This window comes from Rhamphochromis sp. 'chilingali' (genome assembly GCF_963969265.1).
Source record: "Rhamphochromis sp. 'chilingali' genome assembly, chromosome: 7".
NCBI classification, from domain to species: domain Eukaryota; kingdom Metazoa; phylum Chordata; class Actinopteri; order Cichliformes; family Cichlidae; genus Rhamphochromis; species Rhamphochromis sp. 'chilingali'.
The window spans coordinates 14,995,088-15,056,300 of NC_137934.1; the positions used below are offsets into that span (position 1 = coordinate 14,995,088).

Below are 61,213 nucleotides of genomic sequence, written 5' to 3' on the forward strand. Positions count from 1 at the left end.
GAGAGTAAAATCCATTAATTGGATAGTGATGTGGTGGAATATTTAGTTTGGAATAGATTTAAAAACAAGAGAAAAAATGTGCTGAAAGGTGGTTTGGGGGATTCAGAGAGAGGTTTTCTACTTTCTGCAGTACATCACTGCACTATATGCCACCACTCCCACAACTGCTACTAATGCAGCGCCTCCATAAAGCAGCTCGGTGGAGCTCAGAGGTTTGGTCTTGGGAGCAGTTGGCCGTGGCTGCAGCTTCTCTGCAGGCTCCTTAACTGAATGTTTATCCACGTCTGTGAGGGGGATCTGTGAAAACTGTTGTTGCCCGACACTTGCTGCTGGAGGCTCCGGTGCAATTGGTGCTAGAATAGAAGGAGGGTGGAGGCCCTGAATGGAATACAGCTCCTCTACTTCAGATGTTGTGGTTAAAGGGACTGGGGTGGATGTTGTGGAGGGGGGGTCGAGCTTAACAATAGGCAGAGGAGGCAAGGCCATCGGGGGAACCACGTGCCTGAACTCTCCTGGCTCACGCTCCATATAAGGCTCCTCTGCTGACACCAGGAGCTCCTGAGTTTCTGGGGCCTGGAGGTCCTGCTCCTCTTCCCTGAGTGCCACCAGCTCCCTCTCCCCACCCAACACACTTAACATACTTGTTTGCATCTCCTCATCTTCTTCCTCCTCTTCCTCTGCTCGCTTCCCTTTCTTCTCTGCCTCCTCAAGCATCTCAGCCTCGTCCCGCTCCAGGTGGACCATGTCAGAGTTGGAGGAGTGGTTCTCCTCCCCTGTCAGAAGTGTCCCGTCACTGCTGTCGAGGCTCTTGGTGTCCTCGGGGTCTACATCGCCCATTGTGGACCAGGACTCTGCCAGCAGGCTCTCACTCTGCCAGCGTGCAGGAGTTTCTGCCTGAGTCAGCAGTGCAGCAGAAGCAGGGATGAGGGTCTCTCTGCCTCCTCCATCCCCCCTGGTGGGCTCGAGTGGGGCCTTTCCCTCCAGAATGAAGGCTGGCTGCAGAAGGGACAGAGAAGATCGCAGGTGGGACAAAGATTCAGGTAGACTCACCAAACTATCACACCAGGGTCAAAATTTTGTATAAACATGGAAAGAGGGATATTCTATATCTTTTATATTATTTATGGTATAACTTTGGGCCCCAAAGTACCAACTGAGAATCATTTAAACATAAAAGCCTGAGTATTGATGGTGACCATGTTCAACCCATTACACCCGCAGCGTACCCATCTTCTGATGGGTGCTTCCAGCAGGCTTAGATACCATGTTACAAGGTTCAAATGATCTCAAGCAGGTTTCTTGATGATTCAATCATAAGATCTCAATCCAATCGAGCACTGTTGGGAATGCGGTGGAACAGGAGATCCACATCATGGAGGTGTAGCCAACAAATCTGCAGCAACTGTGTGATGCTATCATGTTAATATGGAGCAGAATTGGTGAGGAGTGTTTACAGCACTTAGCTTGATCCGCACCACAAAGAATTAAGTTAGCTCTGAAAACAGGCTCCCACAAGGTGTACCTGATAAAGTGGATGGTGAGTATATGACGCATTGAAAATAAAACAGGACTTAAAATAAGTGCATTGAAATCCCATGTTAATCACTGATAGGGTCTCTTCTTCAGAAGTGTATTTACCTTCAAGTACATTTTGCTTAGGAAACCTTTGTGTTTTAATAAAACCGTAAATCCAGCACAACCCTTGTGTCTACAATATTTGTCTTAAGTGGTGGTAATTCCTACGTTTATTCAGCTTTACTTGTTCTGAATATGCCAAAAGTCATACTCAAGATCAAGACAGTAGTTTTTTCTTTTTGAGTTGTAAACAAGTCATGAAGGTGCTAATGTTAGACATAACTTTATTTTCTTTACTTCAAAGGACAAAAATACCTCCACTTCCAGGCCTGTGATGCAAAATGTTACCAAGAGGACTGTGCTGATTACATATTACCTCAGTTATTTTCAGATTAGCACCTCGTGTCTCAGCTTAAATCACAAAATTTGTGCTCACTGTTCTGGATGCCTTTATTTAGAATTTAGAATCACAATTCTTCCACTGTGTGCACCCTTAAAAGTCTGTGTGGTGGTGGTAGTACGATAAAGGACACCTACAGAGAGACTACAGTGCATGCTGCTACAGGCCAGAAAAGCACACACTGCTCCAAGTGGGTCCCACTTTTTGGAAAACACAGCCTCATGTCTTCACAAAGACATGTAGTTACTGATACTCTGCAGCACAGCCACAGAATCCCCTCATGGCTGCTACTGTTACAGATTTTACATGTCTGTGCTCTCATTGACATGAGTGAGGGTTGTGATTGGAAAAAGTTGCTCACTAGCTTGTCGTTATTGCAGCAGTCTGTGGCTATCTATAGCCTCGACCTGCATATCTTACTATGTTTAGACACTGTATACATCTCCATCTGTCACCCGAGAGTGGCAGCTCTTTTAGTGATTTCACATGGCATGAGAATAGGGCGAGAGTAGTGACACGAAATGGAAACGATTATGTCGCAGTCTACCTCTAAATTTAAAGGAAATGTTAATATATAATCATATGAAATCAGAATTTTGGAGAAAATATACATTTTTGATAATGGTTAGCACTGTTGTGTACGCATGCATTCAGCCCGAATGTGCCACATAGACTGAAGGTGACCCCCCTGTTCCCAGCTCAGCTTCGCCTGCACAGATTTGTCACCCTCATGCCAGTCCCAGAATAGATATTTTTAGCACGTCTGTGTGATGTTGTATCACATTTACAACATGTGGCCTGTCTGCGTGTCTCGCTGATTTCAGAACATACCTCTTAATGAGCCTCTAACAGTCGCTCTACACCTTGAATTTGTTATATTAGTTCTTAACACAGTATTACATGTTGCGGATCGCTGTAGAGAAAAACAAATAGAGGTAATTAGCGATGCAGAAGTTAAAATTTGATTCAGTTTTAGTAGAAAAGCTGAGGAATTTCCTTCAGTTGATATCTTTACAAAGGAGGCCTATCAAATGTCATGTTTATTATACCGTAATATGACTTCAATAAGGAAATTGTGTAGTGGTTCAGCTGAGTGTTGTTGTCTCATTGTGTTTCTCAGCCATTAGCTGGTAAAACATATCTCCCACAGTACAAGAAATAAAATTATAAGATAAGATAAGTATCAATCCTGAGGGAAATTCTTACAGTCAATAACAATAGAACCAAGAGCAGAAACACGAACAGTGTGGAGTCACAGAGAGTAAAAACAACAACAAAAAAAAACCCTCAACTGCTAAAAAACAAGGTGCTGAAAAGAATAACATTATGAAAAATAAACATAAATACAAATATGATCATTAGTAATAAGGTTAACACAACTTGCAAATGCAAATAGTATTATTGTAGTAATAATCCTCCTATCTGGTAAAGAACATGTGTTTTATTTAAAGATTGCTTCACTGTTGCTGCTTTAAACGCACATACCTGCAGTTCAAAAACAAGACAGTTTCTTTTGTGTTGCCTCACAGAGGAAAGGCCTTTCCTGTCTGTTATGCAACAGCTTGTAACTTTTTTGTGCAATAAAACCTCTGACTGGGTAAAAACAATAGGAGCCTTTTAGGCAATGGACAAACTTTTTCATTTTAGAGGAGTACCCTCACTGCTGATGTATTTCTTGAGGCATTTATTAGGTTTTGGGGACTAAAATCCTTTATGTTGGGCTGGATTGTCTTTTTTGTTCTTGTGGACAGTCTGCTTTGTAGTAATAAACACCATAAAATGAATAAAATTGTAAGTTCATATATTACACACATTAGTTTTTATCATAACAAAAGCTACAGTGAGCTTTAAAAACATTAGAAGCCAACCAGTTTATTGTTAAAGTGTATTGGTATTGATATTGATATACCTTTATTAGTCCCACAAGGGGAAATTTCATAGCAAATATCTATTTGACTTGGCTCTCCTCTGGAAACAACACCTCTTCTTCGTTAGATGGGGTCAGAAGGAAGGTTGTGAAGGGCTCGTCGGAATGGCCTTTGTTCCTTCTTTTGGTCCAACTTGATAATCATTCAAGCTGGTGCCAGTGGCAAAGTTCACCATTCTTTTTTTATTAACCTTGCTGAGGCTGCCTAAACCAACAAAACACTGCAAAAGTTAGAGTCAGAACTAAAGAACAAAAAAGAATAATAAAAAGTTCAAAGAGTGAGCTTTCAACCCTTCAACTCCACCCCTTCCTTAGAGAGCAAACGCCATCCAGACGTCCTAGTTGCCATATTTCCTCACACAGACACTGTGGCTCTGCGGGCCTGTGCAGCCTTAAAGTTGACCACACAAAAATGTTAAGCCCTGCATGCACACAAACAGACAGCAAAGCTCATTTGTGTCCTTACTTGCTGCTGTGTGCTCCACCTTTCCTTACTCTCCTACTTGAGTAATTGGATTCCCATTGATCCTATCCTAGCTCTAACAGACTTGTGATAAAGCAAATGCTCAGGGAGATTTAAAGCACTCTTTCTGTACAATGCACAATGGGGGCAGAGTGATATTGCATATTCACAAAAGGTCAGCTTTCAATGTCAAAGTTGAAGAGTGAGCTGATAAGACACACCTCCTGTCCATTTCTCTGTCTTGTATTTGCCCTTCCTGCAATCATCCTTCTAACGCTCACAGCATTAAAAGACGCACTCGGCCCCCAAAATCAAATCACAGTCTTAATTCAGAGCACAGTACTCCTTCACGTTTGATCCTGTAGAGGAGTCCAAGATTTATTTTCTGCAAGTTTAAAAAAACAAGAGAGAGAGAGAGAGAGAGAGAGAGAGAAAGATCCAAGCATACCTGTGTCCTCTCGATGAGCTGCTAGATGAGAGATCAAAGTGTGATGTGCATTCAGACACAAATTCACAAATCAACAGATAGGCAGACATGCATGCTGGAGCTGGCACAGGAGTAACAAGGTAGGCAAGCTGTGCAAAAGTCTCTCTCTCCCCCTCCCTCCTTGTCTAGCTCTCTCTCTCTTTTTTCTCTCTCTCTCTGAGCCACCCTACTTCCCAAATCCATCACATAAGAGCTGGCTGGAGAGGAGTCAGCAGTGACTTCACTGTGAAGCAGGATAAATGTTGTAAGTCAGCTGACTCTGACTCTGAATTAATCAAGGTGTGAATCTTCGTGTTTGCGGTCTCTAAAGGTTGGCAGATGTTAGCGTGAGTAGCATTCGCTTAGGTCAACAGTCTGTGGACTTTTTATGTTCACTGTCCAAACAGCAGATTATCAGTCAGCTCACAGTGTGCACAGCAGGAGCACAGAATGGAAAATGCACATCAGATGGGGAGAAGAGCCATTTTTAAACCAGAACTTTCCAACTTCTAGTTCCCCCTGCTGGCAAGACACTTCATAAAAGAAGGAGCAACTCCACCAACATGTTTTATTTATTTATCTGCCTTGCACTTATTCTTTTTAACTGTATATATGCCACTCTGCACTCTCAACTACCCCGTGGGGATAAATACAGTTATCTAAATCTAAAAACTATAGCTTTACATTTTAAAACGGAACTCAAGCTCTGTATTTATAATTATCTTGTTTCATCCTCTCATTTCTTCTGCTTTCTCTCTGCTGTTAAACATTTATACAAAGAAAGCAAAATACCACAATAAAGTCTTAATTTTATTCTACAGAGGTATGTTTGAGTTGGTTTGGAAATAGGATGTTAAAGTTGGAACTGCCAGGCAAGAAGAAAAGAGAATGCAGTGAAAGAGGAAACAAAGCGGGTTAGTATGGCACAGGAGAATGCCAACAAAGAAGACCACAATTAAAACCTGAGATGGTTTTCCAACAGTCTTGAAGGAGTTCCCAGAGATGCTGAGCACTTGGTAGCACTTTTGCCTTCCCTCTGAGGTCCATCTCACCCCAAACCATCTCAATTGGATTTAAGTCAGTTGACTGAGGAGACCAGGTCATCTGGTGCAGCACTCCATCACTCTCCTTCTTGGTCCAATAGCCCTTATGTCACAGAGTAGGAATTTGTATTTGCCTTTTATAATTGGTTTTATTCTGATTTTAGTGTTTATTTATGAGTGTAGTTTTTATTTGCATGATTTATTCTGTTTGTATTCCATGTTTTTATATGACATTGTTTTAATCCACTGTGGACTGGCTAGGCAAATTGGCTGATAGCGATCACTTGCTGAGGCATGGGTGTGTCCCGAGGTGGCCTATCAGCTGTTTAAAGGACCTATTAAAAGTGAGCTGGCTGACCACTAATGGAGAGAGGCCCCACATATGAAGAGGAATGCGTGAAGGCGAGTGTGGAAAAGAGGGACCAGCTGCCTGATCGTAGCGTGCGACGGCTCATTTGGAGATGGACCGGTTCCGACAGCAGGGCAGAGGTACACCTCTGCCTGCATTTGTGAATAGTGTCTCCACTGCTGTTCACCAGGTGCAGTCGTGTTGGGAGAGGGTCGCCATGGCCATTAGCCAGGTCAGCTTCCGGGACGATGGTTCTGGCCAGTAAATGTTTACTTAAAGGGCGAATCCACGAGGGGAGCCGCGGTGGCATCGAGCGACAGTGTGTGAGCTGGGCTGGTATGTGACAAGCTAAGTGGAGGGACGAGACGGGGATAGGAGGCTTCTCCTTGTCTGCCTGGGACAAGGCTGGCGTGGTCCCCGCTTTGGAAGAGGAATTTTTGTCCTGCTCATGAACACATAAGGAACATTCATCCTGGGTTGTGGGTCAGTTGCATCGTGGGACTGGGTGGGATTTTAGATGCATGAAGAAAATTGTTGTCATATTAGGCAATTAGGCAGTTTCGTTGTAGCACTTGATGGTCTTTGGGACTGCACTTGGGGACAGATTCAGAGTTTTAGCAATTTTCCAAACTGACTGACCTTCAGTTCTTAAAGTAACAATGGACTGTCATTTCTCTTCTTTTTTTTTTTTTTTTAAAGCTTAGAGTTCATATTATAGCAAGAATCAAATTTCAAATAATGCTGCCAGCTGTGTACCAACCTGACTTCTGTCCCAACCCCATTAAAAAGGTCAAGAAATTCCACAAATCAACCCTGACAAGGCACACCTGTGAAGTAAAAACTGTGACTACATCATGAATTCATTCAATTCATTCAATTCATTGAGAAAAGGCCAAGGGTTTGCAGCACTGGCAACAAAGCAAATGGTGGCTACTTAGAGGATTCTCAAATATAAAACATATTTAGAGTTACTTATCAATTTTTTTTCTTTGCTACATTGTTCCATATATCTTGTTTTATATATTTGATGTCTTTGGTATGTGTCTACAGTTTAGAAAGTAGTAAAAATAAAGAAATGAGAAGGTTTGTCCAAACGTTTGACTGGTAGTGTATATTCGAAAACATAACTCCTATTTTGGAATATTGAAGATGCCATAGTGTGATATAGATACGAATAAAGCTAATATAAAGAATATATCATTATATGATTTGTGTTTTCTTACTTCCCCCAGGGAATATAAAGGTATTTACTTTCCTCATTTCAGCATAGACAAATACAGTTATAGTAATATTCAGTAATATTGTAGAAATAAACAACTCTAAATAACCTTTTCATATAATTTAAAACAGCTGTAGTAGCAGGCTAATAAAATAAAAAACAAAAACAACCAGAATACAGATAAGAACTTTATCCTGAGAAAATCCTAAGGGAAACTACTATTAACACAGTAAATGTAGTAAAACAACTACAAACAATATTATTATGAAATACATAAACGTTATTATATGAATAAAATATAACAAATATAACATTTTAATTGTTACATCAACTCAACCTTAAACCTTTTTTTAAACTGTAGCAATAAAGATTTTTGTTAAGAGATAATGTACAGAAATAAATATATTTATATTTTCTAACTTAAAAACTGATAAGTTATAGTTACGTTTATACTTCACTGTGTCCGTGACACGTTGAAAACTGAGTAAACAGCCACTTTTTTCTTTATTCACTCGTCTCGCTCCTTCCTCGCACTTGACGACCTCTTCCGCCGGAAGTAAACATCACGTGACTCTGAAAATCAGCTGATCCTCCGTAGACATCTTTACGAGTCACGACTGCGGCGATTAATTCAAACCGTCTTCTCTGTTGTTCTCGGGTACATAAATGCCGCTTTAAAGCTTAAATGTTGGGATTAATTTCATTTTCTGAGTAATCGCGGTCTCTGTTTCCATTTAGCGGTTTTTATTATTCGTGATTTTTTTAATTCTTACTTTCTCCGGCAGGCCCAGGCGGATCTTTGACAACTGCAGCCATGGCGCTGAGCGATGCCGACGTACAGAAGCAGGTAATGAACCGTTTTCACCTATATAAAGACACCATTTTAACGCTTGTTTTCGCTCGTTAACGAAGCGACTCGTTAGCCTGTTACAAACCTGAGAAATGCTTTCAGCCGCTGTAGGATTTACAGGAAGTCGGTGTGTCAAAGGAGAATGACATTGAGAGAGCTGCATAAGGGTTAGCACTGAATTAAACACAAACGGCACCTAGAGGACAATATTTGTTCTTTAAAGGGGTGCTTTTTTTTTTTTTTTTTTTACATAAAATTGACACTTGGACCCAAATAAGCCGCTATTTCTGCAGCTGAGACTTAAGGATGTGATACTGAGGGTCATGCATCTCTGCATGATCACATGATGAACACATGCCAAGAAGGAGGAACTTGGAGTGAGTGAGCCACCGTGTTCTCACTGGAAATCTCCTCAAATATGGAAAATAAGTCTAATAAAAAGTTCCCACTGTACACTGCCATGACCAGGGATTTCTATATCAGTTGGCTGTTTGACACACATTAATAATATATTTAATTTTCAACAAATCTTAATATTAGCTACTTTTGCTGTTATTTAAATAGTTTTGAAACAGCAATTAAAGTGGCAATAAAGGGTTATGGGTTAATAAGTTTTTATATGTTATACTTTTATTTGGTGTCAGAAAATATGATAACACATTCTCAAAGGCCAATGTTTTCCCGTGTATCATGGGGTACCAAGTCATGAAGCAAAAGTGATAATTATGTGGCTCAGCGGTCATCATAGTACCATTTTGGATCTTATGGCAGGGAAACTCCCCAGTTCTTAATCCCATCGAGGATTGATTCCTAAAAGGCAGGAGGACGAGCGGAACTTTGAGCTCTGATAAGTCAAGAATGGCTCATTGTCAATCAGAGGAGGGTCAACACTGTAAATACTGACACCGTCCAATATGAAATGCTCATGAGTGTCCCTCGCTATATCTTAGAAATGTGTAAAACCATAAGTATAAAAGTTTAAGCACTAGATTGTATGAAACACAGAATTTGTGTGAAGCCATTGTGGAATTTCTAGTAGTGGGCCATCAGAGGGCGACTCTCCTGGCTGCCAAAACCCCCCAAAAAGATTCATGGTTGTATAGAAATCTGTGGGGAAACAGCTCCTATGTGACCTCAGTGGACACTTTCCTGATGACTTCGTGGGCTCAATTCCTAGTTTCGGGTTACATTGAATAATACATGAAGTTCATTATCTGAATTAATAGAGTTGCTGAACAGTGAGCCCGTGGTTTAAAATTATAGTTTTAATTTCCTCAGTGAGATCCATCCCTCGCTCATCACCTGTTTCTTTGCACAGTTGGTAAAATGACGATGTGCAACAAAATTCACAAACATTTTCACTGAAGCGATGGAAACCGCCCTGGCTTAATCTCATCTTTACCACCCCAGTAAAGATTTTAAGATGCCCTCTCTACCCTTAATGATGAATTTTTGATACCCCAGTACATATCTGTAAGGATGTGATTGGAAAACCATTAGAATAGTTTCTGGGTTTATCTAAGAGTAGCTGCATCACTAACTGCTGATGTACACCCAGTCATTTTGTTTGTAAGCAGGCCTGAAATAAGACAGAAACCGCTCAGGTCAGGAAAGGGAAACAAGAGGTATCCCTAATAGGATTCAAAGGAGGAAAGATATAAGAAATTGCTGACATTTTGCTTCATGTACACTGAAAAATAACAAAACTCACTGATATCCTGAAGTATTTGTTAGACGTTTTTTTTTTTTTTTTTTTTTTTTTTTTTTTTTTTTTTTTTGAAGGTGTCTTTTTTCCTATCTCAAACCAGAGATGACACACCTCACACAGTAAAATGTACTAATCTTTATGGGATATCTTGATGTTTACCAGACTAATGCTTTGCTATTGTTTTACCAAAAGTTTAATGATGAGTTTCATTTCCAGTGTATTGCATTAGAAAGGAAAGTCACAAGTTGCATTAGGTGCAAATCTTTTTTTTTAATGTGAAATAAGCTAAGTATATTTGTCATGAGGGTCTTTGAAGGCTCTGAAAATATCTTCAGATCAACAAAGATCAGATCTAATGTTGTTTAAAGATTAACGTGTATTAGATTTTCCAAAAATCGGATTTGGAGCGAAGTGAAAATAAAAATCAAAGAAGCTGTTTCTATGGGATCTAAATTTTATGGGTTTTTTTATACAACACATGCTTGTTTTTAGTTATATTTTGTTCCCATCCACAGATTAAGCACATGATGGCCTTCATCGAGCAGGAGGCAAACGAGAAGGCGGAGGAAATTGATGCAAAGGTATGAAAACACATCACCACACAGTGCTATGCACAGATATCAGGCTGGATAGATTTTATGTCTTTATTCGTGAGTCAAAGCTGAGGAAAGACAGGGAATTGGACTATGTGGACAGACATTAAAGGTCACCTGTAACTTTGTCTTCATGTAATTAATGAACTTAATGTTTAGAAGCATCAGGCCTCCTGGCCCCCATCAGACTGTGTGTCATTACATAGATTTATTTAATTGTTTTGTCTTAAGAGGAGAACAAAAAAGCAACAAACCAGCTAATATATGCAATCAATTATTTTTTAAAATTGCAACGTCCATCAGCGGACAGTGCACGTAGTGAAGGAGGACATGTAGAGGGTTGATGTGACAGAGGGTGGTGGAGAAGGGGGCGGATGATGGGAGAAGTCCAAAGTAGAAGAATATCCATCCATGTTCTGCTGCTTTCCAGATGCTCTCCTCAGCCACACTGTCTTCCAGCCCCCATTACTTGTGGTGTTGGTGTTGCCCCCCCCCCCCCAAAAACCTATCTGTAAGGGAGAACTGAGAGACCCATTGGAGGAAGCTCATTCCACAGTTTGTAACTACAAACTTCTATTTTCAGTCGCTACCAGAGCTCGTGACCATACAAGTCACCTGCATCATGTAGCTGAGGGTAGAAACGTGAACAGAAGGGGAAATCGGCATTGTCACAACAGTCATCTTTACTGTGACATTCTTCCAACTCCTCCAACGACCCAGAGTGGGTTCTCCAACTTTTTCCGGATGAGAGCTATGGCCCCAGGCTAGGAGGTTCCTGCTGTAAACCACTTCAGGGCAAGCTGGAGGTCACCTCAGGGGTGATCAGTGCAGCCCTTGTAGACTCCAACACCAGTCAATCACCATTAGGTGGTGCTGATGCTGCATGCTTGCATTACAAGATGATATGGATTGCTCTCATTGTGTCACATATGATGGTCCACAAGTTCCAGCAGCCTCAGGCACTATTTTACAGCAAGGAAAGCTGATTATGAGAAGAGTTGTGTGTGTGTACATATAGTAACCTTCATTGTTTAGTGAGGTTCCCAAAATATTTTCATGTTTCTCTTACATTATTAGAGAAAAATATTCTTTTTAAATGTCATTCTTTATGTGAAAAAGATTTCTGTTTGCCATGAATTCCTCTGAGCTACCTGTGTCTCTTCCTGCAGGCAGAAGAAGAGTTCAACATTGAGAAGGGCCGCCTGGTCCAGACCCAGAGGCTGAAGATAATGGAGTACTATGAGAAGAAAGAGAAGCAGATTGAGCAACAGAAGAAAATGTGAGTCGTGGCGAGACATCACAGGACACATCGTGCCCATCCCTTCTTTCCTTCCTCCTTTCAATCTGGCCTTTTTAAGAACAAAGAAACGGCTGTAATGTGACAGAGTTTCTGTAATTTTATTTAGCCACTTCACCCAACAGTACCTCCTCTGTGACCTGCCTCGAACAGTGCGCAGGGTTAAGAAAAGAGCAAACACAGTCTCACTTTGGGATATAAGCAGGACCAATGTGTGTGTTATTTGTCTGCTTAACAGTCAGATGTCTAACCTGATGAACCAGGCTCGACTGAAGGTGCTAAAGGCCCGTGATGATATGATCTCGGTAAGTCTCTGTCATCAGTTTATATACATACGAAAGATGGGCTGGTTAAATATCACAGCTGAGAGTGCAAACAGAAGAGATCAGGTGTGTTTTTTGTACCCTCAGGAAATGCTGAATGAAGCTCGCCAGCGGCTCGCTAACATTGCAAAAGACCCGGCCAGGTATTCAACTCTTATGGATGGACTGATCTTACAGGTTGGTTTATACTCCGAGGCCTGCCCGCTAACATCCCTCTGACCAATGAAATTTACTCTGTAAAACAAGTTCCATCTGTACTAAAAGATTTCAGCTATTTTAGAGCAGCAGGATCCTCATTTGTGTCCCCAGAATGTGAGAGGGGGGCTGTGACCCTGCCATAATAACATCACTGCACTGTAAACACAAGGATACACACACTCTCAGCATAAAGTCCAAATATGTTTTACCTCTGGCGTGAAAAATAAAACTTTTAATGACATATTAAGTTGATTTCACCGAGTTTTCAGCTTTTTTGTTGTTGTTGTTGTTGTTGTTGTTGTTGTTGTTTTCGTTTGCTTAAATTCAATAATATCAGCAGTTATTAAATAAAAACGGGCCTAACACAGCTACTTAGTTACTGTATATCTCGTAGTTGCATCAGTTATTTTTGGACAGATTGCCTGCCACTGCAATGCATGTGGATCCTTTTAATTATTGTCCTTATGACTTCAAATTTATGTAATGAGTCACTTCAGCTAATTTATCATAAAATAAATAGATAAATAAAAGACAATGATTTAGCATCTCCTCCTTCTGATTCCAGCAGTGCAGAAAGCTGGGATGATACCTGAAGAGGTGATCTTGTAGAGAAGACCAGCCAGACTTTATGATCATATTAATCTTGTCTGGCCAATCAGATAAGCTAATTATATTCTGTTTAGTAAATATGCGGTGGTATTTCACTAATACAATGGATGTGGATGCAATTAGGTTGTGTTCCTCTGGATAATCCCCTAAGAACACCGTCTCCAGTTTAATTTGTTCTGTAAAAACAGCCCAAACTTCTATAACCCCCCTGGAAATGCCCCTGCTCTTGTTAAATCCCATCTTTTAATTGTGAGGTACCACAAGACACAGGACTATTTATAAAGCATTCAGGTAGCCTCTAGGTATTAATAAACCAGTGTGGAAGCGCCTTAAATATACTTTCTGGAGGGCTTACATTGTGCTGATCCTAAACTTTATTGTATGATACAGAAAGGTTTTCATGATATAAAAATATTTGTCATTCTATGCAGATATTTAAAAACTAAAATAACATAATAACCGTCTCTCATCAGGGGTTTTACCAGCTGCTGGAGCCCAAAGTCACCATTCGCTGTCGTAAACAGGACATACCGCTGGTGCAGGTGAGTAAAACAGAAGGTGTCTCTTTACCCTTTTTACCCTGCAGTGCAGTATCACCTGCCCTGCTGTGGGCAGTGTGGGGAAAACCCAGTTTCAAAGTTATCATGTTTAATGATACGTGTTCAGTTACTGAAGGGAAATTTTGTGCTGATCCAGTTGTTTGTATCAGATGAAATCTCATCCCAAACTTCCTTGTACCCTTCAGGCATCCATCCAGAAGAACATTTCCATATATAAAGCAGCCGTGAAGAACAACATTGAGGTCCGCATTGACCAGGATAACTTCCTCTCCCCTGACGTGTAAGCAGAATCACATTTGAACGACAAACCAGTGATCACTAAGGGGAAGTTCTCTTGAAAACTTAGCCACCTCTTAATTTGAGATCAAAATGTCAAACTTTTTCTGCATGCAGGTCTGGAGGTATTGAGATCTATAATGGAGACGGGAAGATCAAGGTGTCCAACACTCTGGAGAGCAGACTGGACCTCATGGCTCAGCAGGTAGGAAATGCATATCTTATCATTTTATCTTTCTTGTTTCACACATTGTAAATGCACTAGTTTACTCTAACTGCACATTATTCTGTTTATATATAACAAACTTGCATTTTAAATCATCGTCACACTGGTGGCATGGTGTTAAATTCTTAAAATGTACGCAACAGAGAAAAAGTAAAACAGTATTCTTAACATGCATTTGAAAAAATGACTTTGTTTTAATACCAAACTTCATTTTTCAGTGCAATATTTTTTCTGTTTCTGTTTTAAACTTTAAAAAGATACACAATGCTTATGTTCGACGAAATTTGAGGCTTTTAATAAATAAACATTACCTACTTTGAGACATGTCACTATATTTACCAATATAAAGAGTATGAAGATAGTTACCATCTCGCTGTAGGCTAGTTTTTCATTTTGAAGTTAATATCAGTGTGTTTAAAAGAGGTGAGCAATATATATTTTTTTTTTCTAAAAATTCAGTAAAACTACACTGTAGTCACAGAAAATGGTCTTGCACTTCATCCAGTAACATACTTCTTTTTACTCTGTTTTTATTTAGTGACTTTATGCTATTAACTGTAAATAAAACAGGAAAACAAGTTTTGTAGTGTTTCTTTTTCATTAGTATTGCACATTTACAGAGGTGGCAGAGAGCAGAGTTATGACAGATGGAATATTAAGTCAGTACAGTAGTGGGTGTTCAAGAATATTCCATATATTCTAACTTCGATTTTAGTAATTTGCTGAATCAGCTTGTTAGGTGACAGAAAAGTTGAGGGTTGTGCAAAAGTCTTGAGCCACCCATTTTTCTTTGTTTTGCTTTTAAGGAGCCACAGTTCTCCAGGCTTTCTGAAGTTCTGTCAAAGCTTTGCTTTGGACATTGGAAGCTTTTTCACTCATTTTCAGTCCTGCACCTGACAACGTTTTGTTTTTTTGTTAAGCCACTTAACAAGAAGACAACGTTTTGTTTTTTTGTTAAGCCACTTAACAAGAATCTGTGAATCACACATAAGAAGGACACCTAACCCAAGGGAAGAACCAGTGTTGTCTGCATATAACAGATAAACTATATAGTCCCAAATAACAGTCTCAAGGTGCTTAATATTAAGAAAGAGAAACTGAGAAAAGGTTGAGTTATGCCAAATTACTCAAGAGCTGGACTGAAAATCCAGTGGCAACAGGTCTTATGGAGGTGAAGCCACATTTAAAATTTTTGGTTTAAATTGTATCGTATATGTCCGGAGGAGGTCGGGAGAGAAGTACAACAGAGTGTCTACTGCCGTCTGTAAAGCACAATGAAGGTTCTGTCAGTGGTGTTGGAGTTCTATTTAAAATTGATGCAATTATGAATGCAGAAAAGTAGAATCAGATTTTGATCCACCATCCAGTACCATCTGAAAGCATCTGACCGGCAACAGCTTCATTTTTCTACATGACAATGATCATAAACACACAGCAAAAACAAACCTGGATAGAGAAGCACACAGTGGAACATTTTCAGTCATGGATCAGACTCCAGAGTCCAGACCTCAACGTTATTAAAGCAGTGTGGGATCATCTTAACAGCCAACATCCAGAAAAGAGCTTTAAGTGTCCTTCAAGAGGCCTGAAGAACTGTTCCTGAAGACTTCTTTAAAGAGAGTTGAGGCTGTGAAGAAGAATAAAGCTTGTCACACTAAATACTGACTTTCAAGTTTGTTGTACAAACTCAGTTTTTACCTTATTTACTGTATTTCCACCTTTTTTTTTTTTTTCTTTTTTTTTTTTTTCATTTTTCTGGATCAATATAAAGAAATTAGGAGGGGCTCAAGATTTTTGCACAGTACTGTAGTTAGTTCTAGCTGTACTTTCTCAAATGTACGAGGAGTAAATTGAACGTCTTCTCATTTTAGATGTTTGGTCATTCAATAAAAATGTAAATGTCTCCTCTCGGGGTTTCGGTTTTATAAAGAAAGTTACTCTGAGGTGATGGTTGTTGGCTTATCCTGTCACTCTGTTTGCAGATGATGCCTGAAATCCGAGTGGCTCTCTTTGGTGCCAACCCAAACCGCAAGTTTATGGACTGAGAACCTCTGCTGTACGAGAGAGAGAGAAACACTCCTTTTAATTTTTTATTTTGTCATATAAAAGACGTCATTCCTTTGTCTGTGAAATTTCTGACGCAAAAAAGATGTTGTGTGATGTATTGCTGTATTTTTTTTTCTGTGCATTAAGGGACATGATAGATGCTGCAACTCAACATTACAGATGTGTACAGCTGTAAGCACTGGTTTGCTCTGCTGCTCCCATTCATGGGCCTCAGTTTACACTGATCAGTCAGGGAAGACGGGATCGAGTGACTGGCTGGATGTTAAACAAGTTGTCCTCTAACTGGATTAGTTTCATGACAAACATAGCATCTGTGTCACGGTTTTCCCAGTTTCATTACCCTCTGCACCACATTTTTGGTTGCATGGAGCATTGTGTTGATAATAGGTGTCTGCTCCAGCCAATCGCACATATATATACATATATAGGCTCGCGCACACACACAAAAATGGAATCCATAGAAACAAAACTGAAGGTTGGATATGATCTTAGAGTTAATTTATTCCTGTTACATCAACTGTACCTTCTCCTCCTGTCATGAATTAAAGGAGTGGCTGATATCATTCCAGAGGGGTGCCCTGTATGTATATGAGGTTTCCAGATTAAATTATATGTATGTGTGTGGTGGTTGTTTGTTTTGATTTCTCATCTTTTTTCTTTTTGTTGTTTTTTGATTGTCTCAAATTCAAAATGTTTTATTGTGGGAATGTGTATAAAGTATAAAATCTGAACCATTAGTATTTCCTCTCTTCTTTTTGACTCGCACATTGTTCTCGCAGCTGAATGATCTCCAGTCTTTCCCATTTATTTTGCAACACTGGCCATTCATGCTTCATTCATTAGTTTATCACATGGTATTAGTCAGACAAAAATGTCCCAATTATCCGGTCGCTCCGAGTATTTTTCCTGACATTCAAGAGTTTCTTGTGGAAAACAAGCCGAGCATTTAAGGAGACTGTGGAGAGAGACACAAGACGCTGCTTCTTGCTGTTCTTGTAAGTATGGTCTTGTTTTTAAAGGAGTTAGATTTGCCTTTTAAGATTTGTCTTCATTTGTCACTGTTACCGAGAGCTGTGTGCTACTTTCGTTACCTCTTATGCATAATAAATGTGGTCCAGAAAGTAAAACGGTTATGCTAGAAAGTTGAATTTGTTCATCTGGATACAGCGTTCTCAGCATCAGGATTAACAGAATCAATTTTCTGGGATTTGCTTACCTGGATTATTGAGCATGTCTCAAAATAAATCAGTTGAGTGCGGCTTCACCCTAGAATCTGTCAGCACTGTGTGAGCATGTTATAATCCTAAAGAACTTGTAACAAGCTTGAAATTTATTCAGTTACTATCAAAGCTACAAAAACTTCTCCTTTAAACGACAGTATTCATGTCTTTCATGGAGTATCTTCTCATTTCCAGCACCAAATACAGCCTGCTCCTTTCAAAAGTGAGAACATGTTGTTCTAGTAGGGATACAGCACCCTCCGGTGGCACACAAGGACATGGTGATCTCATTCCTCTGGGCTGTGGTCACTTATGTGCCCCTTCTGTGGTTTGTGAGGGTGACTGAAGGGATGCCTGACCCCGCTCAGAGGGACCTGCTGATGCGTCAGGAGGCATCCAGGCAAACGGGAGGACAAGTGGTGCTGACAGCGGCCGAGCAGAAGCTGGACGCTTACCTCCATCGATTGAAGGAGCAAGAGATGTCTGCCACACCTTTTCCTCCTGCTTTGCATTTCTTCAAAGCAAAACCTCTCATTGAAAAGAGCCCAGTCTTCAAACTGCTGCAAAAGATGCCTAAAGGTGATGTTAAAGCTTTGTCTGGCCTACTGCATCAGTCCACCAGAAACAGATGCAGGAGCTTAGAAGGTCAAGGGGACCCAACCAAACCTAATGCTGTTATTGTTTATTTTGGCATTCAAAGGTCATGGTCATTGTGACCTCAGGTTAATCCTAAATGTGGACTCAAGGATAAAGTGATTAGATTTTGGCAGAGAAAGAACAAAAAGGTAAAGCACTGCAGCAATTCTCAAAAGTCATATTTCTGGTCCCCTTTACGTCACAGCTGCGCAGCACGCCCAGGCTGCTTTCTCTGATATTTCATATACTGTAGTGTGCTGTAAAAGCTGTATGTATTAGCAATGGAGAGAAAAAAAATATGATTTGGGGAAAAAATTAAGAGGAATGCAGATGTGGTGCTTGATGTCTAATCCACTAGATGTTTTCAGAAAAGCAAAGATGAGCAGACAGAGACTGAAAAATATTAAACAAAATCCCTAGAAACTGTGAGGTTGTTTAGTTTTTCTTAGATTTATCAGGTGTGGGAGGCCTTTAATATTCCTGAACCCTAGGGCCTGTCTTACAAGTCATCAATGATTACTTTCAGTATTTGCCTAAGTTTGAGGTTACATCTTGCTGTTTGGGTGACAGGCGCAGCCCTCCACATCCACAGCTCCTCTCTGGTCAGTGTTGAGTGGCTGGTGAAAAACGTCACCTACAGACCTAACTGCTACATCTGCTTCACTTGGGACAACTCTGTCCGCTTCCAGTTCTCAGCTCGCCAGCCCTTTCCACGCTGGGACTGCTTCTACTGGCAACTGCTCGAGACCTTGAGAGCCAAAATAGGAGATCCTACTGGCTTTGATAACAGGTTAGTTAACCTCTAACCCTCTCCTGAACATGTAAAGTCAAGCTGTAGTGGGAGAACTTAACACTGAAAGGTCGTTTTTGGGTGGTTTACAGTTTAATGCAGCACCTCACTCTGGTCACCGAGGATCCAGATGGTCAATACCCAAGCCAAGACGTTGTGTGGGGGAAGTTTGAGAAAGCCTTCATCGCATCTGCGGGCTTAGTCACCCATGCTCCAGTCCTGAAGGATTATTTTTATAAAGGCCTAGAGGAGCTTCACCGCGACAACATCCTGTATCTGGAACTGAGGAGCGGTCTCTCAAGGGTTTGTTTGTTTGTTTACACCTGATCCTTGCAGCGTCAGCCTGTGCTAAACAGCTACAGCAGCAGTATATCCGACATTTCTGCTTTTCTAACTGAAACCTTTCTGTGTTGCAGACATACGAGCTCGATGGAACTATTCACGATAAGTTCTGGACTCTGAAAACATTTCAAGAGGTTACAAAGAAATTTATTGGAGACCATCCAGACTTTCTCGGGGCTCGTATCATAATTTCTGTCCACAGGTAAAATATATCGTAGAGAGGGCTTCTCTCAAATTACACTCCATTTCAAGTGACAACCAAGGCTGTCTAAGCACTCCACAAATTATTAGCTTCATTGTGGAAAAGTTCACAGAGCCTATGTATGCCTTTTCTGTGTCTTGTTTTCCTCCCTTGACCCCCAATCTGGGCTGCCTGTCCCTGAGCCTGGTCCTGCCAGGGGTATCTTCCTGTTAAAGAGTTTTTCCTTCCTATTGTCACCCAGTGATTGCTACGGAAGAGGATTAGGGCCACTGGGAGAAAAAAAAGTGGGCATGACTTTTTTTTTTCCTTCTTAAAGTCAGAATTCTGACTTTTTTCTCAGAGTTCTGGAAAAGAAGAAAAAAAAAAGACGTGCCCACCTTTTTTCCCCAGTGGCCCTAATCCTCTTCCGTATATAACTCATAGAGGCTCAATTGATTGTTGGGGGTGTCTCTATATTATTTCAGGGTCTTCATCTTACAAAATAAAGAACCTTGAGGCAGGCTGTTGTCATTTGGTGCTAGATAAAGAAAAGTGAATTGAACTAAATACAGGGATAAATGTTTGGTATTGTAAAAGCTTTATCCCGCTAGAACTGTTGAAGCTGGGTTAAGAAAAGACGATCAGTGAGCAGCAGTATGGCTTCACCCTGAGAAAGAGCACTACGGACGCTTGGAGTGTTGATGCAGAAGTGCAGGCTGAAGGTCAGCTTCACTGTTTCTTTGTGGGTGTAAAGAAAGCAGATGATGAGTGCCAAGAGAGGACCTGTGACACTGTATGTGGAACTCAGGAGTGACAGATATTCAAGGTTGGAGAGAGATTGCATCGGCGGTCTGCTCTGAACCCCTTCTTGTTTGCAGTGGTGAAGGACAGGTTAACGTAAGGTCAGGCATGTTTCCAGATGACATTGTGCTCTGTTTTGACAGTAGGGAACAGTTTGAAGAGACCCTGGAGAGGTGCAGGTATGCACTGCAAAGAAGAGGAATGAAAGTCAGTGAGACAGGTGGAAGGCGGACAAGGCATAGATGTAGTGAAGGTGGATTAGTTCATATACCTGAAGTCAGCTATGCTATTAGAGGTTTAAAAGAGTGTGAGAAGAATAGAAGCAATAGTGAAAGAGAAGCAGGAGACAGGAAACCAAGCTGAAGGAGGCAATTTTCATTGGGAGTGACGAGGATGGCAAAGATTAAAGTACATTAGAGGGACAGCTCAGTGGTTTAGAGACAAAGTTAGGTTAGGCTGAGATGACTTGGACGTGTGCAGAGGAGTGGATATATTAGACAAAGGATGTTGAACTTGGAGCTCCCAGGCCATAGCTGGTGTGACAAAAGAAGATGCTAAGGCAGATTTACAAACCTGGACTTGGTGGCATGCTGTTGGATTACACGTAAAAAAAAAAAAAAAGTATCAAAAGTGCAGGCTTTTTAGGTCCACAGTGATCTGTAGTTACATGGTTCATTTCCTCTTCAGCCCAGAGGATGGCACATTTGTGATTTCCAAAAAAAGCTCAGATTATCCAGACTGCAGCACAGTTTTTACACCCCTTTAGCCCATCTAAAATTAGCATGGGCTCAAAGAAGGCAGCTGTGTTTATGGATGTTGTTCATAAATGTTTTCTTTTTCTTGTATCATAGACTTTTGGATCAGTGGAAGCAGTGATGAGTGTTGTTGATGCACTACCCCCAGAGAGACAAGGATAGGCTTTCGGCCTTATCCGTTGTATACAGAGATTTCTCTGGATTCTCTGAATCTTTTAATAATATTTACACATTTTTTATTTTTTTTTCAACTGGAATATTTGATCATTTAGTCTTTCACTAGTCTTTTTTTCAAGTGGTGAACCCCTCCCCTTTCCTTTTTAACTAGTGAGATAAGGAGCTATGAGTCTTTTTAGAGACAGTTATGCTACTACTTACCCTCATGAGTTGTGAGACAGCACACTAGCTCTTTTCTGTGCATATGAAATATACATATTAAACTTTGAACAGATACTCAGGGGCTCCAAAAGGATTAAACCTGATTCCTGATTTGGTGATACGCTGACTTTGTTTTTTCAATATAGCACCAACTGCCACAAAATTTTATTAAGACATTCATTTTTAGGTCAAATTTTACTTTAAAGTAACCATTTAATTTAATCTTAAAATGTGCATGTGTCTTAATTTTACTGGTTTAGATTCAGCATGTGCCTCAAAGTACCACTAGAGTAAGCGGCTATGACCATCTACTTGTAAGTTCCCCGTTTATTTTCCTGGACAGTTCTGTTAGGAAAACCTGCGCTTAAATGCTGATAAGGTTTATCACCTGTTTTCAACATTGGAAACCGATTTTTCTCAGGCAGGCATCTTAACTTCTATATCTTGATGTAAAATTAAACATTTTGTTGTTTGTGAGTCTTAGAAAGTACTGTCATCTATGTGTGTTGTTCCTTTCTTCAGAGCTTTGAGTATATCTGAGGTCAAAGCTGCTGTAAAAGAGGCCATTCAGCTGCAAAAGGACTTCCCAGATGTCGTTGCAGGATTTGACATGGTAAGAAGTGACCCGTGTACTTTAGCCTCAACTTCTTATAAGCTCTGAGTCCAGAGATCATTTATCTGCTTGTTGGGGACCATGTGGTGTGGAATTTACATGTCTGTCTGATTTTTCTGCTCTTCTTGTATTGTGCCTACAATCCTAAGAAATTCAAGTTAACTCCTAATTCACCTTAGATATGAGCATGAATGGCTTTCTGTCTCTCTTCATACGACTGACTGTCAGCTCTTGCAGGGTGTACCCTAGCGTAGCATTACTAGTTAACCTTATGGTTTGCAGGTTGGACGGGAGGACAGCGGGAAGAGTCTTTGGTTCTTCAGAGAGGCCCTCTCTCTGCCAGCTGAACTTGGTGTCAGATTGCCGTACTTCTTTCATGCAGGGGAGACAGGTGGGGGGATCAAAAAGCATAAAGCTCATTATACCATGAGTAAGATTTGAAAAATTATTTTGAAATGTACTGTACGCTGTATTTGTATCTATGTGTACAGATGACGAAGGCACAGACACAGATCAAAATATTCTTGATGCCCTTCTATTCAACACCATGCGCATTGGCCACGGCTACGCTTTAGCGCACCATCCGCTTGCCAAAGAACTTTCTAGGAAAAGAAATGTGGCTGTGGAGCTTTGTCCCATCTCAAACCAGGTAAGCTCATTACATGACAGTCTAAGGAGCTTGGAAAGAAAAGCGTCTGGACTTCTTTAAGTTGTTTGAAGACGTTTCACCTCTCATCCGAGAAGCTTCTTCAGTTCTAAGGGTCAAATGGTGGAGAGTCCCAGATTTAAAACCAGTGGGAGTTTCCCCCCAAAGAGGGAACAAAGGACCCCCTGATGATCCTCGACCTAATTGCCTGAGCCAAGGTGTGAAAACGGGTGTGGGTCACAATCAGCCAGGGTTTCAGGTGAGCTCATTGTGAAACCTGGCCCCACCCTATCATGTGGTTTCCTGAGGCGGTGGTTTATGACACCAACTGTCTGCCATATATAATCCAGTTTTGAGATCCCTTCCCAGGCGCCTGGGCCATCTGACCTCAGCAAACCACATGATAGGGTGGGGCCAGGTTTCACAATGAGCTCACCCGAAACCCTGGCTCTTGGGACCCACACCCGTTTTCACATCTTGACTCATGTGATTAGGTCGAGGATCATCAGGGGGTCCTTTGTTCCCTCTTTGGGGGGAAACTCCCACAGGGTTTAAATCTGGGACTCTCCACCATTTGACCCTTAGAACTGAAGAAGCTTCTCGGATGAGAGGTGAAACGTCTTCAAGCAACTTAAAGAAGTCCAGACGCTTTTCTTTCCAAGCTCCTTAGACTACGATGACCTGGATGACTGAGAACCTTCACAGAAATATTTGGATGACACAACCTCCGACCCACAGCTTGACTGTGTTGCGCTGAATACCTTTAAAGCTACCAGAGCAGAAGACACTGCTGTGATTTGTAGCTTCTTCGTGATGTAGGATTAACACTATAAAACAATCTAACTTTAAGAAGAGACCACCTTTAATGTTATGGGCAATGCAAAGTGATATACCTGTAGAAGGCTGTGAAAAAGCATTTGCCCCCTTTTTGCATATTTGTCACACTTTTAAATATTAGACAAAAATAACCTAAGTAAATTCTAAATATCTTTTCAATGAGGATTTCATTTATTAAGAGAAAAGTTATCCAATTGCCCCGAAACCTAATAACTTGTGTCTCCTTTGGCACCAAGAACTGCAATCAAGTGTTTGCGATAACTGACAAGAGTGTTTTTACATGGCTGTGGAGGAATGTTGGCTCACTCTTCTTTGCAGAATTGCTTTAACTCAGCCACACTGGAGGGTTTATGATCATGCCAAAGCCCCTCAATCGTATTAAGTCCGGACTTTGACTAGGCCACTCCAAATCCTTCACATTGGGTTTTTTTTGTTTGTTGACATTTAGACGTGGACTTGCTCGTTTTCTCTTTGGAAGTCTCCCATGGATGCACAGTCTCTTTCTTAGCGTGACCTGACCTTAACTGAGGAGAGTGAGGTCTGCAGTTCTTTAGATGTTGTTCTGGGTTCTTTTGTGGCCTCCAGGATGAGTCATCAGTATGGTCTTTGGTAGTAGTTTTGTAGCACTTTCTGAAATATGGTTAAAAACAACTCATCTCATACGTAGGTTGATAAACTTTCCAAGTCAAGAACAAATGTAAAACTAAGAAAAATTTTAACTTGTCATAAAAATCTTTAATTTATAAATGATATCTTGCTACCAAAGACAAAAGGTAATACCGGTGTCAAACATTAAGCCTGATTAAATTGAAATTTAAACTGCAACCACTAAAAGTCAGCTGGTACAATGGCAAGAAATGTCGATTAAATTAACATGATTTAAAATTGTAAGATTATCTAAATCTATCAGGTGTTTTTGAAGAAGCTTAAATGCCTAAAAGTCAGGAATTGAGGACATTATTTTAAATAAAAGTGAACAGAAATATACACATCACATTAATGACCTGTTAGCACTGCCATCGTAAAATACACACAGTATGTACATGTGTTTATACATAACTTACCTGAGTTTGTTTCACCTCTGACCTGCAGGTGCTGAAGCTGGTTTCAGACCTGAGGAACCACCCTGCTACTGTGCTGATGTCAGAGGGTCACCCGATGGTCATCAGTGCCGATGACCCGTCCCTGTTTGGCACCACAGGCCTCTCCTATGACTTCTATCAAGCATTCGTGGGCATCGGAGGGTTGAAAGCAAACCTGGGCACGCTCAAAGAACTGGCTGCAAACTCCATCACGTCAGAATAATTTCACTTTATTTCTTTCATTCATGTTTTAACGTTAAGCCTTCAAAGAAAACAAGATGGGCTCAAAATGTGGTGGCCAACAGCTGATGCCAGTTTTCATCATACTATCTTTGAATGAGCATGAATTAAATTATACAAGTGAATGAATTTCAGTCCAACATACACTCAATGATTCTCACCTCTCAATAAACATGAAGAACAATTCTCAGGAATGCACTGGAAATATATCAAATCAAAGGTTTATTTATTTAAATAAAGTACATTTCATCTGACCAGATTCCATTAAATTTAACATTTTCCTTAGAAAATGTAGATATAATTAGTTAAAGTCAGCATTACGAGCATACCAGTTTTTAAGTGCACGAGGATGACTAAACTCATGCTATCAGTAACAGTATCCTCCAATATGATGTTCAGCACTATGCTAACACAGAGTTACTCATGTTTAGTAAAATTTAAAAGTAAAAAATTGAGCCAAGCGTTCAGATAATGTCCTTATTTATTTGTCAGGACAACAATAATATTCATGTTGGAATTGCATTTTTGAAGCAACTTATAAATCTCTCCAAGATGATTTTCACATTAAAAAAAAACATGAATGTTTATATTATTTTAAGAAAACCTTTGGTTTTAAGCCCTGTTGCAGTATGTTTCTTCTCACTAAATATTTCTTCTTCTGCCTGCAGGTATAGCTCACTCCCAGCTCATCTGAAGGATTCAGGTCGTGCCATGTGGCAGAAAAAGTGGGACGCCTTCATTTCTGCCAACTCATAACAGCCGAGTGATATTAGATCCTGACTGACTTGAATGAATGACTGAATGTTTGTAATATCACTAAAGGTAAATATTCATAGGCCTTTAGCAGACTTTATTTTTAAAAAAAAAAGATTAAGGCTATTGGAGTCTCTGTTAACAGTAAGACTAACAGTTTGACGGGATTGGCAGGTTGGTACTGTAAGTGTCTTAGTAGCTTTTTCACCCCTTGAGCGATCACGAAGAAGCTTTACAAGAGACCAGCTGACAGTGGGGGGGAGGTTTGGTCAAGTTTGTCATGCACAGCTAGTCTTTTGTCTTCATAATACCAAACATGTACAGGGGAACTGTTCACAAGGAAATTTCTCTATTCAAAACAAACAAGAAAAATAAAATGTTTCTTTGTAGTTGATGCACATACATCTAATTTAAATACAAAAAGTAGAAGAAAAAAAGTTTCACTTTTTCAGTGACTCACTTCAGAAACCTTGTTTCTTTTTTAAATAATGATGTAACGAAAGACAACTAACGATCTTTCTTTGACACGAGGTTCACTTTTTGTGCAATAAACAGCTCATTATCTTCTGAGACCTGCCCAGCAGTCTCTTAGTGGTCTTTGATGAGATTTTGTATATTCCAGCTCTGACCGGTGCACTGCTGGACGACGAGTTGGTAAAAGCCAACGTCATCCTTCGCAATTTCTAGACATCGCTTTGTTTTTCTGTTCTGGATCGGTCCTCCCTGCAAATAAACACATTTTATTGTCTCCTTTTCTTCTCCAGACATTTGTGACTGGCTTCCATGTGACCTCAGATTAGGCTGATTTTTTTTTTTTTTAATTTATACAATAACGTCACCATATTTGCAAGGCTCAGCAGGGTGGTGGTTCGAGCCCTGGCTGCTCCAGTCTGCATGCCAAAGTATCCTTAGGGAAGGTACAGAACCAACCCCAAATGGTTCTCGAATACATCCATCAGTGTGAATGTTAGATAGAAAGCACTTAAGCATAGAAAAAGTGCTGTGTGACTGGGTGAATGAGGCATGTTGTATAAAGTACTTCGAGTGCTCAGGCAGAGTAGAAAAGTGCTACATAAACACAAGGTTATTTGCCTTGTAAATTTACCTTCATGCTTTGAAAATTGTCTGCAGTACAGGCCCTCAAAGTCTAATACTTGGTTGAAATTAGGGGTTTTTCCCCCAATGTTTATATTTCGTAAGAATATCCAATAACCAACTAAGATTTTCAGGACTGAAAAACATATTTAAGCTAAGTTAACAGACTACCATCAAATTAATTTTACATCAACTGCAAAAACTTCTCTATTGATCATCAGTATCATTGAATATGATGATCCATACATCCACTGGACTGGATGTATGGATGTGTCTGCTCCGAGACACCCAGACCTCTCTGCCCTGAGGCCTCCTCCATTTACCAGTAATCTGCTATAATCTCGTGATATTTAGTTGACTCCAACAAATGCGTCTCATCAAATTTAGATGCCTCACAGCACTGTAGGCATTCTTAATCAATATTATACAGACTTGTTTTATTTCTCAGAGGGTGAAGTTTGTTTGTTTTTTGTTTGTTTTTTTAATGTGTTTGGGAGCAACTGAGGACCACAATGAACATGTTAAAAAAACTGCAAAACATCACCTACTAGGTGATCAAGTTTCATTAGTTGAGCTTATGCCTAGTGTAGCATAAGCTCAACAGTCCTTTGGCTGGACAAGCTTAAAAGCTTTTTAAAAAAAAAATCAGCTGATTCAGAGTGGGTCGGGTGGCAACTTCCCTCAGGTTTGACTGAGTCTATATTTAAAAACTGAAATATTTACCTGTTTAAAATCCCACAGCATGTGAAAGTCTTTCTGTTTGGCTATTTTGCAGTCATACAGCCCCGGGTAGAGACCACTGAAAGGGTCCACTAGACAGCGGTTGCTGTTGTACTTATGAGATTTGATCCCGCCAATGTAGAGTTGTCCATCAGAGCGATAAAAACAGTGCTAAATCAAAGAACAACAATTACCTACAAAAACAAAATCACCACCTGTTTGTAAGCATTGAATATCTAAACATACTTGAGTCGAATAGAAGTGGCATCCATACAAGATGGGTGTGTTTCCTGGCATCGGGCCTTGGTCAACACAGAGTTCTGGCTTCAGATCATTTATCATCTGCCAACAAAAGCACAAATAAACTGGAGCAGCTTTCATTAGAAAGAGCACAATGTGTATCCAGCAGACAAATCCAGACGCTATTATGGTGCAGAAACACATTTTAGTTAACTGATATAAAAATAAAAAAGATGCAAACTGAAACGACATTATGAGTTTGCAAAACTAACAAAAAGTATTTGTCAGTGAGGCAAAATTCACAAACCAAACAAGGATTAAGAGGCAAATTATAACATGAAGTATTGTGTTTGTATTGTAATATCTTTTCTAAACTACAATAAAAATACTCCCAACACTGTATTTCCTTTAAGTAAATGAGTAAATTGACTCTGGAACAAAAACAAAACTAACTTTAAATTAATTCTCAATTAGAAAAGATGGGAAAGGGGAGTTTGCTAATACTGCAATGTCACTGTACCAAGATTCAGTGCAATTAAATATTAGCAGAAGCACCACCAAGAGGGAGTTCCTTGAGAGCATTCATGGAAAGTTTGCTTTACAGATGCTCTCACTATGAAACACACCCTGCATAAAAACAAAGTAAGAGTACATAATATTCTCCAGTGAATGAATCTATTGTAACCTTGATGTATCCCCAGGAAAGTCTTCAAATAAAAAAAATAATATGATAAGCGTAAAAAAAACAAAAGCTGCTTAAAGGTTCTTTGCTGCTGGTGACGTCTGCCCATGTTGTGTGCTGATCTTCATTGTGTAATAGGGACTAACATGTGTGTGAATTTGAACTTGCTGCTGCATCTTGTAAGCATTTTATGTCACATATGACTCCTTAGAGGCCAGCGCATAAGCCTGAGTCCTTTTATAAAGCCAACAAAGCTGACTTGACAAGGCAGAGAAGCTTGCCTTGCATCATCCTCAATTAAATATTAACTAAAAATTTACTTTGTAATGTTAAATAATTTATTTATGGCTAAAACTACCACCACAGATCATGATTAATAGTGTGCTGGAACCATTTTAGACTATCTATGTAGCATTTTCATTGCTATGAAGTTAGTATTATTAGCAAGCGACCTCAATCACAGACTGTATAAAAAAGATGGATTTTGCTTCTGAGTCTGAAAACTGGCTCCTTCACTCTGTGACCTCAGTAAACACGTTTATGGTCTCAGTCACAAGTTTCAAGCCCTGTTTACTTTACTGTTACCACCCTAACACAAAGATGGCGATAACAAAACTGCTCATGTCGAGGTTTTTTAACAGAACCTCGCAACCATCACAATAACTACATCCATCTTTTATATACAGTCTAGGGAAGGTATGACAAAAGAGTTTGTATCTAAACTACTTTTGGCTTCTGTTGTCAAATTTGGCCACATATTTGATGGACTCCCTAATACAACCCTGGAGACGACGTGTCTCTCCAGCTGAGACAAACCAGCGAAAACAAATGTGTTAACCACTACGCCACTGGAGGCCCAGCTAACCTCAACCACTCACGACAATATGTTGCACAGTCTATCACTAGCAAAATAGCTAAAAGAAGACAGTCCTGGTCAGTTCTTTTGCTACAATCCAACATAGCAAGTAAGTGGCTAAATTTGACTCACAGATATTGTTATCTGTTTTTTTTTTTTTTTTGGGTGATGTTATGGGGCAGCAGAAAAGAGGCCTTTAAGCCTGTGATTTAGGATAATAAACATCACATAAATCACACCAATTTGTTTTTGCAGAGAATCCATCATACAACCGTTACATTTAAAAAAAAGAAAAAAAAAAAAAGTCCACATGTAGGACATTGGAGGCAACCTCAGAACTTGGGGAAGGTCTCATTTTGAAATTTTTAAAGCTGTAATACATTTATAGGGGGGGGAACCCCTTGAAAAGCATTAAAAACATTCCACAGAGAGGCCCTTTAAATTAATTAATTAATTATTAATGAGAATTAAAGAGTTAAAAAGACTTTATGGTCACACTTTAATATCCAACCTCTCATATGTATTCCGACAAAACAGTTATTTTTGACTTACAGCTCCATAACTGAGCAGGTCATGCAGGGGGTCCAGCTTGGGGTAAACATTGTCTAAATACCACTTAAAGGGCTTACAATTAAGCCTCTCTCTGAGCTTCTTTCTCTCCGACACATCTCCGATGTCTATCCCATGGTTCTGTAGGAAAAACAATAGGACCACAGAGACATGTTTGAGTGCGCACACCATTACTCAACCTGCAGAGCACACAACTGTGCAATTTAGATCTTAAATGCAACTCGGAAAGTGCCCTCTCTTCTAACCTCAAGGGGAAGATTCCAAGCAATGTTGACATTGTATTTGTATTCATCTAGCCACACCTCTGCTACCCTCAGTGCATTACGCTTCATCATGACACTCAAGTCTGGGAGGTAAGGCTTTACTGCTCGTTCAATGTGGGCAATTTTAGAGCAAGGCACAACTTCAATGCTTCCTCCACACAGCCACACCTGTGAAAACATATAAAAGTAGGTTTGGAGGCTTTTAATGCAACTAATATAAAAAGGATTACCCATTAAAACTGATCACAAATATAACCAAATAAAGTTACATTGGAGTCAGTATTTGTATAAGACTTTAAATCCAAGTGGTATTATTACAAAGTGGAAGCATTTAGGAACCATAACGTTGCAAACCACCTAAAGCCACAGAGCCTGGTTGCAAAAAGAAGTGTGTAAAGGCACATATGGTGGGGCTAAATAAAAGGTAGGTAGACTAACATATTTCAAATCTCCAAGTCTCCAGTAGGACTTGATCCAGTCAGTACTTACCCGGATGCCCAGCTCCACATTTTCCCCACCGTATATTTTCATTCCACCATCAAGGCTTCCAATCTCTCCGAAGAACTTGTGATCAGCCACAAGTATCCCCATGACTGAGGGGCTCCTGGTGACACCGTTTAACAAAGGAAAAACTGAATAAGCAAAAAATCTTACCATACAGCACTCAAACTAAGAGAGCAAAGCAAACCTAATTATAAAGAATTATGACCGCAAAGCCTGAAACACCAAAGCAACCAAGGATTGAAAAAAAAAAACAAAAAACAAAAGATGTGTGATCAAGGGTGTTCTGCTTTCATTCTAGCAGCAAAAACCTTAAATCTGCTCTTTGTGCAACCTATAGACACCCACATGGGTGCTGTGTTACACTCTGCAGATTGCTTAATGCGAAAGATTTTGTCAGCAACTATCCTTGAATATTTGTTTTGGCAACACTGGCTCCATGTATACAGTCTTCATAGCTTTCTAAGCCGTGGTTCAGCGGAGAGTCTGAAACGTCCACACTGTGTTGTCCTGACATGCTGGGAGTTCATGCGTAAAATGTGATGTCTTTAAATGTGACTCTTACTTGCCAGGCTGCGTCTCATCATCCAAGGCATACCACTCAGGTCTGAAGGACTCGTACATGCACCACATTGCCCAGTCAAAGCCATGAGATGCAGTATTGTAGGAACTCAGTGTCAGGTCATCGTAGTTGACCTTGTCAAAAACAGGCGTCAGTATAACGGTCCGGTCCTCCTTAATCCGAGCCAGTAAAGGCTCTGCCCTAGACACGCACAAACAGTTTTAAAAGAAACATGAGGGCCAATTACAGGATTATCACCACAGCTCTGAAAAGAGTCACTCAGATCTTAAACCAACCATTGGACGTGGACTTCTATGTGAGCGTCTAAGATTGCAATCACCTCTCCCTCAGCTGCCTTCCAGCCCGACAGTCTGGCCTGGGTGAGGCCCAGCTGCTCAGAGTGCCGCACTTTCTTCACCAGGCCTGGACGCTCCTCATGGATAAAGCTGATGTAATCATCCAGCTTCTCCATTAAGTCCTCTGCAGAAAATAAAGAACTGTTTCGGCAATATGAGCTGCAGATTAAATCTACTCATGCCTCTAACAATCACTTTTTTTCTGATCGTTAATAAAAACAATTCAAAGACTGTTTCACAAATCAGCTGATAGATTTGGCACTTCTTTGAATATAAAACAAGATTTTTTTTTTATTTGCCATACTCATAGTAATTAAAAATAACATACAGAGTACTATCCCTGTAAAAGCCACTCTGCTACTCCGAGTACTCTACACACGTGGTCGTGTTTATTTAGGATTATCAGTTCTTTTGTCAGTGGACAGCAACATCGCAATTACACATTACACTCCCTGATATATGTTTTCAGTTCCAACCCACAAACGCAAGCAACCGTGTCCAATTTCAGTGCAGCCTTTGCTACTCAAACTACATCTCATATTTTACACTGATGTCTTTTATTGCCTGTAATAAAAGGATGTAGTTTCTGCCATCATTTGCATTATAAACTAAAGCTGCGGTGAGCGCCTTCCTTTCTCGCTTGGTTTCAGATTTGTCAGATATCTGAGTACCGTCCCTGTGTACATAGGATATCCACCACAGTCTGAAAATGATATGAAAATTATTTTGGAAGCATGCTGACTCACCGTTGCTGCTGTGATCGTCCACCAGGATGATTTCTTGCAGCAGCCGAGCTGGTGTCTTGTCCACGATGCTGCGTATGGCTCTTTTAATGATTGAAAGAGCTTCATCCAAATAGATTAACACAACACTGATGGTCGGCAGATCCTTCGGATAATTTTTCACAGCACACCTGTGAGCAGAAAAATAGCAGGCAGCCTGAAGAAGTAATAAATTAAATGTTTTTAAGTTGAAATTGTATCCTTTAGAGTTCACTCCACATTACAAAGTTGTCTACTGGATTGACATCTGGCGACTGTGGAGGCCATTTCAACTTATTTTCATGTTAAAGAAACCAGCATACAGGATCTGATGGTGTGTTATGCTGCTGGAAGCATCCATCAGAAGACGGGTACGCTGTGATCATGAAGAGATGGACACGGTCAGCATCAATAGTGAAGTTGCCTCTGTTGTTTAAATTTTAATAATGTTGATGAAAGGCATGCTTTCTTGTTCTTGATGCAAAATTCATTCAAATATTGTCTTCTGGTGTTGTAGCCCATCTGCCTCAAGGTTTAACATGCTCTGCTTTCAAAGATGCTCTTCTGCATACTTTGGTTGTAGCAAGTGGTTATTTGAGTTACCGTTTCCTTGCTTTCCACTCAAAATAGCCTCACCTTTTACCCAAACAAAGGATTTTCTCCCAGATAACTGGCGCTCACTGGGTATTTTCTCTTTTTCTGACCATTCTCTGAAAACCCAAGAGATGGTCATTTAAGGAAATCACAGAAGATCAGCAGTTTCTGAGATACTTAGACCAACAAACATGCCACAGCCAACATCAGTTAAATCACCTTTTTTCCTCAGGGTCAAGATTAATTGCAGAAGATAATCTTGACCGTGTATACATGCCTTAATGACTGACCGATTACATATCTGCATTAGCAATCATGTACCTAATAATGTGGCCATTGAGTGTGTATATGTACTAAATTCATATGCATTCATGCTAAGACAACAAAGACAATAAAATGTCATTGTTGCTGATCGATCTCAAAAACACACACAAAGCAGCTCGGTGTGTGTTTTTAGATTTCCTTTCGGATTCGTGTGTTGCACTCACCTCGGAGGCCTGGTGTCGGGAATCTCTCTGTTGAGGGGCAGCCTGTCACTGAGGAAGGCGTTGTATCCATATCTCTGAAACAACTGCTCGGCTTCCTTCTGCTCCTCCTCCGACAGATCGTCACCCCACTTCTTGAATAGATCAGAGTTGGGGTACAGCTTCTTCACCATCTTCCTCTTGTCCTTCACCTCTTCCTTCCTCTCAGCTGCTGGTGCCCTCTTTTCAAGCTTTTTCATTAAACTGACTGCGGACAGAAATGACCACATGGTGTTTGCATTGTCCATCTAATTTGTTTTTTGTCTGTGAAAACCAAGTCAGTAACAGTCAGGTAAGAGCAGTTTGGTACTTTTTAGCAATGTCGACTTAAAAAGCGAAAATAAGTGAGTAGTAAAGCAGGCGGGTATAATAATTGTTACTTTAATTGTTTCGCTTCAGAAATTCTCATGTGTAGCAGATGAGAAACACCTCAGATGAACAGATCTAGCCTTCATTGTTTCTTCACTGAACTCTAAGTACAGACTTTACACATAAGCAGCTGCCAAACTGAGACTTTAACTCACGCAGCCTGTTGATGTCTGTTTCCATCTTTTCCATCCTCTTGACGATTCCCTGACCCCTGATGGAGTCATTGTAATGGACCCTCTGCAGTCTCTCAGAATGAATGTGGACCTCCTTCTTAATAGAGCTGAGGTATAGCAATGCGAAGGCCACAATGAGGACTGTAAGCAAAGCTTTCATCCAGCTTGCTCTCATGCTGGTGCTCCTGTGTATGCTAGGTACACTCCTCTACTTCACAGTGAAAAGAGGTGGAGAAAACATTTCCTCTGCCTTTTACTTCAGGTGTGCTCTCCCTTCCTTTACTCCCCACCCCTTGCTCGAGAGCTGTAATCTGATATCCTGAAATTTATATCATATTCAAAGAAGTGTGTGCTGGAGACATGCATTATTCTCCACTCTGCTGTCTACATTACACCTGAGGTGCAGGTGTGTACTATTAACTGCACTTACCTGGGAGGGTAGAAAAAGAGGAGGACTCTGCATGTAAGGGGAACAGGGCTGAAAGAGTAGTACTGAATTGCTTGTGGCACTGCAACATTATAGTCCAGCCTGTTTAGTAAAAACACATCGAAAAGGTCAGTATTTAGGGTTTGGTCTGTTTGGCAGCCCATTTTCACCACTGAAAGGAAAAAAACAAAAAAAATTGTCATTAATAATTAGAAATTTCAGGTTATTATAGCAAAAAAATTCAACTTACTAATTAAAATTTGGACACATAAATGGCAAAAAAGATCCCATGTCTTTCCTTTTTCTCCAGTGGTGAAAACAAGCTTCCACAGGTCTGGGTCAGATTTTGGAGAGGGGGTAGGATTTGAGTAATCCGTGTCGTGTTTCACCCGTATCCTGTTATGCCTCTGGCTTGCTGCTGCAAGTTATAAGGAAAAAAATACCAAAAAGCCAGCTAATAAGTGAGTTAAAAAAAATCAAGCAGGAGCAAGTTAGGAATCTAAGGAGTTACAATTTCTTTATGTGTGACCATGATTTATCCAACAATGTCAAAAAATATCACATCCAATAAGAAAAAAAGGATATTTTTATTTCATTATCATTGGCTGCTTTTTCATTCATTTTAACTGCACTGCAGATTTTGTCCATACACTTGTGCACGTGACTAGCTTCATCGACACACTGCTTCTTTTTATTTTTGGTTTAGTTTTCATCGTTAAAACTGCCACACACAAGAGAATACAAATTATTGTTGTCATAGCAGTATTACAACTGTGCCTTTGAATTCCTGGTATTCAAACTTAAGCCAATACTGCTTCTGTTTGGTTGGTATACTGGATGTTAAAGACTTCTTAATATATTTGGCAAACATTGAACAGGGAAGGTTAGGAAAGGCATCCTGTGTGTATGGAGGTGTTAAGTTTATCCACCTTTGTGTATTCACTTTTCAGCCATAATTCTCAGAGTCCCAGAGGCACTGACACGTGACTGTTTGTTATGGCCCTAGCAGGCCTGCACATTGTATGAGTGTGTGTTGCCTCGCTGTTGAGCTCAGCTGCCACTCATTTTCCCCAAGGAGCCAGGCTCCACTCAGCCACCAAAGTTTAATGGCCTGGGTCAATTAGTAGAGCTATAGTGCTGTGCTTTGTTTCAGGGTTAAACCTTGAGATAAGTGTTGCTTTTTATGCTACTAGTAAGTAGTTTGCTGGCATCAGAAGAGTTATGCTCTTTCTGTGGTGACCTTTGTAACAATGATGCATGTGCACAGACAATTATCAACAAGCACATTTGTGAGTGGATGGCAGAGGATGAGGATAAAATACACCGTTTGGGAACAACAGTCATGTGAAACCATACAGTAGTACACTCTTATTTATTCAAAGTAAGTAAGAGGGAAAGTAGAAGCTGCACTTAATTAATGTAAGCACCTCTATAAAAGAGATTTTGGAAGTTTGCTGATCCAGCAGCCTGTAAAGCAATAAAGTACTTTCTTTTTATGCATCTAGTGAAACAAAATAACTACAAATGGAATTAAGGAATTACAAACAACATTTTTATCACAATGCAGGCAGTGTTTATCGTAAATATATGACATTGATTTTCAAAAGATATTCCAGCTTGCTGTAGCCATAAATAATACAGTGGTACTAACTTGTAATGATGCACGACTGATGCACAGGCATTTCTAGAGGATTATGTAAAAGGTTATGAGGCGCTCTGTCAGTCATTTTTGGCTAAATGTGTGCAGTTTTAGAAAAAAAGTTAACAAGTGTGGAAAGATAGCACACGCATGTAACCTGTTTTTATATGTTTATTTAAATGTATGTACAAGATTTACAAAAAATGTGCTTTGAGTGGAGGTAACATGTCAGGTAACAATTCAGGACCAAAAAACGAAAAAAAAAGAAAAGAAAAGAAAAGTGACACTTCAGACATGAACTCACACTTTCAGAATTTAACCTCAAACAGCATCCAGGGGTAAGAGGACACCCTTAAGCTCCATCAGCTTCAAGGTGAAGACCCTCTCAGTATTGTGCATTTTGTATCACACTAAGAGAAATTAATATTTAGAAGTCTCTGCGTAAAAATAACTGAAAACTTTAAAAACCACAACATGACCTGACCTCTGAGGTCAGTTCAGTCAGTGGCTTGCAACACTAGGGTGCAAAGGTTTGACTCGAACGAGGCGGGAGAGCCCGAGCCGCAGACCCTGACCGGGAGACTTCACTGCTGGACTCTGGGACGTGGAGGGACTTTTTCCAATTTGAGCTGGGAGGAAAAAACAGAAATAAATTGATAAATATGTTCAATTGAGTTAATTTTACAGGAACATGTTCCAGCTGTGCTGCTGTTTAGTCATTCAGCACCTGGTGGGTTCCACTTGGGCATTCTTCCCGCTGCTGGGCTCAGGGAGGCTGCTGGGCTCAGAGAGGCTGCATGCTTCGATGTGCAGCCTGTGGAGGATGACGCAGGTCTTTTAGAGGCAGGTTTGGCCGTTGGAGGTGTTGTCACTGGGGTAGAAGCTGCTGTGAGAAGGAACAGCACTCATTCAAATGTGAAATTATGATTCGCAGACAAAAGCTGATGATCCTCATGGGCTTACCTGCTGCTTGCGATTTAGGCTTTGATGGTTTTGATGGTTGCTTTTCTTTTTTAGAAGCAAGAATCTGTTTGTTTTTTTCACTCTTTGTTGCTTTTTCTTTCTTTTTAGTCTTGCTTGCTTTCTTTACTTTGAACTCGTCATCTTCGCTCTCAGATGGTTCACTGAAATCTTCATCGCTTTCTGAATCTGCAAAAGCATTATTGTTACTTTAAAGACACAAAAAGAAAGACGAAAAATGGATACAACTACTTAAAAAGTTATGGCAAAGTAACCTGGTGTCAGTTTGGGTTGATAGTCATCATCATCATCACCATCCTTGTTTTTCAGCTCCTCAGTAGCTTTGTAGGCAGCCTTTCTCTGCCTGGCAGGGGCAGGCGACCCTTTCTCTGATGTGATTTTGTCCAAACCTGAAGAAAACCCATAATGATATTAAACAGAGGGAAGGAAATCAAATCTTCAACTACATAAATAAATAAAGCTGCTAGACTTTACCCATAACTGCACCATCCACACTGCAGTTGGACAGGAGCAGAGAAGCTGGATCTGTGTTTTCATCTACTGGAAATTTGACATCTCCTGGATAAATTTATCAAGAAATTAAGCCAACATCCTTTTGATCACATGAAATGTATTGATCATTTTAAAGAACAAATCATACCTCTACTGACATGAGACTGGTCCTTCACTTCACCTGCATTATTGAGCATGGAGAGCGTGATGGCTGCTTCGAGATCCCTCTCATACAGCTTTTCGTCCAGTGGCTTTCTGCACAAATGAATCAAGATTCAAGCCATGTTAGAGATTTTCACCTCTGAGCATTTCTAATGAATACAACTGATAAAAATGTAAAAGAAAAGACTACTTTTTGGTGACATTTTTTTATTTAACTCAGCATAATCAACATTTTGTTTTAATTTAGCGATTATCCCCACTGATAAGCCAGTCATCATTTTATCAGTGACTTTGAATGGCTTTACTATTCAACCACCTTAATGAGTTAAAGCATCACAGCGAGGCTTCAACCCAAACATTTATACGCAGTCTGCAGTATATTCTTTAAAAGTGACTGCTTACTTTCAAGCTGACTGCACACCCAGTGCACCTCTCAATTAGGGCTGGGCGATATGGCCTAAAATCCATATCACGGTATAATTTGAAGCATGTGCGGTAACGATATATATCGCGATATATTCTTTTCTTCTGTGTAACGTATTTTACACACTATAAGGCACACTTAAAATCCTTTAATTTTCTCAAAGATCGACAGTGTGCCTTATGTATGAATTCTGACCTCGAACCGATTTTATGTAGTACACGGCACATAGAAATCTGTCAAAAAATGTTTTAGTACGACTTTGGTAAGGTATGAAGGCACATGGCTTGATGGATTGCTGGAGCATTACGGCTGCCGTAGTCAGGAGCCTCACGCAGTTTTGCCAACTCCTCAGTAAGGAAAATCACTATTGGCTGACCGAAAAGTCGCTAGAAGTCGCTAAATGACGTCATCGCCTAATTTGCATAATAGGTCATGCTAATGTAATTGCAACCTACGCTGTTGGAGAGAGAAATAACATTGTGGAAGAGAAAGTGAGTAAAAAATGTCCTAAATGCATTTAGAATTTATTAACTACAAATTAAATTTCTTTTAGGAATTATTGTTTTTTAATGTCACAATTCCAACCCTGCTCCTTTATCCGGGCTTGGACCAGCAAAAGTGACCCGAAATTGGCGCTCTGGTGGAGTTACTTTGTGTGTGTGGGTGTGTGTTTATTAGTAGTTTTAAACCTTGTGATCCACAAAACTGCATAACAGTAAAAGAAGAACTGACTGCGTTACAGTCAGTGCGGGAGCAGCGGCTTCGCTCATGCGCGATTCATTTGCAGTTTGGACGCATAGGTGTGAACATCTCCTGCCCTGATAGCAGCGGGGGGAGGACTATCCTCCGCCTGTGAGCGCTTTGGCACGGGTGAGGTGCCCACGGCAATCTTCAGTCAGGAGAACAACTGAGATAATCCATCCACAATACGAAGTTAGTCATTCATATACTGCAACAACATGGGAACAGAGCAGCTGCGAGAGAATTCAGCATTAATGAATCAATGGTACGGAAGTGGAGGAAGCGCAGTTTTTGGCTTTCCCCATATTCCAAAAGTGCTTCGTCTCTTTGCTATTACTGTCGCTCGGCATAATTTGCAGATGATATTGTTTGCAGCCGCTGCAATGCTTTCGACCAAAAAAGGCGCAGCTTGATGACACCATCAACATGCGCTATCGCGGTAGAGCGGTATAGTCAAAATCTCTACTGTTGGCCAAATTTATATCGTTTCTACCGTATACCATTTATACCGCCCACCCCTACTCAATCTAAACTAACAGTGATGAACTCAACATGAACACATAATTTTGAACAAAGTTATAATTTCCACTGCTTATCTCCAGCGCTTAGCTACTCATCTCAACAAAATATGAACCCATTTTGAAAATCTATTAATGCACTGGCGCTAGACCCGAGTAGCTTTACTTTTGGACTGGTATTTCTTTACATATCATATCTACACCTACAACAAAAGACCAAAAATCTGTGAGTTTAATCCTTTTAATCATCATGTGGTGCAATATTGTCATTGCTAGGGCCACAATGACTGAGATTAAAATAAGCAAATGTGGACATTAGCTTGTTAGTATTTTACCTTACAATATAAATCGCCTTGAGGTGACTGTTGTTGTGATTTGGCGCTATATAAATAAAACTGAATTGAATTGAATTTCAAACCATAAGACCAGTGTTTCTCAAAGTGTGTCCTGCAGCCCCCTGGTGGGCCTTGAAGGTAGTGCAGGTAAGCCAAGAATCTGACCTAAATACTACGTTATTCTTAAATGTTGGGCCCATTTTGGATCTTGAATGCATCTTATAGTTCATTGTTAGTGAGCAAAAACTATACTAGTGTTACCAGCTGTAATTTCAGAGGATCAGCTAAAAGGAAACACTGCACAGGGCCATGTGATGACCATAGGCTTGGGTGGGCCGCTTAACATTTTTGGGCTTCAAAATGGACCGCGGCCATTGTAAGCTTGGGAATGGCTGCATTAGACAATGACGCACAAAATGAATTATGTTAAACTATGAATTGGGTCGGTGTGCAGGTTAGTTTGAAACAGGCTGTTTGCAGCACAGAAGCACTCTCAGATTACGATGAAAACGTTACATAAACCTATCCTCTTTAAATGCTGTTCTCAACATTGCTGCCTGTAACTCTATCTTTAAACTCTCTCCGGTATGAAAAAAAAAAGTTCTTATACGCGAATACATTAATACAGACTCTCCCTGTGCAGCCATTATCATACATTTACGGTACTGTGCTTGTGTCTGTTTGTAAAGATATTTGCCTACTGACAGTAACCAATGCAAACGCACTCCTATACATGCCCACTTCATGCTTCTCAAGGTGTGTATCAACCAAATGCTGACGAGCTGAGAAGTGGGCCAAAACAGGGAAAGGAGCGACAAAGGAACGCAAAAAAAGAAAAGCAAAGGTACAAGATGAAAAGCAAAGACAGTGGCTGCAGTGGACACTTGATTATTTTTAATGCTCAGCTTCACTTCAGCTCTTTTGTGCTTTAGAACTTCATTCTTAGCAGATAGCGGATTAACCAAGGGCAGCACAAGCAAGAGTAACCCACAGAGTGGTGGCACCACCGCCCCCTGCAGGTAGATAGGTAACCTGTAGCTGCCTAACAGACTGAAGCAAAACTTCCCAATATTGCAGGATATACACAAGTGGCGCGCCCTCTGCTGGAAACAAACTAAACAGCAGTAAAACTGGTAACATTTATTCACAGCAGGTTTCATGAGCCCTCTTACCTGATTGTCACAGCCAGTGTCAGATTAACTCGCCACCTACCTGTTCTTCTGGCTTAATTGTGAGGTGGCCTCTTGACTGGAGGACTTGCTTAATGATTTCTTCTGTTCTTGTTTCACATCCTCCCTGACCTTTTTGCTGGGTGGGGCCTTCACACAGGCAAAATCCTCATCTATCACAAAATGAGGACAAAGATACCATTTTTAAGACTGGAAAGGGAGTCCTTTGGATTACACATGTGCACCCTACTGTACTACAGGTTTCCTGGAATTTAAGAGTCTTCTGCAAAGCAACAGTATCTAATAACACGTTTTTTGTTGCAATGTCTTTTTCCTGATCACACCACTGCAGTGACTGCGATTTATCAAGTTAACACGAGACATCTAGGCAAGGCAAGGCAAGTTTATTTATATAGCACAATTCAACAGCAAGGTGATTCAAAGTGCTTTACAGAGACATTAAAAAACAAATAAAAAGGATGATTTAAAATGGAAAAGAAGAAGAAGAAGGGAACAGTAGATAAAATCAGTAGTTAAAATGTAAGTTTTGAAATTTAAGCTTAAAAGTAAAATAGTGCGGATTTGGTGCTTTATTCAAATGCAGCTGAGAACAGGTGAGTCTTCAACCTGGATTTAGGTTCATACTGGGTCAGGAGGTCACTGATGTATTTTGGTGATAAACCATTCAGAGCTTTATAGACCAGCATCAGAACTTTAAAGTCTATCCTCTGACGGACAGGCAGCCAGTGTAAAGACCTCAGAGCTGGACTGATGTGGTCCACTTTTTTGGTCAGAGTTCTGAATGAGCTGTAGTTGTCTGACTGATTTTTTAGGTAGACCTGTAAAGATGCTGTTACAGTAATCAAGCCTACTAAAGATGAATGCATGGACTAGTTTTTCCAGGTCCTGTTGAGACATCAGATCTTTTATCCTTGATATATTCTTGAGGTGATAGTAAGCTGACTTTGTTATGTCTTAATGTGTTTTTTTAAGATTAGGTCTGCATCCATCACTACACCCAAATTTCTCTCTGGTTGGTGGTTTTTAGGTGTATAGATTGAAGTTCTCTGGTGACCTGTAATCGTTTTTCTTTGGCGCCAAAGACTATTACTTCAGTTTTGTTTTTGTTTAGCTGGAGAAAATTGTGGCACAACCAGTCATTGATTTCCTCAATGCATTTCCAAGAGCCTGTACAGGGCCTCGGTCTCCTGGTGACATTGTGATATATATTTGTGTGTCATCTGCATAGCTGTTATAGTTTATACAATGTATAGTAAACAAAATGTAAAGATCACAGTAAAACGTCCAACAGATCCGTCATAAAGATGTTAATATTTCTGTGCTTATCAATAATATATATCATAAAGCAAGTCATTAAAACTTGCATAAAGTTTTAATTTATTTATCTAAATTTGTATGCAGTTCTACTTTCAGTCGCTCCCTTTAAGGGTCTCCACAGCAGATCCGACCCATCTCACACTATTCCCAGCATCCTCCTCTGTCACACCAACCCTCTTGCATGTCTGCCTTCACTACATCCACGAATCGTCTCTGTGGCCCCCACCCCCTCCCCCTCCCTTCACATTTCTAAACCATCTCAATCTTGTCTCCATACCCTCAACCTGAGCTGTCCCTCCAATGTACTCATTTCTAATTGTATCCATCCTTGTAACTCCAACAAAAATCTGAGCATCATCAACTCCAACTCCTGTCAAAACCATACTTGCATCTCGCAAACCTTCCCTTTCACTCTTGCTGCTACCCTTCAGCCACTCGTCTCCACCCACTCCACCCTACCTGCACTCTCTTCTTCACCTCTCTTTGCTTTAGAAAACTGACCCCAGGTATTTAAACTCGTCTACCCTCACATTCAGTTTCTCTGTTTCTATCCTCTGTAAAGCACTTTAAATTGTCTTGTGTAAATTTGCCTCGATTTTTCTGTTGATATAGAATAGCAGTCATATCTTTAGTATATTACACACATTTTGATACTAAAGACTAATTTCAAAGCGGTGTAATTTCGTTTTTGAACGAACCTACACGTCCTTGTGTAAATGCTTTATGTAAGATTATAAAATGATGACATGATATGCTATGCTTTGCTATTTCTTTATCACACTGTGGATCAAATGGGCCAGGATAACAGATTTTCAATTTTACTCACCATCATCGAAGTCCTTGGTCTCACAGTAATTCACAGTCTTTGTCTTCCTGTGTGTCAACAATTAAAAAACAACAACAAACAAACAGTTTTTAGCATCACCAGATCTAGGTTACCCAGGCATCGACAAAAGCAGTAGCTTACCTAGATGGTCGGTCCATAGCTCGCTTTTTAGTCAGCTAACAATAACCGCATTGATACGGCTAATCAACACTACTACTCCCTCCAGCTGCGTGAAGGCTTTCGATCTCCACACAGTAACAAAGTTAAAGTGTCACTTTTCGTGAACTATCTGTAAACTGGACTATCCGTAAACTATAAAACTTTAGTTACACAAGCTTAACGTGAGGTACGTCGGTCCCCGAGCTCTCAAACAGCCCGCCTGAACGGACCAGAAGTGACGTCAATTGTTTACCAATCTACCGGAAACCGGAAGCAGATTCGTTTATTTCTAAACAAAACAAAAGAATACAGAAGAAGAGTCAGTTTGCGGCAACCTGTTTTAATCTTTAAAATCAGAAATAATCAGAAAGCAATAGACAATTTTCTGTTTTTCTTTTTAACTCGTTTTTTTTAAGGTGTCGAATCTGCTTCACTCAAATAGCTTGGCGCAGCTTTGCTAAGTTCGCCCGTCTAACGCTTATAAATGGCTTGGTACTGTGCAAAAATCTTGTGCCACCTCATTTTTCTCTATAGTTTGATGTGAAATGTGAATAGATACATCAGTTTATTAAAACATGTGCAAACACACGTGCAAATGCCGTATATAAGGCAAAACAGAGTTTGAAAATCAATATTTGGTATGAGCACCTTTATTCAACACAGCCTGAACTCTCTTAGACAATCTTTCTTGTTCATTCTTCGGGAATAGTTCTCCAGGCTTTGTGAAGGCCATTCAAACCTCTTCTTTGGATGTTGGCTATCTTTCGTTGGTCCCACTCTGTTTCAGTAATGTTTTAGCCCGGGCTCTGGGAATCCATGACCTTTCTATCTAGGTAAGATTGGGATTATTGCCATACTGAAACATTAAGCTGTTGCCAATCAGATGCTTTCCAGATGATATTGCAAAATCTGACAGTATTTTTCTGCAATTATAAGTCCATCAATTTTGACAAGATCCCCAACAGGTTGAAATGCAGCCCTAAACCATTACAGCCTCCACTGTTTTACAGATGGCTGTAGACTCACTGTTGAACCTCAGTCTTAACCTCCTGACAACAGTTCCAAAAATTTGAGACAAAAATTTCACATTTGCATTCATCACTCAATCAGGCCTGTTGTCACTGATTTTTAGTGCAGTTTATTTGTAATTTGGCATACCTCAGCCTTTTCTCCATCTTTCCTTAAAATAGCCTTATACAGCTGCCCTTTCACTGAGACCATTTCTGATGAGGCTTCGGTGAACAGTAGGTGGATCAAATGAGGGGCCAGATGCGTATCTCATCTTTGCTGGATTTTTTTCTTGTTTTGTAAGTACGAGACTTTCAGATACAGGTTGAAATGCAACCAGTTTGTCTCCAGTTAAATGAATCAGAAGAATCATGTCAAATTCAAATTCAAATTTTATTTGTCACGTACACAGTCATACACAGTACGATATGCAGTGAAATGCTTAGACAACTGCTCGTGATCTAAAGAAAAAAAAGGAAAAGGCTATGAATAAGATAGGAAATAAATATGAAAAATTAAAAAGGGTATATTTAACTAGGAAGGAATAAAATATAAAAAATTAAAGTTAAAAATGAAATAACTGTGCAACACAAATTAGAATGAAGGGTAAATTTAACTGGGAAAGAATAAGATAAAATATATAAATTAAAGTTGAGAATAAAATAACTGTACAACAAAATACACAATACACAGTATAGAACTATATAAGAATGTATGAAAGAAATATAAATGATAAAAGAAGGATTTTTTGTATTTCCTTCTTTTTACAAGGTGGATCTTTGCTCTTGCATGTACATGACAGCTGATACTGGGGTGTAACTCAAACTACAGCAAGTAAGTAATATAACAAATTACTTTCTACACAGAGTAAATAAGGAATCTAGTTATGTCTTTAGGAATGATTAATAGAAAGGAACTCAGAGACTGCAGTTGTGGTTCTATTGTGTAGTTAAGCCAAAATTCGATATGCGAGAACTAATCAAAGATTGCAGTTAATAATGGATTGCATTTATATAGCGCTTTTTGGGACCCCTCAAAGCGCTTTACAATACCACTATTCATTCACTGGTGAAGGCAAGCTACAGTTGTAGCCACAGCTGCCCTGGGGCAGACTGACAGAGGCGAGGCTGCCATATCGTGCCATCGGCCCCTCTGGCCATCACCAGTAGGCGAAGTGTCTTGCCCAAGGACACAATGACCGAGACTGTCTGAGCCGGGGCTCGAACCGGCAACCTTCCAATTACAAGACAAACACCCAACTCTTGAGCCACGATCGCCCCTCTAAGCCCAAGACTAAATGACCCAGGTTTACAGTAAATATAGTGACCTGGACTTTTCCATCAGTTTGTGTGAATTTTATAATCCAGTAGACAGACAGGCAAACAAAAGCCATATTTTTACCCTGAAAAGGAAGTCTTAGGTTAACGTTTTTCTTTTTCAGTGCACTTGCAACAATTTGAAGAATTCTGCTACAGAGAGCTGACAAACGTCTTTTTTTTAAAATAAATCATTTAGACAAGAAACTGGTTCAGTCTAGTCCGGGATTAATGCAGAAGATCAGCGCTTAATTAAGCAAAAACTTTAGGATCTGAAACTTTAGCTTTTGAGACTTTGGTGTAACATATGCTACCTGCCACCTTGTGTCTTGCTTCCCTTAATATGCCAAATTAGTCTAAAGTAGTTATTCATTCCACACCTACAGTACTAGGCTGCCAAGCCTAAGTTTGCACAAGTGCAGATGTAGGTGTGTGTGGGGGACTAGAATGAAGAAATAAACATCACTTACTTAAAAATATATGTGACTAATATCTTTTAAATGGTCTAAAAAAGTGTTTTTAAACTGTCATCTGTGCTAAATATATTTCAGATCAAATACATCTCTCTGGAAACTTGTGGTTTCTGGATTGCATCTTAGCCATCATCTTGTATGAAAGTTAACTTTGAGGAGTCATTTCTGCTTCTTCATTTGCAAGCAGTGACAGTATCAGTCGTGTCAGACAAGTTACCAGCAGATGGCAGCATAATGCCTTCTTGTCTTGGTTCACAGAGGTACAGACTCTGACTGGCTGATTGACATGAACCTGACATGTCCTCTGCTACTCAGTCGCCCACACTTAGGGCGGAAGCAATCACGGCTCCCTCTAAAGTGCAATGAAAGTAAAATCCCTCCATTTTTACTGCACATTCAAGAGAAGGGCAGCTGTCCCGAGGGTTGTCATTTTCTAGTTTGTGAGTGGGTGGCTGTCGGCTGCGGTTTGTCACACAGTGGACCTTGAGGAACAACCAGGGATGTGATGGTCCACTCCTTTGGACCCAGACAAGGGAGGAGAACATGCATCCACGGGGCCAAAAGGCCCTGTGGTCACGCATTCCTAAACTCCTCCAGCACTGCCTACAGCCACGACTAAAATATCAGATCCAGTCATGCAAACACTGCGGTCACAACATAACGCTTCCATTCACACATATATACATGCTTATATTATATTTATTCCGGTGCTACTAATGACAGGTTGAGCACACCCCTGCATTCTCTTAAAATGCCGAAGTTAATCCTGAAACGACAGTCACGTTTCTCTGGCACATCTACACGTATACATCCGTTTATAACTGTAGGAAATGTTTAGAATATATGCTGCTACAGTTAAAATTACCACGTCTAAATCCTATATGTTCCCAAACAAAGTCACATGACCGCTAAAGAGGGAAAGACTGTTACATAAACTAAAGTAAAAGTAGAAATATCCTGTTAGTGAGCTTAGTGGCAGTTATATGGGTTTATATTGTTAAGCTATGTGATGATAATTTGTCTTTAAAAAAGGTAATACTGCACATTTGTGCATGTTTTAGTGGTGTACAGTCTGTGAATTAATCTCAAGGTTAAAATGTCAAAAATGTAAAACATAAAGATAATTATTTTGCATTTTAGACTGCAGTTATAGTCGCTCTAATTCATAACAAACCCTGTAACAAAGCCCAAACTGAGTAACTATTTTACAGCAGTTGGCTCTATGCATGAAAGACATGAGTAACGAGGTCCAGAGGGACAAGGGAAATTTGGGGTAACTGTTTCTCTAATTTACTTATGCAAATTAATCCTTGTTAGATTTAATTTGTGGATTATGTAACATATTTAAAAATTCATAAAGATTGTTTTTTTTCTTTCTCTGGCAACACTAGGCAGCATTACTAGGCTATTTTGGACCAAGGCATCCAGTTGGGTTTACTAGCCTAGTTGGCATCCGTGAGGTCATCAGTGGTCTTAATTTCAGCTTGTTTGTTGGAAGTGGTCAGGAGGCAGTTTCCCCCCCCCCTCAACCACTGATGTGAATGCCATCATTATGCGCTCTATAGCATCTCAGAGTGGTAGTTTGTGTGGGGCTCTCTGAGCCCTGCACCCATGCCCCTGTATGGTTGTTCCGCAGGTGGAGACTGCAGTGTTGTTATTTACATTCCTCACAGGGCAACGAGAAACTAGACTGCTTCTGCACTATTAAGATATTTTAGGAACGTTGAAAAAATATAGTGTTGCGCATGAATATGATTGAGTACTGCTGTTAATGTAACAGAAGTACTCCATAGGAGGTTATTTGTCCTTCCAAGCTGTGTTATTATGCTGCAAACCAGGCATAATTTTAGCTGCTCGTGGGGACAAAATGCTCTGTCTGAGAGAACATTCATAGGTCGGGGGCACCAATTAGTTACAAGCCTCAAACTAAATTTGTCTTGATGGGCTCTTAGTGTTTCGGATATCCGGCGTTGCAGTTGTGTCAGAGTGCTGTTTGTTATTGTAACCTAGAAATGGCCTTGCATCTTCAGACGTGGAGCGGCGGCGACCACAGCACTGCCACAGCAGCCACAGCTTTAGCCAGGGAATCAGAGTGGGCAGACAGATCTGTCAATCAGTGGCTTCCGGAGTTTGTTGTCTTAGACCTCGTCTTCTGAACTGCATGCTTTCACGGGAATTTTCACTTTTTTTGGTGTACACATGCGGCGGCCACAAAGCTAATTGCAAGGGAGATGAGAGGCCGCCGAGGTACAATCGTGAAGAGATTTTAGGACATGTAGGCTGCGCACACTGACACGGCAAACTGACATGTCAGTGTGTCCAGTTAAAAGTTATGATTGTTTAAAGCATTGCAGGATTAAAGGATCAGGCAGTGTTGGTTAGAGGATGTTAAAGGCTTGCAAACCTTTAAAGAAATAAAGCCAACATAAATCCTTTGTAATCTACACAAAGGTTATGGCTTTTATGAAGCTTTATTTTCATACTATCCGGTCACAAATTGACACCATATCTTTTATATTTCAGTGCATCTATGCTTGTGAGACTATTTCTCATTACTCTGGAATGGTCACTAGTCCAGCACAGGCCAAGAAAGAAACTGGTCACACTCACATCCACACCTATATGTCCAGTTTGGAATCACCAATTAACCTAACATGCATGTGAGTCTGTTCTTTGGGCTCTTCTTGGAAAACTACTTATAGTGGTAATTATGACTTGGATATTGACGGGAACACTTATTATAAGTTGGACAGTTTAGAAACTGGTAATTACGCTGAGATGACATAATCGCAGACAGTGTGGCTTTTGTTTTTTTAGATTTGTCTACTTGAGGGTTAGAAAATGGTGAAATATTTTTGAAAGATCGGTGACTTGACGGATGTAGCTGACTGTAGCAGAAAGAAATGAGCTTAGAGAAAGAAAAGCAAACCGGGCTTTTTCTTATTTCTGCTCATTAGCCATTACTACTACTGCTCAAATCTCCAACCCATGGGTAGTCATGGTTTATTCAGATTCCAGGTTATTGCAAGGAAGTTGAACTTATGAAATGCGTAAGATAAATTGACTTCCACGGGCGTTTTCCTTAGGGTGGTACCGGGTCAGTGTATAATGCTGTCATGTCAATATGGAACAAAATCTCTGAGGAATGGTTCCAGCTTCTTCCCGTTCCAGCTACCACCAATGTGTACCTAATAAAGTGTCCAGTGAGTAATATAATGTTAAATAATCTCATAACATGAACTGAAAATTCTTGTAATCATTGCAGATGTAAAGCAATTTTTAAGTTTTGAAAAACAAACTCCTTTTCACATGCCTCCAACTAATTTACTTTGGAAAGGTTAACTTAAAAGATGTGTGAGACATTGTTCTTTACTTCCACCACTTAAGACAATAAATCATTTTAATGACTATAAATCGACTACATTTTCTTAGCTACATTATCTCGCTTTAACCTATTTACAAGTGTTTTGGTATTTATTTGTGCCCCCCTCCCCCTTTCTCCTGGTCCCACCCCATTTAAAAACTCCTAGAAACATCCCTGTCCAGCCCGCTTTATTTTTCACCTTTTAAAAAGCTCATGTCATGAGTCCAGCTCTGTTAATACTGAGTATCGAATCACTGGGTGCTTGCATGAGAGAAGAGCAAAAGCGGATTTCTTTTTCTTTAAAAAAAAAAAAAGTTTTTTACAAGTTCTTATGTGCTGAATCATTGTGACAAGACGTTTTCACTTGTGTTTTTGGGGCAGTGTTACTGACGATATCAGGCCCCAGAGGAGGAATCTGCAGTATGATTACATGTGCTGACAAGATGGTGGGGATAAAAACAGCATCAAAGGGCCGGCAATAATTCAACGCTGCCAGTTTTACACCGTGACAGCATTCAAAATAGCATCTGTAACACAGCATTGTTTCCTGCACTCTGGCGTGGCACTTGAAGGGCACCCGGGGAGCAGTCTCATTAGGGCGACCTTTCAGCAGGTGGGTCACAGGCAAAAGGAGACAAGCACATGAGATCTCAGTGACTTGTGTGTCGTCGTGCCTGGGATGCAGCGCTCTCACTCCCGTCTCATTGTTGAAAGACTGATAGATCGACTATCTCAGATTCGCTGTTATGCATTTCCTACAAAGTGCACTGCTCCTTGTGTGCCAACCAAAACACACGGCTATCTTTAAGAGCCAGCAAGTGTCCACAAACTTCTGGAAGCAGCCGGCTGCCTCTGGAAAGGAACACTGGCTTGCTCACAAGGAATTTTTTAAAACTTTTTAGTGATCAATTATGACCTGAAACACAGTGGAAAAAACTTCACTGGACTCTGTAGTTTATAGCCTGACTCTATTTTGATTATCCCACTGAGGTACACAACCTGCAATGCAGGGGATGGCACAGTTTCCTTTTTACTATGTTTAGCTGAGCACCTGAAGTGCACATTATGCATTTTGAGATACTCATTTTCTTTTTGTGAACACCCACTCTGTCGATCTGTGCTTACATGAAATGCAGAGAATTAATATTGCAAACGGTTAAGCTCACAGAAGTTTATTCAAGTGTCAGTGATCCCAGTCAGACCTCTTGCCAGCGACCCAATGCTGCAATGCAGAGAGTTATCATGCCTGACAGGGGGAGGAGGTTCTTCCACCCCCCACCCCCGTGCATTCAGAGATCTGTCGGACACCAGAGGGCGATGTCCACATGTGCACACGTGGAGGGTGCAGCCGGAGCATTTTTTCCACACAGAAAGGAAATTGTTAAGAGGTTGTACCTCTATTCATTAGCACACAATGTTTTATTAACTATATATCATTCTTTAATGTGTCTTTGTTGGGCTTTACTCTGAGGCGGTGTCATCTATGGAGGACCAAAAAAGCCAAAATAAAAAAATAAAAATGAATGACTCTGATTAATAGGGTATTAAATAGCCATAATATAATAAAATGAAATATGATTGTTGGCATTGATAAATGCCACATAAAGTAATAGTTTTATATTTATTGGCTTCTGTGTTAATTATCCTCAGGTTTTATTTATTTATTTATTTTGCTTTTCCATTTATTTCCATATTTAAATTTGTGCCTGTTGTTTATTTCTGCATCTTTGCATCTGCATATTTTTATGCCTTACTAAGCAAATGAAGAAGCTGTTATTATAAATGTGTCACGGGATAAATCTTTTTTTTTCTCATTACAAATTTTACATTTATTATTTTTATTAGAAATAGTATTGTATTTGTATGTGTTTTAAAATGTATGTATTTATTTGTCTTTGGGCAGTTTTGGTTCCCCATAATTCAGGTTTTATTGTATACTTTTTTTTTTTTTAACTTATGCTGGGGATTCAAATCCAGGTTTGGACCTTTCTGTGTGGAGGGTGCATGTTCTCTCTGGTACTCCTGCTTCCTTCCACAGTCCAAAGACTTGCATGAGGTTGGGTTAATTGGTCATCCTAAACACATAAGTGATTCATAAGTGGAATTTGTGGGAGACACAAATTCCTTGGGTTTTGCATCAGGAAGGGTATCTGGTGTAAGATTGAATATGCAGCACTACCTGCTGTGGCAGCTCTGTCAGAAATGTCTTTATTTACATTAATCTACAGTTAAAATAGTTAAAGTATTTACTTAATAAACATTTACAGGAGAGAAATAAATCATTCTAAAGATACGCTATGAAATTTTACACCCATTTTTTCCTCTCAGGACTTCCTTGTTGTGCTTATTATTCCACACCTGCCCACCAGACATCACCATTACCACCTGACCTCCTCACCTGCTTATACAGTTGCTCCTTTTCCCTCTGCGTGAGGTCATCTGTGGTGTTTTACCTCCTCATTCTTTTCTGATCGCTGCTTTTAATTGCCAGCAACTTATCTTTGGAACTAGAAAAGACTAGTAATCAGTGGTCTGCTACTTTGCTTCCAAGTTTTACTCAATGACTTAAATTTGTTTGTGATTTGGTTTTGTTTTAAAAAGAAATAAAAACTGGTTGGCTACTTATTTTTCTGGATCTTTCTCAAGTGCCATTTGTTATTAGTTGCTCTCCAGGACTGGCAGCATGCCAGAAGCTTTGATCCATTCCTTATGGGTTTAGATTTCATCCAGCGGGGGCCGTGACAAAAATAAATGATCTGATCTTTGTTGTGCTGGCAGGATGACAGCAGCTCCATCCAGGATGACTCACTCTCTCAGCAGTGTGCCATTCCTGACGCTCTCCTCTACCCATCAGCAAAATTGCCTTGATCCTCCGCTCGTTGCCGCCCTGTTGCCCACCCTCGAGTTCGCTCACAAAGGGGCAAGGCGGTCGCATCCACGGGGCTGGCGGCATGGTTTTCATCCCGCAAGGGTGAGAACGTGCAAAGCAGTGAGCAAATGTGCTGAGAGAATTCCTCGCATTCTCCTGCTCGGTCCCGGTGGCCTGGTTTGGTGTTGGGTTCCTGGGAGAGAGGGAAGAGGAGCCAGGGGAATCGGCAGCCGACTCAGCAGCTGACACCTCCTCTGATCTCTATCTCTTCCTACAGCCATAAACCAAACTGTCTGACTTTTCAGCATGGTAGCCACGTAAACATAGCCTTCCTCGTGGTCTTCTTTAAGACTGCCAGCTTTTGCATCGAAGGATCAGTTGATTACGCCGAAGATTTGGCAGTGACCAAATTTCAACCTCAGGTATTTTGTACAGAGCTGAGAAGAGACAAGATTAATGTTGAGGTTAAAAGAAACCACCACAGATAGATTGATCCTTTAATGGATCAGGTACTCAGTCATGCCAGTAAAAATTACACTTTTTGCTCAACTTATCCTTGCACTTTTATTTGATATATTGTCTTTTTCAGCAGGTGTTATCATATTTAAAATGTAGTCAGTAGGTATTGAATGACAGAAATTGAGATACATGCCATATTAACTGCTCTGTAAAACATTCTTAGTGCTACATGCTAAAGGCTTTATGAGTCGACAGCCCTGCTGAGCTTGCACTTTTCAGGTTAACACTACTCCAGTGTAATGCTTGCAAAACTGTCTGAACATAGCACGCTTGTTGGGCGGATTTTTACACATCTTTGAGCTCCGTGGGATAAGATCGCAATTACTGAGCTTAAAGGGAGATCAATGATCATGATGTGAGCCAATCACTCTCCCCAGTGCACAAGCAGTTCTACGGTATCCTGGGGCCTTTGTCGATAAGATGCAGTTCTCACAGTTTTTGCTTGATGAAATACTCCAATTAAAATTCACCTGTCCCACAATGGATGTGTAACACAGTGAAAAATCCTACTATATTAAATTTATCCTTACATGTAACAAAGGACAACAACAAATCCTCACCTTTATGAAGTTGGAGGCAGTAAAAAGTTAGATTTTTGCTTTGAACGTTTACAGAAATAACTGTTAAACAGTGCAAAGTTTTAAAGGGTGTGAAAACTGTACTCACCAGCCACTGCAATGGGTACATCATATTAGTGCCAGATTGGGCCACCCTTTTCTTTAGAATTGCCGTAGTTCTTCATGTCATACATTCAACAAGGTGCTGGAAACATTCCCCAGAGGTTTTGGTCCACATTGACATGGTAGCATCACACATTTGGTGGAGATAAATCTTCTGTTCGTTCCGTGCTTTCATGCTGTTTACGCCAAATTCTGCTCTTACTATCTAAATCTCAAAGTAGAAATTGAGACTCATCAGCCCAGGCAACATTTTTCCAATCATGTTCTCCAGTTTTGGTGACACTGTGTCAATTGCGGTCTCAATTTCCTATTCTTATCTGAAAGGAATGGCATCTGGCGTGGTCTTCTCCTGCTGTAGCCCATCTCCTTCAAGGATTGATGCACTGTGTTACTCTTCTACATACCTGTAACAAGTGACTGTTGCTTCACCATCACTTGGAAGCCATATTCCACTGACCTCTGACATCAGCAAGGCATTTTCTACCCGGGAACTGCTGCTTACTGGGAATTTTATCTTTTTCTGACGATTCTCTGCAAACCCAAGAGATGGTTGTGTGGGAAAACCTCAGCTGATCAGCAGTTTCTGAAATACTCAGAACAGCAACCATGTCACATTCAAAGTCACTGAAATCATCTTTCCTCATCATTCTGATGCTGAGTTTAAACTTGAGCAGGTCGTCTTGACCCTGTCTACACCCAGTCGCTGTGGATGGCTAATTAGATATTTGTATTAATAAGCATAGTTGAACACATGTACTTAACAACTGTGTGCTGTGTATGTCTTCCTGGCATGAAAATAAAAATTGCTGTGTCATTTCTTTGGGATTTAAACCGCCTGAAAAGTCACCACTGCCTGGCTTCTTTTTCCCTTAGTCACTGTACGCCTAATTTAGCAGCAGGCACATCTTTCTCTGCAAGGTGCACAAGCTGTACCCTTGAAAAGATATTTTTACTGGGAACCCTCCATCCTGACAGGCTGCTCTTTGTGTCCCCTGTGGAGCTTTAAGCTTGACAAAGTAATAGTGAAAGAACCAGATTTATTCCATAGTTTAAAGCCACTGCATACGTTTTATGTCAGTTAGCAAGGTTTTCACAGTATTTCCACTTTCTCTCTGTGTCATAAATAGGCAAAGCTGCAAAAGACAAAAGCGTGACCCAGCTACTGAATTATACATTAGCTGGTTCAGCAAAAAGCTGAACCCGTTTGCTCCTTTAGGGTGCTACCATTGTAGCCAGTAGTTTTAGATTGATCACCAGTTTGCTTTTCTTCCCCGAGCAAAGTAAATTATAACTTTTAAGTGTAGAGTTGGAGACTTATGGATTTCAATGACAGTTTACCCGTAACTCGTTTATATAGTCCCACCAACAGTTTAAGGCTCATATTTAACCAGACAAAATACTGCAACATGCACTGGCACAAAGGTTTTCGCCAGCATTCAGGATCCTAATGACTTTGTTTTTTCCTCAGTGACTTTCCACCATGCGCTATCATCCACTCACTGTTTTAATATGTCCTTGGTTTATGAGTAAATACCTGTAAATCTAGTGACATTAACTGCTGCAATTGTGACGTTTTACTCCTGTGAAGGCCTCTTCAGCTTTGTCAGTCCTCACACAGTTGGACTGAGTATTATTTCCCATCCCTGCCAGTGACTCTGATGTCATGCTAGAGAAATCCCCTCTCCGTCTCAGGGTCTCCCAGCTGTTGTTTCAATATCATCATTTAAACCCCCTGTTAATAAAAAAGTGATTGAAAGAGCTTTGCGTCCTCCTGTATCCAGTTACTTACACTTTGGTAATATGAACAAAACCTGTTTGGAAAGCTCTTTCCTATGCTCCTTTCTGGTTTTCCGACTAAGCTCTGTGTATCCATGTGTGTGTGTGTGGGTGTGAGCACTAAATAGATCCTATAATTGCAGAAAAGACAGCTGACATGACGACGGTAAAATGCAGATACTTTTGTTTGTGTGAGTCTCCAGTTTCTTTGTCATCTACTTCAGCTCTAATTTATTCAGTCAAGCCGAGTCTACAGGAGAAATCAATTTGCTCCAATATGTGTGCAAGTTTCTGCCTTCCTGTTGCCCCACAGTTTGGTGAGTATTATTCAACTCTCTCACTAGCCAGCCAACATAGTAGACAACATGCTTGTAACAACAAAGGCATCTTCATGTCTCTTATGGCCCTGGAGGTAGTTTCCAAACTTAAGAATAATAATCTTAAAGACAGCGTGAACTAAACGAAAGTAATCAGTGTGTATGCGTTAGAGGAAATTAAGGCTGCTGCACGTGTCACTCGTCTTACACGGCTTGATGTCATTTTTTCGTTTTAGCGGCCCAAAACTCCAATAACAAATCACTGCAGCATGACTTTACATTATTGATGAATAAGTGCTTTTTAAAGATGATAATCAGCTACTTTTCTTGATAAAAATATCATTTTTTTTCTCTTTTCCTGCATTTACACTCTTAATGTTAAGTGACTGTGAAGTAGGTAGGATTAAAACATGTTTACTACCCTTACCCACTCTGTCTGCTGTAATCTTCCGCTGTGCAAAAACGTGGTATAAAGCATAATTTGCTCAAAACTGCATCTGTTTGTAAGTTTTCAGGATTTCAGAGAGGTGCCTTTACTAAAGAGCAGGCTCAGCGTCACACCAGTTTAACAGCATTAGCTGAATTAATCTCAGGAGCTCAGCACCGTCTCATTAAAGGTGGCCACTCTCCATTGATTAAAGTTCCACCCTGTCAATAGTTTTGTCTATTCAGGGTATTGGTTGCCTTGGTTTGCATAGTCGTGTGCTTACAAAGCAAATCAAGAGCCTGTGTCATTAATTTGTTATTCAGCCTGATCCAGTATTTCTGTCCCACTGGGACTAAAAAAAATCCTAATTCTCTGCTTTACTTCAATTCATCAAGGGGGTTTTCATGGAAGGTTATCCTGGTTCCAAATTTTCTGCCCACAGCGTTAATTTACTCAGCGAATTAAGTATATCCAAAAACCCTCTGGGATATTTTCAAGTGCAGTTTCTTGTTATTTTATTCTGATAATATGATTGTGTTTTTATTGCTCCCTAGAATTACCATGATCATGATAAGTTTGGGGCTTTTAAAGATTTCTTTGAAGTGTTCTTATTCTGTGATGAAACAATTCACACATGCATGCATCTTTAAACGCTTTAAAAATAAGAATTAGGTGCGCAAATTTCAATGTATGTTTTTTTCTAATCCACACAAGGTCAAAAGTGTAAATATAAGGTCAAATATACACATATGTGCTCTTAAATCTTTTAATAAGCGTTTTTTGACTTGACAAGGCCCACTCACTTCTAGTTATTGATCATGAGTGACCTAAATAAATATTAAATACATTTAATTTAATTCATTAAATAAACATTTCTAAATATCTGTAGATTCCAAGATCATCAGTTCAAACAAATGCGTCTGAATACTGTTATTCAGATGTATCACCACTTTGGGTCTTCTTTGGAAGAAGACCCAAACTGTCACCGTCTGATTAGAGAAGATTTTTTAGGATGTTCAGGAACAACCCAGGAACCACAAAGGCTCAAGCCTGCCATGAATTAGAAACTGCTGGAACATTCTTGTTCACAGTAAAGACAGCTTTACGTCTCTATGGACTGAGAAAGAAGAAAGAAGCCCCTGGTCTAAAAGCATCACCTTCAATCCTGATAGACATTTGCAGCTGTCCAAAGCCAAAAGCTTGACCAAGGTTTTATGGCCAGATGAGACAGAGATTGAGCAATTTGACCACAATGACAAAGGGAATATTTGGAGGAGTAAAACTGAGGCTTTCAAGCCTAAGAACACTGTACTATACACATACAACACCATCCAATAAGATAAAAGACCAAATAGACAGAATAAAAAAAGATATCAAAGAGATCCGAAAACCTTGGAAAATAAGTAGGTCTTCAGATTCGATTTAAAGACTTCCAAGGATGAAGAGAATTTTATGAAGGGGGGAAGACTATTCCAGAGTCTCAGGGCGGCAATGGAGAAAGCCCTGTCACCTCTAGATTTGAGCTGGGAGCGTGGAACTGATAAAACCATCTGACTGGAGGAGCGCAGAGATCAAGTGGGTAAGTGCAGGCTAAGAAGATCTGAAATGTAACCTGGAGCCAAACCATGGAGAGCTTTAAAAACAAATAATAAAACCTTAAAATCGATTCTATGTTTAACTGGCAGCCAATGTAGAGTAATATTCTCTCTCTTTCTAGTACCCGTCAGGAGCCTTGCGGCTGCATTTTGAACAAGTTGCAGGCGTGACAGGCTTGAGTGACAAATGCCTAAAGTTTTTAAATGTTTTCTTTCTATTTTAATTATTTTATTATATTATCCCTCTGTTCAGCACTTTGGCCAACACTTGATGTCTTTTAAATGTGCTATATAAATAAAGATGACTTGACTAAGAACACTGTACTAGCTGTCAAGCATGGTGGTGGTGGTATCATGCTCTGGGGCTGTTTTGTTGCCAGTGGTACTGGTACATTGCAAGTGAATGGAATAATGGCAGAGGAGGACTACCTCGAAATTCTTCAACTTCAGCTCAAATAGACTGCTAGATGATTGAAACCTGGACAAAGTCGTGTGTTCCAACAAGGCAATGATCCCAAACATCACCATCAAAACTGGTTTTGAAATGGATGAAGCAGGATAACAGCTTCTGGAATGGCCTTCCCAAATCTTTCAGTTCAAACCAACTAGAAATTTCAGGACTATGCTTAAATGAACTCTATCAGTTCTGCCAAGAGTGTTTAAATATCCAGAATTATCCCAGAAGCATGTTGATGGCTGCCAGAAGCATCTGGTCAAGGTGCAACTTGCTAAGGCACAGTTGACCAAATATTACTTGGGGTTCATGTATATATGCCTGTATGTTTACTTTTGCCCCCTTGTGGATTAGAGACAATCCTAAATAAAGTCAAACTTGTGCACCCAGTTCTTGTCTTTTAGAGTCTATAAAGATTCACACTATGCAACCAATGCAACAATTGAAGAAGAAGAGATGCAGATAGAGACAGAAGTTCTTTTCACTGTCTCCCAGGTGACCAATAAGCTGGTTTAACTAGTACCAAAAGTAAATGTATTTCTAGAGCTCCACAGAAAATGTCTCCCAGCATCTGCTTTGACTATATATGATATCGCATGTTTGGATCTTAAACTATGAAAATGTAGACTATTTTTGTGCAGTTGTGTTCATAACATACAAGCATTTCCTGCTTAGCTTTGATTGTTTTTTTAAGTGTGTTGGTGTGTCTAAATGCAGCTTGGCTGTGGGCCATTTTCAAACGTATCCTCCCAGTTTAGAATCTAAATTAAAACGGTTTGTTTATTTGTTGTCTTTTTTTTCCATCGTGGAGTCTCTTGGTAGTGCTGTTTATCTGCACTGAGGCCTCCACAGTTGCTAAGGTGGGTCTGAGGCTCCCTGGCAGCAGATACCACCTCGGGGCCTCAGAGGTCTGTGGCAATCTGGGAATTCCCCTGAGCCTTCATCTCCTACCAGCACCCTGCAGAGCAGGATGCAAACATGGATGTAAAGCGAGGCGGAGGGGGTGAACCCAGTGCACTCAGAATTATTTTTATTTTCACAATGTTATAACCAAACCTTTTTATTGATTGTGAATAATTCAGGGACAGTGTTTGCTTTTTTATTACATACATTCACCCACAAGGGAAATTGTAGTAAATGTTGTAAATGCTTAGAATGGCGTTATAGTATGCTCTAAATCATTCACTAGAATGATTTTATGTACTGCTAAGAAGCAGTAAATAAGAATTATTTCATTGTGAAAATAGTTTCCGTTGAACAAACCATGTCAATTTGTTGAAATGAAGTCTTTTAAATGATGATAGAACAAAATGTGGATATTTATCCAAAGTAAAATGATTATTTTTGCCTAATTATTTCCATCAGCAGTACAACTTTCTGGGTCTGAATTTAATGGGTTACCCAAAACAATGCCAAGTATTTGATATATGCCAGTTATATTTTTATGTTAGTTGCAGGGTGTGTTACTTACAATAATAACGCGCAATCTGACCAGGCAGAATATTTGGTTGTGTAAACTTCCTGGACAAACAGCTAAGGAAGTGTCAGACATGATTGCCATTTGCTCTGCTGTGACTGGCTGCGACTGTTTTTACACCTTCCTTCTAAATAAGGCAGCAGGCTGTCAGGACATATGACCACTGTCCCGATTTGGGCCCTGGACACAGTATCCATCCATCCATCCCATGGTTGCTTAAAGCCAATGAAAGTCAAACACACACACACACACACACACACACACACACACACACACACACACACCCTCCCCTCCCACATGTCTCCCATGTGAGCAAGAGCGGGGTTAAGTCAGCTCCATTATTTAGAGGAAGGCTGAAAAATAGGTTAGCTTGCCTTCAAAATAAAATCAGCCAATGTCGCTGCTTGGAAACTATCAAAAAGTACTTAAATGATTTTGCCAGCATTTAACTATTAACTGTTTAAATTTTATACTGTAATGTAGAACAGTTATTTGCTGTAAAAACAAATAGTAATGTCCTGCATTTACACTGTAATATGGCCACATGTATGTTTCCCATTATACCATTATAACTCCTCATGTAAAGTATAACAGTAGTATTCGACTGTAAAAAGTATTACATTTCCCTGCTATATGACATGTACATTTTTAAGTATAATACTGTCATTTATGCTGTTATACATTTGAAGATCCTACTGTAATTTTCCATATAAACCTTTTATTTTAATTTTATTTTATTTATGTATTTTTTTTTGGGGGGGGGGGGGGGGGGGGGGGTTGTACTGTACAGTAAGCACTGTCATCTAGATTTACAACTATTAAATTGTTATTTTACAGTGTACAGTAAAGTATAATACTGTCAGCTGTTTGGTTGCCATTGTTCTTCAATTTTAGTATTCATACTTTAAGTACTATAAGTAGTTTATTACTATAAAAGTATGTCTTCAATACAATAGCCAGAATCACTCAGCATTACTATTGCAACAATGCCCATAACCCTTGCATTGCACAGTAAAGGGCCACACAAACAGTAAACTACATTAAAGATCCACATCAAGCAAAAAATCTAAACACAAAATAACTGCTAATAACATTTACACTATCATAAGTGTTTGTGCTTGCTGCAGTTAAAGCATGTTTTTGTTTTGTTTTTTAATGTCAAAACATTTTCACTTGTATTTACTGAGAATGTCATTATAAGTATTTCATGTACACAAATTATGTGACATAATAAAATAAGAAAAGAATGTATGAACATCCCACTGCATGTTGTTTGTACCACAATAAACGACCAAAATAAGTTCTAGGAAATGTTTATTTATTTATTTACCATTTTCTGGTGATCCTTAATGTAAACAAGTATTCAGTTAGTTGAAAAATGATCAACTTATAAATCAAAGCTGTCTTCATACGTTTAAAAACTCAATCACTGAACTTTTAAGTACAATTCTGTGTTTGAAATCATATCCAGAGTCATCCAAAAACAGAAGTAAACCTGAGTACCTCTGTTCACATATTTCTTTCAACTCCATTTTTTACGGGTGACAATTTAAAGAAAAACACCAAGAGGAAAAATGTCTTTTTCATTCATAATGCCTAAATGCATGAACTCAAGATTAATGCATTGATTGTGGGGTTTTTTTTTGCTGTCACTGCCTTTTATCAAGCGTCTGTCACCTTAAACACAATAAAGACGAGATGATGACAAACATGGCGAATCCACCCCTGTTTTTGTGACCTTGTATTTTCGCTGCGATGCATTATAAAACTTATTTTAGTGATAATTAGAAATAATTTTAGCTTCTCAAAGTTTGACTTTAGTAATAAAAAATATCCTGTGTATTCAGCTAGACTGCGTTTTTGTAAAGGCCACAGCATATAACTGTGCAGCTTTTTTTTTTTAACCAGGGAGAGAAGCTGATGCAGGGAAGTTTTTTTAATTATTATTTTGAAATGCACCACAGGATGCTCTTCTTCTCAATCTGTCTCGCTTATTTGACGCTGGTTTGAAGGTGCAGCACCCCCCATTACTCCTATC

At 39.9% G+C, this 61,213-nt stretch overlaps 5 protein-coding genes across 7 annotated transcripts in view; 2 read left to right on the top strand and 3 right to left on the bottom strand.

The window, feature by feature from the left end:
* The window catches only part of LOC308399980 (uncharacterized protein), a 5,124-nt gene extending 170 nt beyond the window's left edge, over positions 1 to 4,954 (bottom strand). Inside the window, exons 1-3 of one of the 2 annotated variants that reach the window (XM_080887439.1) lie at positions 3,885 to 3,939; positions 2,807 to 2,888; positions 1 to 996 (exon numbers count right to left, since the gene is read on the bottom strand). The exon at positions 1 to 996 is cut by the window's left edge and continues 170 nt beyond it. In XM_080887439.1, the coding sequence (XP_080743565.1) occupies positions 118 to 837 (720 nt within the window). In that variant the 5' untranslated portion in view covers positions 838 to 996; positions 2,807 to 2,888; positions 3,885 to 3,939 and the 3' untranslated portion in view covers positions 1 to 117. Of the gene's footprint in view, positions 997 to 2,806; positions 2,889 to 3,884; positions 3,940 to 4,813 lie in introns of those variants that run through there. The other variant, XM_080887438.1, reaches the window with a different exon arrangement.
* Positions 4,955 to 7,985: 3,031 nt separating this feature from the next.
* atp6v1e1b (ATPase H+ transporting V1 subunit E1b) lies at positions 7,986 to 16,880 on the top strand. The gene is made up of 10 exons (XM_080887425.1): positions 7,986 to 8,100; positions 8,228 to 8,289; positions 10,516 to 10,581; positions 11,763 to 11,872; positions 12,129 to 12,195; positions 12,301 to 12,390; positions 13,494 to 13,562; positions 13,766 to 13,860; positions 13,974 to 14,061; positions 16,065 to 16,880. The coding sequence occupies exons 2-10, from the start codon at positions 8,257 to 8,259 to the stop codon at positions 16,125 to 16,127; spliced, it is 681 nt and encodes a 226-aa protein (XP_080743551.1). The 5' UTR covers positions 7,986 to 8,100; positions 8,228 to 8,256; the 3' UTR covers positions 16,128 to 16,880.
* A 767-nt stretch (positions 16,881 to 17,647) lies between these two features.
* Positions 17,648 to 25,440, top strand: ada2b (adenosine deaminase 2b; the record flags this gene model as incomplete). Its single annotated transcript, XM_080886946.1, has 9 exons — positions 17,648 to 17,948; positions 18,576 to 18,795; positions 18,888 to 19,098; positions 19,212 to 19,339; positions 21,775 to 21,865; positions 22,148 to 22,256; positions 22,357 to 22,514; positions 24,441 to 24,643; positions 25,339 to 25,440. The coding sequence occupies 9 exons, from the start codon at positions 17,648 to 17,650 to the stop codon at positions 25,424 to 25,426; spliced, it is 1,509 nt and encodes a 502-aa protein (XP_080743072.1). The 3' UTR covers positions 25,427 to 25,440.
* A 15-nt stretch (positions 25,441 to 25,455) lies between these two features.
* LOC308399588 (putative polypeptide N-acetylgalactosaminyltransferase 8) lies at positions 25,456 to 33,940 on the bottom strand. Its single transcript, XM_080886944.1, has 11 exons — positions 33,672 to 33,940; positions 33,112 to 33,355; positions 32,015 to 32,181; positions 31,209 to 31,392; positions 30,916 to 31,113; positions 30,339 to 30,453; positions 29,832 to 30,017; positions 29,569 to 29,706; positions 27,485 to 27,580; positions 27,242 to 27,409; positions 25,456 to 26,146 (listed from the first exon to the last, which is right to left on the bottom strand). The coding sequence occupies exons 1-11, from the start codon at positions 33,862 to 33,864 to the stop codon at positions 26,012 to 26,014; spliced, it is 1,824 nt and encodes a 607-aa protein (XP_080743070.1). The 5' UTR covers positions 33,865 to 33,940; the 3' UTR covers positions 25,456 to 26,011.
* Positions 33,941 to 35,908: 1,968 nt separating this feature from the next.
* rad51ap1 (RAD51 associated protein 1) lies at positions 35,909 to 43,132 on the bottom strand. Of its 2 annotated transcripts, none has more exons than XM_080886794.1 (9): positions 42,883 to 43,132; positions 42,742 to 42,788; positions 40,621 to 40,750; positions 37,377 to 37,483; positions 37,211 to 37,294; positions 36,991 to 37,125; positions 36,719 to 36,904; positions 36,483 to 36,638; positions 35,909 to 36,384 (listed from the first exon to the last, which is right to left on the bottom strand). In XM_080886794.1, exons 1-9 carry the CDS (start codon positions 42,897 to 42,899, stop codon positions 36,257 to 36,259), a joined length of 990 nt encoding a protein of 329 aa, XP_080742920.1. In that variant the 5' UTR covers positions 42,900 to 43,132; the 3' UTR covers positions 35,909 to 36,256. The 2 variants fall into 2 exon arrangements, with proteins under 2 accessions (XP_080742920.1, XP_080742919.1); XM_080886793.1 differs by having other exon boundaries at positions 36,483 to 36,641.
* Between the last annotated feature and the right edge of the window lie 18,081 nt (positions 43,133 to 61,213).

Excerpts from the sequence above, each read along its gene's own strand:
- LOC308399588 (XM_080886944.1), bottom strand. The coding sequence starts at position 33,864 with ATGAGAGCAAGCTGGATGAAAGCTTTGCTTACAGTCCTCATTGTGGCC. Across the intron at positions 31,114-31,208 it reads ATAGAAGTCCACGTCCAATG|GGCAGAGCCTTTACTGGCTC; the intron begins GTTGGTTTAAGA and ends GTGCGTGTCTAG. Across the intron at positions 27,410-27,484 it reads GCCACTTCTATTCGACTCAA|CACTGTTTTTATCGCTCTGA; the intron begins GTATGTTTAGAT and ends TCTTTGATTTAG.
- rad51ap1 (XM_080886793.1), bottom strand. Across the intron at positions 37,126-37,210 it reads TGTGGATGGTGCAGTTATGG|GTTTGGACAAAATCACATCA; the intron begins GTAAAGTCTAGC and ends GGTTTTCTTCAG. Across the intron at positions 36,642-36,718 it reads GCCTAAATCGCAAGCAGCAG|CAGCTTCTACCCCAGTGACA; the intron begins GTAAGCCCATGA and ends TCCTTCTCACAG.
- atp6v1e1b (XM_080887425.1), top strand. The coding sequence starts at position 8,257 with ATGGCGCTGAGCGATGCCGACGTACAGAAGCAG. Across the intron at positions 8,290-10,515 it reads ATGCCGACGTACAGAAGCAG|ATTAAGCACATGATGGCCTT; the intron begins GTAATGAACCGT and ends TCCCATCCACAG. Across the intron at positions 10,582-11,762 it reads CGGAGGAAATTGATGCAAAG|GCAGAAGAAGAGTTCAACAT; the intron begins GTATGAAAACAC and ends CTCTTCCTGCAG.